Source organism: Urocitellus parryii, chromosome 14 (assembly GCF_045843805.1).
Source record: "Urocitellus parryii isolate mUroPar1 chromosome 14, mUroPar1.hap1, whole genome shotgun sequence".
In the NCBI taxonomy this organism is placed as follows: Eukaryota; Metazoa; Chordata; class Mammalia; order Rodentia; family Sciuridae; genus Urocitellus; species Urocitellus parryii.
In genome coordinates, this window is record NC_135544.1 from 17,118,534 (window position 1) to 17,190,622 (window position 72,089).

At 37.0% G+C, this 72,089-nt stretch overlaps 2 protein-coding genes across 2 annotated transcripts; one reads left to right on the top strand and one right to left on the bottom strand.

Annotated features, from left to right (window-relative positions):
* Positions 1 to 20,485: 20,485 nt before the first annotated feature.
* Positions 20,486 to 29,469, bottom strand: Leprotl1 (leptin receptor overlapping transcript like 1). The gene is made up of 4 exons (XM_026381533.2): positions 29,347 to 29,469; positions 23,511 to 23,586; positions 21,577 to 21,763; positions 20,486 to 20,790 (listed from the first exon to the last, which is right to left on the bottom strand). The coding sequence occupies exons 1-4, from the start codon at positions 29,360 to 29,362 to the stop codon at positions 20,674 to 20,676; spliced, it is 396 nt and encodes a 131-aa protein (XP_026237318.1). The 5' UTR covers positions 29,363 to 29,469; the 3' UTR covers positions 20,486 to 20,673.
* A 7,669-nt stretch (positions 29,470 to 37,138) lies between these two features.
* On the top strand, positions 37,139 to 56,927 carry Saraf (store-operated calcium entry associated regulatory factor). Its single transcript, XM_026381532.1, has 6 exons — positions 37,139 to 37,402; positions 44,349 to 44,527; positions 48,633 to 49,047; positions 52,240 to 52,327; positions 52,889 to 53,040; positions 56,125 to 56,927. The coding sequence occupies exons 1-6, from the start codon at positions 37,300 to 37,302 to the stop codon at positions 56,148 to 56,150; spliced, it is 963 nt and encodes a 320-aa protein (XP_026237317.1). The 5' UTR covers positions 37,139 to 37,299; the 3' UTR covers positions 56,151 to 56,927.
* Positions 56,928 to 72,089: the final 15,162 nt, after the last annotated feature.

Below are 72,089 nucleotides of genomic sequence, written 5' to 3' on the forward strand. Positions count from 1 at the left end.
ATTGTTAGTCAAACTGACATATCTCTAACACATTATTTCTTATTTTAAGCACAAAATTTTCAACTTTCTGTGTATATACATATATATGGATATGTGTATCCATTTATACACATATATACTCATTCATACATATATGGGTATATAGATCCTTTACACACACACACACACACACACACACACACACACACACCTCCTTTTTTCTGATGATCATTTTACTACTGTCCAGGGTTGAATTTCAGTGAATTCCCTTAATCACCCACCTCACTGAGGAAGTGTCTTCCCGCTATTTGAATCCCGAGCTGAGGAACAGCTCAGGAATGCACCCTTCCTTTAATCTACCATCTTCTGAATCAAATTTAGGTAATTTTAATGAGGGACTTGGAAACTTGTTTAGGGAGACACTACAATTTATAATGCCTTCTGTAGAGTTCTAACTGTGCACAAATATTGGAAATATATGCATTCACATAAACCTCTATCAACTTATTTAATTCTTTGCAAGAGCCCTTTGAGGTAGGGATAGCCAATATGAGTGTTCTTAATTTGCTCAAGTTTACCCACACATCATAATTTAGGTCTAGATATAATACTGAACATAGTTTTTAAGCAGTTCTTCCCTGGATACTATGTCATGTGAGTAAATTCCTGGTAACCCACAATGATTCCCTCAGCTTAAAAAATGCACACACTATAAACACAATTATGGACTACACATTTTATATTTTTTTTGTAGTTGTAGATGGACAGAATGCTTTTATTTTGTTTATTTTATTTCGTACTAAGGATCAAACCCAGTGCCTCACATGTGCTGGCCAAGCACTCTGCCACTGAGCTACAGCCCCAGACCTGGACTATTAATACAAGAACTAAGAGATAACACAAAGAAGAGGGATTATTAAGAGCTGTTCTTTGTTAATTTTAGTAATGTAAAAAGTATGTTCCAACACTCACAAGATAGCTAAGAACAATTAAATCTGCAGAGTATCCATAGGATGTTCTGTCAGCCCATCTTTATCACTAGAAGAATTCCAATAATGATCAATTATACACAATGAAACAGAAAAGGGCCATTTGACTAATTAGGAGTTCCTTTGCTCTATTTTTCCCAAAGTTGTGTCTGTAAAGTGAAGGTCTTTGTACTGGATGTTTTGAAATATGAATAAGCCTTTAGAATCGTAATTTTCATGGTACACAAAATGAATTAACTTCATCTCTATATCTTCCCATATAACTCTTTCCAGCCTCTGTTTTACGTTTAGAAATAATCAAGAAGCATACATTAACATTCAAGATAAATAACAATTAATGAAATCAGAATATTTTGTAGACTTACAACGGCATGCAGAATTAAGTGTTCCAGTTACATAGAAGAGGGTAATTTTATTTTCTCTTTATTATTCTGTGTTTAGAACCCCGTGACAGAACAACAGAGTGAGTGGAATCAAGGAGATGTGGGTCTTAAACACACATACACCACAAAATGACTCTCTCCTCTTCACAGTGTTGTTCTGGAGTTGTTTTCATTTTGTTAATTGGGCAGGGTCATCGTAGATGACTCCAAATAATATCTGTATGGATTCTGCTTGACATGGCTATAGTCATCTAGAGTCATAACCATGAGAAAGCCCTGGTCAGTTTTTCCTGCACAATTTCCCAGCCTACTATAAATAGAAAACAATTAGAATGGTCGATGGAACTGACAAAAGGTTCTTGAGCCAGTACAGTGTCTGATTCTTTGTTGTTAGCTTCAGGTAAATTAAGTACATTTTGTCTGAAATGAAGTTCCTTTTATTCTCATATACATATATATATTAGAATGTATATGTATATACAAACATATCTTTTTTTTCTGAACCATGTCGATATTGAAGGCATCCACTTTTCTGCCATTGCCTAGAACCACATTTCTCAGAGGTCTCAATCCATGGTTGGCTGAGATACCAGGGATGGCAGGTGATGGTTTGGATATTAGGTGTCCCCAAAAGCTCATGTGAGATAACACAGGAATGTTCAATGAAATTATTACAATATTAGAGTGGTAACCTTATCAATAAATTAATCCATTGGATGCATTCATAATTTGAAAGGACTACTGTATTGATCAGCAATGACTGACTCCATTGCTCTGGGCCCAAGATGATGCAGAACACCACTTTTTGCTCATGGTTTCTAAAATCTCAGTACTTGGTCAGCCAAGTCCACTGCTCTGGGCCTAAAGCAAGGAAGAACATCATGGTAAAAGAGCATTTTGAAAGGAAGCTTCTCACCTCACAGCAGCGAGGAAGCAGAGAGAAGGAGGGGCAAATGACAAAATATGATCTCTGAGGGCTTGCCTCCATGTCCTGCTTCCTCCAGTCACGTCACACCTTTCTACAGTTACTACATTACAGTAGTCCTTTCAAATTATTAATGCATCCAATGAATTAATTTATTGATTAGGTTACCACTCTAATAATCTAATAATTTCATAGGACATTCCTGTGTTATCTCACATGAGCTTTTGATCAAAGGACACCTAATATCCAAACTTTCACATGCCATCCCTGGTATCCAAAAGGTCATCTCCATTTTACCACATTAAGTGCATCTCCAAGAGTTCCCATAATCTTAACAGCCCCAAACTCCAAGTCCAATGCCTCCTCTAAGACTCAAGTTAAACTCTTGGTTATGAGTCCTTGTAAAAATGAAAAGCAAGTTATATACATCCAATATACAATGGCATAGAGTAAACATTAATTGAAACGTATTCAGTCAGCAGATATGGTACTTTCATGTAGAATGCTTTAATCTGAAGAAACAAATTCAATTATGTAATTTCTTTGTTGAATAAAATTTCTGAACTGCCTATAAACTAAAAGTCAATGTAGTATTAAATTTTTCCAAAATATTACACCTATGGATAATTTCAAAATATGCATCAATTTATGCAAAAGTAAATTAGAATTCTAGGGGCTGGGGATGTGGCTCAAGCGGTAGCGTGCTCGCCTGGCATGCGTGCGGCCGGGGTTCAATCCTCAGCACCATATACAAACAAAGATGTTGTGTCCGCCGAAAACTAAAAAATAAATATTAAAAATTCTCTCTCTCTCTCTTAAAAAAATAGAATTCTATTTTGAATCATGAATAAAATAATTATTACTTCATTATTGTTTTATGTCCATGAACTTCTAGTCAAGTTTCTTTATTCCTACATCTTTTAAAAATAAAACTAGCTTAATGTTTGAGAAATATGGTAGATAAATCTAGATTTTAATGTGATATCTTACCACATATTTAATAATAATCACTGTTGAGTGGTATGCAAAGAAATACAAGGCATATTGACTCCATTCAAAGCATAATCTAGATGAGGGAAGCAAAAGGTAAACGTGTAAAATTTCAAGTAATTTATCTGAACCTCAAGATAACCGAAACATTGGATCATGTGTCACAAGTAATATTACATAATAACCAAAATTTGCTAGTATGATTTATTTATTGGTATCATATTTTCTAAAGGTAATATCTTACATTTCTAATTTTTTTCTTTATTTTTAAATTGTAAGCATTAGAATTTTTAAAGACAACGTAATTTTACCTTTGTGCAAGAATTCAATGTTTTGAGTTTCCTGACGTAAAGGAAATCACTCTGGATATTAAAATTCAGATTTATTCTCCAAGTCCCTTAAGAACAAGACTTATAAAGTTGAGGAAAAATAAAAACCAGAATTTCAGTTTCACTTTCCACTTTTATGGAGAGTGAGGATAACACTTTTTTTTTTTTTTATGGTACTATGGATTGAACTCAGGGGCATTCAACCACTGAGTTGCTTAGCACCTCGCTGTTGATGAGGCTGGCTTTGAACCGTGATCTTTCTTTCTCAGCCTCCTGAGCCCCTGGGATTACGGGCATGCTCCACATGCCTGGATAAAATCACACTTCTGAAAATGTTCTCAATGCTGTTAGACCAATGGACATAATTTATAAACTATTATAAATTATAGAATAATTTTCCCTCTCGTTCCTTTTCCTTCACAATATCCAACACAAGCTCTTCTATTCGCTGGCTGTGGTAGCACATGTCTCCAATTCCAGTGACTTGGAGGCTAAGCAGAAAGATCACAAGTTCTGGGCCAACTTTCACAATTGAGCAAGATCCTCCCTCAAAACCAAAAAAGTTTTAAAAGGACTAGGGATCTAGCTCAGTGGTAGGGTATTTTGGGTCCAATCTTCAGTACTATAAAAGCCAAGAAAAAAAAAAGACATATATTGGCCACAGAATATATTCTTGAGATTTCTAAATCCTCTTCAGATTAAATTTCTAAAAATGCTTGTCCATTTTAAAATTTTGGTTCAATATTGAATAGAAGTATTCATAGTAACCTCTCTATCACTAGTAAAAATCTTGATCCTGCCAGAATTAAATCAAAATGTAATCTGGTTAAAGAGGTGAGGACTGTATGACCAAGATGGTGAAGGGTAATTTCTACTCCTCTGATTGGCTAAACTAGGGCCTCTACTTAGGTTCCTTTCTATTTGCATCTTATAGGGAGTATTTCATTTAACCAGACAGCAGAAAGAGAAAAGTGATTTGAGGGAACTGATGTAAGGAAAAGAGCCAAAGCCAGAAGTGTAGAGCCAGACCATCTGTCTGCACAGAAGGGAGCCTGGGATCCAAGATGGCAGAGAGAATGTGAGTCCTCTAGTCTTCTAGTCCCTACTTATTTATTTCCTTCTCTCTCTCTCTCTCTCTCCCTTCCTCCCTCCCTCCCTCCCTCCCCTTTCAGTTTGCACAGAAGACATCCTAGGATCCAAGATGGCGAGAAACAGAGAATGTGTGTCTTCTAGTCTTCTAGCCCCCGCTTACTTATTTCTTTCCTTCCTTCTTTCCTCCCTCCATTCCTTCCTTTGTTCCTTCTTCCTTTCCTTTTCTTTCTCTTTTTTTCAGACTTAACTCTTCCAGTTTGCTCCAGTCACAGCAGTTGGAAAGTTTGGTCTTCTTGTCTTTTATTTTCAGTTACTGGTTCTGTCACTCCTAACACCCTGACCATTGCTGCCCAATTCCCTTTGTCACATGACTGGTATCATAACCTTGGTCCCAGAAAAGATTTGATGTTTTCCTTCTCTTACTTGAAATCTTTGCTTTTCCCTCCATATCTTTCTTTCCTTTCCTTCCTCCCCAGTGCCATGCTCTTGAACCACCAAAATGGTAAGCAAATCTTTTCTTTATAAATTTACCAATTTCAAGTATTCTGTCAAAGCAACAGAAAACAGACTAAGACAAGAGTAAATGACAATCCTTAGAATCTTCCTGATTAAAATGACAACTATTATACAGTACCTTCAAGTCAGGACCAAGAGATTCTTCTTTATAGGTTTATAACTCAAGGAAATGGGTAAAAGAAAAAAAAAATGGTTTTCCACAGTCTGAGAGCTTAATCATTGAGAGGTGAAGGAATAGGAATCACATTTTATATGAACATTTTCCAAATGCTTAACTGTACAATATGCAAGGCATTTCAAAAGAAATAGTAAAGTGGGCATTACTCCTTTAGTATTTTCTTCCCAATCACTGATAACTCTGCCATTGGCAAAGCTTCCCTGTGGTAGTATACAGAGCCCCACTAAAAAGCCAGCAGTCTTGAAGCAGGCCAGAGATCCCCCATCCAAAAGACTCTTGCCATAATTAAGCTTCTCCTCTTGTAAAATAGGCAGGATATCTGCAGAGGTTATTGTGGTTGGTAGTTTCCTCTTTCTTGTAAATGCCAGGTTTGAATACAAAAGGGGTGACGGAATTAAAGTCTATAAGCTTGTACAAAAGATATTCTGTTTTCTTGGTAAAAACTTGTAAAACCTGTGTCTGGTCTAGAGGATGAAACAGAAAACAAACGCTTGTCATGTGAACCTCCAAGCCCCCCTCCCACCTCCACTGGGTATAAAGTTCAAAGAATTTCCAAAATCTTTGTTCATAGGGAAAATTCTTAGGCAAGAGCCACCTCTGAACCCTTCAGTCAATAAACCTGCTTCCTGAAAATTCCTCAGGTGTCCAGCCTCTTCTGTCGGCCTTCAGTCGGGCCCAATTCCATTCTATCATTGGTCAGCTGTGGAACCCCAGTAATTTCTTCCTGGGGCTCAAGTTTTCTAGTGTGCCAAAACAGGGGGTGGATAAAAGTATCCTTTTATTTAATGTTTAGAACTGTAGGCATTGCGATTGTACAAATGCTTTGTCAATTCTTGAACACATGAAGCAAGAAAATATAAAGTATCTTTCTCCCAACCTGGTTCTTCATACATCTAGTAAAGATTTTACAGAAAGAAAGTCTGCTGAGTATCCACAGTTTTTTTATAAAGAACTAGCATTTTCTTTTTTTTACATTTCTTCCCGCTTATTCCCTACCATATAAAAAGAATAAGGTGATGTTTTGTTGTGGTTCACTAAGAAGCAGAGTAAATAATATTTCTCTAGTGCAACAAAACATGATTAGCTTCTCTTTTTCTTCCTTAAATAAACAGTTTCTAATTTCTCAGTCTATATATGGCAGCTGAAAACCAGTAGCTTAAAATATTAATGTGCTTTTGGGCCTCATTTCCAGGAAGAGTTCTTTATAATAGCTAGAGATGCCAGATTATTTCTAAGAGAGTGTTTTTGTTTGCTTTGCTTGGTTTTTATGGCACCTATTTCTTCAGAAACATTTTTTAAGTTACAAAAATTGCAGAAATTGCATGTTTACACGTTTTCCTTGTAGAGATTTTGTGCAGTTCATATAATACATAAGTGTTAGCTGAATTTCATGGTTGATCTGAGCATACTACTTAAATTGAGTGCTTTGTACGGCTCCACCAACCTAAAGACATTTGAGAGGGTGTTTTCTGGAATCCTTAATTTAATTCACAGATTATTTTTTACATATTTATTTCTAAATTGCTTACAACTTAGATTGCTTTTCCCTATAGACAAAATGTTGTATTGACTCCCAAGGGATAACATTCAATGCAATTTTTTAAATTCAAGGGACTGTGTTGTTCAGGATAGAAGAGAAAAGGGAATTTTCTTCACATTTCTTAAATATTTAGCTGATCCTAAGTTCATTTTATTTTTTGAGTATTTTTCTGTTTATATAATTATATAAGCTGGTCGTGATAGTGCACGCCTGTAATCTCAGCTGCTCGGAAGGCTGAGACAGGAGGATCATGAGTTCAAAGCCAGCCTCAGCAATAGTGAGGTGCTAAGCCACTCAGTGAGACCCTGTCTCTAAATAAAATACAAAATAGAACTGGGGGTGTGGCTCAGTGGTAGAGTGCCCCTGAGTTCAATCCCCGGTACCAGAAAGAAAGAAAGGGGCAACTCATGTTACATTGCAAAATAAATTATTTTAAAAAAATAATAATTATGTAAATGTGTAGACTTTGTTTAGAGACTGACTCAAATGAACTAATTTTGTAAAAAGGAAAATTATACAAAAATCTGAACGTTAAGTGAATATTAGAGCATTATTGTTAATTTTTTTCAGGTGTAATAATCATATTATGGTTCTTTTGTTTAAAAAAAGTGGGGGGAGGGTTCATGTTTTAGAAATATCTACAAATAAAATGGTATGTCTTGGATTTGCTTCAAAATAATCTGTGATCGGATGAAATGGGAAGGTGTGTAAATGATTGTTGGCCACATGTTGAAAATTGTTGAAGCTAGGAAGGATGGGACAGGAAATCCTGGAAAGTAGTCATTACCAATCCATCTTGACTCCACTTTAAGAACTGGTATTGAAGATCAAAGAGAAGCTAAGTCTTTCTTAGAGGTGGAAATGAAGTAGAAAATTGAAGGATAAAAGTAGAAAGAGAGGATTAAAAATGACAAAGAAGAAAAATGAAGAGAAAGAATTCATGCAATGGCTTCGAAATTTATAGACTTCCTTTGGCCTCTATGGAAGATTAGTTCCAAGATCCCTGGTAACCAGATCCCTGGATACATAATTTTTTTTATCAAAATGGTACACTATGGTGTATTTTCTTTCCTCCTTCTTTTCCATCTGCCCTTTCTTTCCTCCCTCTTTCCCTTACTCCCTTTTTTCCTTCCTTTAACAACATCTCACTATGTTGTTTGGGCTGGTCTCAAATTCATGAGCTCAAGTGATCCTCCCACCTCAGCCTTCAAGCATCTGTCTGGACAACAGACAGATGCCAACCATGCCCTGAAGAAAATAGTGTATTTTCATATAACTTACATGCATCATCCTATGTACTTTAAATCATCTTTTATTACTTATAATACCTCGTACAGTATAAATGCTATGTAAATAGTTGTTACACTGTATTGTTTGGGAAATAATGACAAGGAAAAATGTCTATAAGTGTTCAATACACACTTTCTCTTTTTTCCCCCCAAATATTTTTGATCCACAAATGATTGAAATCAATGGATTTGGAAACAGAGATACAAAATTCTAAGTGTCAGAAAAAATGTTAAGAAGAGTACATGAGGTTTAGAAGCAGGAGAGAAGTAAGGGAAGAGTGGCAGAAAGAAATGTGGTTGGCTGTCTTAGATTTCACTTTTTCCACATCTTAATTCAGGTTATCCATGTGATCTACTCTGTGCAATGAAACAGGAGAGGAGGTGCTGATACCTCCAGATTGAACTTCTAAGCGCCACTGTGTGCGTGGGTTTTCATGTTTGTTCCCAAGTCTCTGCCAAAAAACTGACCATGTTCCTGAGACAGTATCTTAAGAATAGAGCCACAGTAAATCTGTGATGGACATGTAGTGAGTGACAAATAAAACTTTGCTTTGCTTTGCCTGAAGATTCGGGTTCCATCTGCTTCTGGACATCATTGTGCCTCTTCTATCCCAGTTAGAGGGCTTTTTGTTGACCAAAAAGTTTGCCAGCATTCAGATACAACTTCTCTCATCAGCAGTCAACATTGGAATTTAGTCATCTTCCATTCCCCCCTCTATGGCTTAATGAATATTCCAGCAGAAAATGAATGTTTTGGGATAGGGATGTTAATATTCCAGTGGCTCAGGTGGTAGAGTACTTGCCTTGCATGCACAAGGACCTGGGTTCAATCCCCAGCACTACAAAAAAAAAAAAAAAAGAATGTTGACAATTTTAAAATTTATCTTTAAAAAGTTTATTCTTGTTAGGGTTTAAAAAAAAAAGAAGAAAATGGTTGAAAAGATGATCTGCTTACCTATAAAGACCCCTGCCTTTATAAGTAACAGAGTTGCAATTTTGCAGATTCTGCTGCTTTAGAGGTAGGGCCCTCAAGCAAGGGACCTTGTCTAAGAATCCCTCCCATGGAAGGAGGTGTAAAATTGTTACTGCAACCTGTGCAAGTGAGAGCTAAGGGGGAAACTTGGGGCAGTCACCAAGCAGGTGTGTGGACAATGGCCTCTAGAAGACAGTCATCTAACTCCATTTTGTGTGGATTTGCTTTTGGTTTTGTTTTTGGTGGGTAAGATAGCCAAGCTAAGGGCTGAGGTTGTGGTTCAGTGGTAGAGTGCTTGCCTAGCATGCATGAGGCACTGGGTTTGATCCCTGGTACCACATAAAAATAAACAAGTAAAATAATAAAATAAAGGTATTGGGTCCACCTACAACTAAAAAAAAAAAAAAAAAAAAAACTTATTTAAAAAGATAGTTAAGCTAGCTTTCAGTCTTATGGGGTTAACAGATACCCAAAAAATTAGAAGTTAAAAAGGAAAATGGACTTGCAGGCTACCAAATTAAGATAATGCACTTGGAGATGGAAGATTGAAAAGTTGAGCTCAGCTTTCAAAGATTATGTGGTCAGCAGAGATACCAAGAAACCAGAGCCAAGAAAAAGAAGGTCATTAAAATCACTGAGACGGGACAATAGCCTGAACTGTTCTGAAAAAAATAGTAGAGATTCTCCCAGATGATAAGGGCAGAATCCAGTTGGTAAGGGACAAACATAGTCACTTAAGTAACCTACAGTTACCTTTATTAGCATAGTAAAAATTTCATCCTCTGGTGAGACTTAAAATGATAAGGCATGAACTACATGAAGAAACAGAATGAAGAAGAGCACAGGTGTGACAAACTCCACCTCTACATGTGATGACTTCAAGAAACTGAAGTTCTAACCTACCCTGTAGATGCCATGAAAACTGTACACCTTTGTCCTTCGAGTCAGCCTAGGATTGCTGTTCCCTGATGTACAGCCTCCTTTATGCTCCACTATAAGAATAATCTTGTGCTGTCATAGCTTCTATCTGATTCTGGTAGAGAGCACAGGAACCCACTGAGCCAGTGACAGTGGGAAGTGTTATGTATTAGTTCGTTTTCTCAGGCATTTGTTTAAATAGTTTTTCTCTTTTTTATTGATTTTTTTAAAAAAAATTAAATGACAGCAGAATGCATTACAATTCTTATTATACATATACAGCAAAATTTTTCATATCTGGTTGAAGACACCAATTCATGTCTTCATACATGTACTTTGGATAATGAGATCTATCACGTTCCACAGGACTAACATGTAACATGCAAGCATTTCTGGGTTACTCAGAAATGCTTTGAAAGATTAACTGCATAAAAATCAAAATATATGCCAGGTGCAATGGCACATGCATCTGGGAAGGCGAGGCAGGAAGATCGCAAGTTCAAGGCCAGCTTCAGCAATTTAGCAAGGCACTAAGCTAATCCCCTGCCCCCTTCCTTTCTCTCCCATCCCTCTGCCCTAACTAGAGTTGGTCTATTCTTCCCATGTTCCCCCTCCCTACCTCATGTTTAAATAGTTTTTAATTAAAAATTAGTCTGATTTCAGACAAGCTTCTTAGGATCAAGGAAGAGGGTCTTGTTTGTGATTGGGGCATAAGATATAGAATGAGAGTAGCTTGGGAAAGCAATTAGAAAATGTCCAAGGTCGGGGGTGGAGAAAAGTGGAAGTCAGCCCCAGGGCAGAGATACAGGCAACAACCGGGACTAACCTGTATAACATGCAAGCATTTCTGGGTTACTCAGAAACACTTTGAAAAATTAACTGCATAAAAATCAGAATATACGCCAGGTGCAATGGCACATGCATCTGGGAAGGCTGAGGCAGGAAGATTGCAAGTTCAAGGCCAGCTTCAGCAATTTAGCAAGGCACTAAGCAACTTAGTGAGACCCTGTCTCATAATAAAAAATAAAAATGGCTGGGGATGTGGCTCACTTGTTAAGCACCCCAGGGTTCAATCCCTGGTACCAATAAGTAAATAAATAAATAAAAGAATCAGAATATTAATACAGGTTGGGGGTTTGAATGGTTACTTATTCTTTGTAGAGTTTAAATATCCTTTTCTTTTGGAAGCATTCCTCTGTCCTCTTTTTCTTTATTATTGCCAACTTCCTGTATAGTCACATACCAACTGTAAATGGTCATTTGTCTGTAACCTTGGAGGTACCTAGACCCCCAGTGGATGCCTAAAACTGCAACAGACAATACCAAACCCTATGTATAGACTTATTCCTAAATATACATGTCTATAATAGTTTAAGTTATAAATTAGGCACAGTAAAAGATTAACAATAATAAAATGGAATAATAAAAATATATTTGTAACATTATACTGTTATAAAAATTATGTAACTGTGGCTTCTCTTCTCTCAAAACATTTTATTAAAATATATTTTCAGACTGTAGCTGACCTTGGACAACTGAAACTGCAGAAAGTGAAGAGTAGACAAAGGGAGACTCCTAAATAATGTAAGATAGTTTTCTAAGATATTTACTTTTGCCTGTTCCCACTCCACATTCTTTTTCTTTCTTTTCCTTTTTTTTTTTTTTTTTTTTTTTTGAGTTGCTGGGAATTAAACACAGGATCTCATTCATGCATGCTAGGCAAGCATTCTATCACTGAGTAGAGTAGAGCCCCAGCCCCCTTTCTATTTACTTTGTAGTCCCTGTGTCTAGGATTAAAAGTCTCGGGTGAATTAAGTGTCCACAATGAACCATGCCCCATGGGGCATTCCAGGTGGAAATCTGAAATATTATCCAGATGGGATTCTGGGTGTAGCTTTTCTCTGCCTTGCTATTTAAGCAGCTGGCAGGTTCTGGACTCATGGTCTCAGGATGCGGTGTCACCAGAAGAGTATATTGGAAAAAGTCTTGTTTGTTTATTGGTTCTTTTTAGTTATACATGACAGTAGAATCCATTTTGACATAATTATAAAAGCACAGAATATATCTTGTTCTAATTCTACCTAGTACCTGTCCTTCCCCTTGACTCTCTCTACCTGCTCTCTGTTCCCTTTCATTGATCTGTTTGCCATTTACCCAGTATCTTTTTAAAATTAATATCCTGCGGATGTACACAATGGTGAGATTCACCGTGTTTACTCATATATGTTCAACAGGAAAGTTAGGTCAGATTAATTCCTGTCTTTCCTTTTTCCCATCTCCCTTCCTTCCCTTCATTCCCCTTTGCCTACTCCACTGAACTTCTATTGTTTTTGTTATCCACTCTTCAGCCCCCTTACAGTGGGTTAGCTTCCACATATCAGAGAAAACATACGGATCTTGGATCTTTGGTCTTTGGGGATTGACTTATTTTGTTTAGTATAGTCTCCAGATCCATCCATTTACAGGCAAATGTCATAAAACCATTCTTTTTTTGTTGTTGTTTTTATTTATTTATTTTTATGTGGTGCTGAGGATCAAACGCAGGGCCTTGCATGTGCTAGGCTAGCACTCTACTGCTGGGCCACAACCACAGCCTATAAAGCCATTCTTTATGGTAATACTCCATTGTGTATATGTACATACTTTCTTTTTCCATTTATCTGTTAAAGGGCACCTATGTTGGTTCCATAGCTTAGCTGTTATAAATTGAGTTGCTCTAAATGATGTGGTCAAATGGTAGTTCCAGGCCTAGTTTTATGAGGAATCTATACTGTTGGAAAAAGGTTTAGATCAGATTAATTCCAAGTCCATTGTTATAGAAGAAAGAGCCTCTAAAAACAAAACAAAACCAAAAAACAAAATGAAGTGTTTCCCCCAGGGTTTTTAATTTGGGGAAACCTAATAGAATTTGGGTACAAAAATTGTAGAATGTTCTGTAACTTTAACCTCAGCAGCCTATTTTCCACGATACTTTTCCAGACACAGCGAATGGCTTCAGAATGTAAATCTGTAAACATGGAACTTCCATTAGCTATTTTTGTAGATGTAGGTATCTTGAATTTGTTTTCTTTCATTTTGTACTTCTGCATTGTCTGGTGATCCCTGTCTGAGAGCTCATCTTCCACTGACATCTCTGGCTTAGACCACCTGCCACCCCTACTTGTGCAGCAGGTCTAAAGGAAACATTGTCTTCTGTATACTAGGATTGGGAGAAAAAAAAAAAAAGAAACCATGTGCTGCTGAGGAGGGTCCCTGGCGACTGGCCTTCTGGATTGGTATTCTCATCTTTACTATTGAGGAATTGTGTTCTTCCCACCCCATATTGCAGGGCAATGAGATGGGGACAACGTGGACATACATAAAGATCTGCTGGCTCAGCTGCTCCCACTGCAGCACCCCAAGTCTTCCCATCAGTTGCCTCTGTAAGGCCCTTCCTGCTCCTGGATTCCACCATCTGCAGTGATAATGGGCTTCCTCGGGGACCCTGCCACTTTCCATGGTAGCATTCTCCCTTGCTTGCCACAGGCTTTCCAGGATGCAAATTCTCACTTCAATTTGGTCCCTTATGTTTTCATTTTCTCAGGGATTTCTTAATTCCAGATCTTCCAATACTTCCCCTTCTTATTTTAACTTGAAATCACATTTCCTTTCTTAAAAACAAAACAACAACAGTAGAGCAGTCTATCATTCCAAGGTTTGGTGCAGAATTCTGGACAGGGAAGATCACACACAATGACTGGGAACAAGGTGGCAACAGCAGTCCCAAGAGATACTCTGTGGCTCAGAATGGCCCTCAATTTGCATGATGTACTATGAAGGCTACTTCATTGAGATGTATGTTTAGTCAGCTTTTTCACTGCTGTGACTAAACAATCTGACCAGAACAAGTTTAGGGGAGGAAGTTTATTTAGGGGCTCACGGTTTCAGAGGTCTCAGTCCATATACAGCCGGCTCTATCCCCTAGGGGCTACTGGTGAGGCTGAACATCATGGCAGAAATCACATGATGATCAGAAAGAGAGACTCCACTCGCCAGTTACATATATATACCCCAAAGCCATGCCCCCAATTCCCACCTCCTCCAGCCACATCCTTCAGTTTTATCATTTCAATTACCAGTTAAATCCCTATCAGGGGATGAATTTACTGATTGGGTAAAGATGCTTATAAACCAATTATTTCTCCTCTGAACCTTCTTGTATTGTCTCACATGAGTTTTTGGAGGACACCTCACATCCAAACCATAACAATGCATTTTAAAAAAGAGACTTGTCTATTTGTATAATAGGAAACTACTGCTTAACTGGACAGAATTGCTAAGAAACAGTGATGTAATAGCTAAATGTTATTTTTGCAATGGTGGGGATTAAACCCAGGGCCTTGTACCTCCCAGGGAAGTGCTCTACCACTGAGCTGTTAATGATATTTAACTATCATTATCTCTGTGAGGCATTGTCCTCTGCATGTTGCCTTTAAACCTCACACCTTATAAAGTAGGCACTAAACTTTTCCTCATTTTATGGATGAGGAAATGAGACACAAAGAGGTTAAATAACTTGGCTAAGATCACTGTGTTAGGGTTCCATTACTGTAACAAAATACCCAAGATAATCGACTTAAAAGGAGGAAAGTTTTACTTTTGACATGTTATTTCAGAGCTTCCAGCCCGTGGCCACTTGATCCTGTTGCTTTGGACCTGTGGCGGCATAGTACATCATTGAAGAAGCATGTGGTAGGAAGTGCTGCTCACCTCATGGTGGCCAGGAAGCAAAATAAGATAGGGACTATGGTCCAATTTCCCCTAAGGGCACAACCCCAGTGATCTAACTTCCAACCATTAGATCCCAACTTTTAGTTTCTCTCACCTTCCAATAGTGTCAGGGCCTAAAACCAAGCCTTTAGCACATGGGCCTTTGGGGTACAGTTCATGTTCCAATACAGCAGTCATACCGCTTGTATAAGAAGGAGCTAGAAGTCTAGACCATCTGACTCAAGAGCCTATACTGTAACCACTATGCTACAGTGTGTTACTATGTCAACCTTCATGGAATTCATAAAATAGTTATAAGGTTCAAGTTGTCACAAATCTTATAGTATTGCTTTATTTGACTAAGGTCTGAAACAAGGCAAATCATGACATTTCTAGGCAATAAAAGGATAGGATGAACCTGTAGTTTGAACACATAACTCATAACCAGATTATTTTCCAACTCTCCCTTATTACTTCTTGACACCTATCCTGAAATGGACAATCAGAAACCGGGTAGTCATCCTTGACTCCTCTTTCTCCCGCACAAATCTGCTTGGTCATTTGTTTAAAAGAGGTTGATCTCATTAATGCTCATCTCCATGACATCTGGGATTGATACTGGCATGTCAGAAATGAGAAGCTACGCTACCACTGCTGCTGCCCCAAATGACTTCTGAAACCCAAGCAGCTGCATACAGCAGAATGCTTCCAGGGAAATGCTCACATATCCATGGTCCTGAATACCAGCACAGGAAACTACCCTGACTTGTTTCCCAAATCTTTTCCTTCAGTGAACCTTCACACCTCTCTTGGCACAGACAGGAACTGACTTCCTTTTATATGCCTTTATGTATTTGTCTTAACTTTCAGAAAGAGACCACACACTCCAATTTTTTCTACTCCCAATCTTGCTTAAAACACTACCATGTAGTACATGTAGTAGCACTGGGAACAATCAAGTTTTCTAGGGGAAAAGCTTGAACCAAAAGTAGAATTTCAGTAAAAACAATCCTAGGTGACTGAGCCAAGGTAAAACACACAGATAAGAACACCAAATAATTTCTGATTGGACATTTTTCAGTGTCTTGAAGGGTTTTCAAATACTACATTTTGAAATCACTGTTTAAAGCACTGGACTTGAAAATTATTGCTGGCAAATGATATATTTCACTTCTGGTATGAAATATGGCTCAAGACCAATTTTTTTTTTTTTTTAACTCAGGAGACTAATGCCCTTGTCTTTACTGTTGTACTCATACCTATGTTTTAGAGCTGCTTCTTTCTTATGTTTTGGAAGTTGATGATTTAGACCAGAACAAAAATAAATCCAACTCTCTTAGTTTAATTCTAGAAAGCTGTTTGTCACCATTTTTAGAAACAATCCCCAAATACTTGATACTAAGTAAACTTAGTTTTCAGGAAATTATCTGTCTTATTTTGAGGGAGTTTCACAAATCTGCACAAATTTACTTATTTTTATGTCACTGTTATATTTTTACATGCAATAAATTGATCTGTTGAGGAAAAAACACTTGATATTAAATTCCAGATACATAATATATCAAGATAACTTAATTATTAAGTAGCCATGCTCTTATATACAGATATGGAAATACTCAGGCTTATTTAATATTTCATTCTATTTAATGATTTCTATGGTTATAAACTACAGCTGTTTTTCTTTCATAGTATAAGCCCTTATTGACTCCTAAAATTTAAAAATACTGATTTTCCATCATTAGTATTGACTCTAAATACAAACAAGAAAACAGAATTATAATTCAAAAAGAAATGTTTTATATTCATGAGCTCTTCCTCATGGAATGGAAAGTTTTTAGATTTTCTCTATCCCCTATCCCACCAGAATTTACAAGCTTAACAATTAATATCTTAATTGTTTTGATTGTGGTATATAGTTCTAAACCCAAGGATGGTTTCAAATAATCTTTAATAAACTAGAAGCAAAACATACAAAGTTTCTTATAAACTTCCTCCTTAGATATTTTATAATTAAAAACAAATAGGAAGACCCACAAATGATATAAAGGACTAGTAGTATCTTGAGCTCCAAATAACTACTGTATTAATATGTAGAAAAATTAATTATAAGGCTTCTGTTGCTGTAGAGCACAATAAACATTTCCTATTTCAGATTATCTGGTAGACTGGTAAGAACTAGATTTTTAAAAAAGCCTTTTCAGCAGAAAGAATACCTGTCACAAAGCATTTCATTTGTATAAGTGGGAGACATCCTAATTAAGTCTACTGATATTGCACTATATACAAAAATGTTATAAAGTGAGCTTGATTACCTCATTTTCCCCCCTGAAATGTTCTCTTCCTAATATTCTGCAAATATATATAAGGGGTGTTAAGAACAGTTGTTAAGGAAAGTCAGCAAATAAACTACAATTCCTGAAAAATGCCATTTAGAAAGACGGGAAAAAAACAATTTACAATGATAAGTCTTGAATTACCAGGGAAGAAAAAAGTTTTTATTATAAAAAGGCACATGTGTATGATCTTTTTAATAGTCTTGTCCAATGTTAAAATAAATCCAAATTAGGGTGGATTTTTTTTTTTTTTTTTTTTTTTTGGTACCAGGGACTGAACCCAGGGGCACTTAACTACTAAGCCACATCCCCAGCCCTTTTGATATTTGATTTTGAGACAGGGTCTCACTAAGTTGCTGACACTGGCTTTAAATTCATGATCCTCCTGCCTCAGCCTTCAAGCCACTGGGATTACAGGTATGTGCCATTGTGCCTGGCCCAAAGTTAATTCTTAATGGGTTAAGTTTCACTTATTTGAAATATTTACCTTTTGGATATATTTTCTTTCTAGGGAGTCCCATAAAAAGAAGCTTCTAATAAAATAAAAGCTTCTGACTTCATTGAAAGAACAATACAAGTTCATATGAAAGAAATATGAATTTGAATTTCTCACCAATTGTAAGCATCATAAAGTATCCTGGAGTCCACAACATACATACTACTTAACAGCAATAGTTTGTTAAATTTGATGCTCTGATTTGAAGCTACCTGTAACTTATGAATCTTGTCTAGAATTTACTTTAGAAACCTGGATTATTTTGGCAACATTCCACCAATCATGTTAGGGCAGACACTAAGAACCTATGATATTTTTAAAAGTATATAATAAGATTATAATTAGGGCAATTTGAGACAAAATTAATATTAGATAATAGTACTGTCCTCTATTCAAATTAGACCACACAGAATTTTGTTTGTAATCCTTGTAAAAAGCAAAATCTCTAATGACAAATGGCAAAAAATATTTGAACATATAATAAAATATGCAGTCACAAAAAAGTTCTGAAAATTTAAGAACAGGACCTTTAGAACATAAGCAGTCTTTTTATGTGAATAAAACTCCTATGACTGTTTTGTAAAAGGATAAAAATTCTTCCTCAAATCAGCCCTTTTATTATAGCTCAAAATCACTGGGCTCCACTGTAATATTTGTTACTATGGTTTCAATTTTACTTTTAAATGGCTTCATTATAATATTTGTTACTATGGTTTCACTTGTACTGCTGAATGTCTAACATTATAACCAGTGTCATACTTGCTTTGTATTACATTATTAAAATGGTTAATGTACTTCAGGAACCAAAGTGTGTCATATACTTTCATTCCAAAAACATCCACAAAACTAAAATGGATATTTAAAATCTTTATTGTTTCATCATCAAAGTTTTCTTTCCATAGAATGGCAAGGTTGTGTCAGTGCATATTCTATGGAAAAATCAAACCTCAAGTATCTAGCCTAGAAACCAGAGACAGCACTGTAAGCTTATGTGCAAGGTCAAAGACACAATGCTGTCAATGCAATTAGTATACTGAAAGAATACACAGCTGTCAGAAGGAGTCTATGGCCAAGGGAATAAAACAGTAGCAGTGCACTGCACTGATATTCTAGAGAAACCAAAAATGGAGGACCAAAGAATGCACTCACTTCCTGAAGAAAAAACAACAAAAAAGAAGCCAGTAGATCATAGGCATAAAGAGTTCCAGCTGTATCTCCAGCTGTCTAGTATGTATACTTGTACCTTCCTCTTTAAGTCTAGAGCATAATTACACAACAAGCTATTTTCTGCCCATGTGTAAATAGCATAGTTGCATGCAGATATTTCATTCTGCTTCCCATTTCACAGCCTAAAGTAACAAAACTTGGGTTAGGCAAAAAAAACCTGTAGCTTTAGGTATCTTCAGAAAAAAACTAAAATTTGTTCCCATTTTCTCCACAAAGAAACTACAGAACAACAAAAAGCTGTCATGATTACTTAGTTTTGAATGAAGGCAAAATAATTTTTATATAAGTATGCTGAACATACAAATATCCTTAACAAAATACTGTCAGATGAACTTTAACAATTTCCTAATGAGTTCCTGGAAAAGGTACTAATAATCATGAGATGCTACAATTTAATCATGCTTGGTTACTGGAATTTTTTGGTCAGGTCTGTGTCTAAAGCTGCTATATGGCTGGATTTGGCTAATCTGCATTATTTCATACAATAAATATCTTTTATAAGAAAAAGCAGATCTATTGTGATAAAATCAAAACCCAAACATTTGAGAGATATACAGGAAACTTGTCTTAAGTATTTTAAAATTACATATGATGTAATCTTAGAATAAGAACTACCCTTACCACGGCTAAATCTTAAATTGTTAATGCACATTATCTGCAAGACTAACAAAATCATTTGTTAATCATGTTACAGCCTTGCAGGGGAAGGGACACTCTTAATGTAATAGCATAGCAATTATTTTCTAGGTAAGTAAACATTTCTAAGTGTTTGAAAGGTTCTTTTACTTAATACATAAAACATACAAAATAAGTTAAAAGGAGGAAGCAGAGGAGGATTTTCTGGTATTTATGATGCAAACATACAACTTTCCCTCATCAGTAATAATTCCATGTATGTCCATTTTACCCATGATAAAACATGAAAGGCCGAGAGATCACAACTTTCACATAAATAGAAACACACTCAAGCAATGGAATTTCAATGTGTTTCTTCCCACACTGCAACTCATTCTACTTTGACTACAATAAACATAAATAAAAAACCATATCTCAAAAATCTTTTTATACCCTTACCTTAAAGTTTAACATAAATTCCTCCATCAATTGAGAAAAGAACACCTTTGTAGCAATTCCATAAAACAATTTTCAATTCACAAACCACCTGTCTTCTAGTAAAACCAGCAACCCTTATGGAGGGTATGGGCATTCATATTTGGCCCCTCTGAGGTAAACGCAGCTATATTTGCACTGAGTAGATAATCTACAAGGTATGCTAATGGTCTGCAAGTTTGCATAAAATTGGGAACTAGGTCATCCTGACTGATTTAAAACTTATTTTTATAATTTTTATAATAATGGAGGTTAACCAATTTTAAGAGGAAATATGTACTTTAGCCCAGTAATAAAGCCAGAAGAATTCTGAATTCCTAAAACAATGCAAATGGCTATTACATTTAAAAAAAAATAACATGGCATATTGATAAAAAAGCTGAACAGGAAAAACAAATACTTAGATTCAGTAGGACACCACAAAAAGCATACTATAGATAAGTTGAAATCAGTCAAGCTTTTTCAAAAGAGAAAATCCTTTTAATCCTTTAGCAAGTCTCTGTGAACAGTAATGCATACAATAAAAGTGAGTAGGGAGCACCTAGAATACCCCCAGGAGGCTTGCTACACCATTCAGCATTACTGCATCATCTCCTGTGTGCATGGATGGCCAACAGATGACAAGAGTCCATGTGACAATAGTTCAGCAACTCCTTTTCACCACTGCTGCCAGCTGAAGTCATCATTGCTTCCAAAGACCAAGAAGAAGCCTAGTATAGTTGCAAAGATGACTGTGTTTCCTGTGAGAACAAGTGCACAAGCTCCCCACTCAATCTGTGGAAATAAGGTGTTAACAGACATATGAAAAACAAAAGGGAAATGAAAAGCAAATGAAGATTCTAACTGTATGCCAAACATGATTCAGAGCGAATATGGCTTGTAATAACTTACACAGTACTTAACACTGATTGGTATTTTTATGTTGTTATTTTTATCTTTGGTTGTTTAAAAGCAAAGTTATGATTGATAATTATTTTTAAAAACAAGCAACGATGACAGCATAGAATTCAATACTTTTCAACTTATGAAGAAATTAGCTTTCTGTAAATAAAAAAAATCTATTTAGAGAATAAATTTAAAGTATCAAGAGATGAAAACCACATGTGCACTTTCTTTTAAAGGGGTGGAGGGAGTAATTAATTGTCTTCTCCATGTTGAAGGTTCGTCAGTCTCTGCTGCCTTCTCTACCTGAGTAGATATAAGATATGCTAGTGGTCACAAAGAGCTGTGAATTTGGGTAGATGAGTCTGGACTTAGTATAGGTAGCCTAGCTCTTTCTCTTTGCAGAGAACACACAATCTTCTTGTTTTCTGGGCTTATATAAGTCAGGCCTGTGGCTATTCAGCACTGGGTGAGTTAATGTGCCTGATCCTGATAGGTACTGGGAAGCCATATGCTGTTCTTCAATTCATTTTTATTAGTTAGCAAGGACCAACAAAGACCTAAGATTTTAATCTCTATATCTCTCATCTCTTTTTTGTGTCAGTAACAAAAGCATTTGAGAAAAAAATTGAACACAGTCTAACATAAAATCATCCATAGAAAAATAAATTCACTTACCAAATGTGCTCGAGCAAATACAATAGGGAGTCCAAAAGCTGAGACAACAATGCCTGTTGTAAGAAATATGGCAAGTTCCTTACAAGCATTACTCATAGCATCTGTATCATCCACCAATCTTCTTGCTATGCAGTATGGAATAGGTGAAAGGATGTAAAAAAACAGAACAAAGAGGGGCCAGTATTGGCTAGAAAGAGAAAAATAAGTTAATGTAGTTTTTGCTTTCTGTTGTTTTCCTACACATAAAAATATGCTTTTCTCCTTTTAAGGACCAAAGGAATACTGTAAGATATAAAACCTATTATAGTTGAGAAAAAAGCTACAAGCTCAACACTGAAGTGATAAACATTTTGAATAACATTACCCATTAAAATAAACTATGAAATATTTAATTTTTCTAATATTAAAAGAAAATGCATTAATAAATTTTAATGGTTGGAATGAAGGCCTCAAATTCAAATTTTTTTCGTTTTACATTATAAAGGCGTATGGAAAATAGGAATGCTAACACAATAACTTTTAAAAAAATTTATAGTTGTAGATGGACAGAATGCCTTCATTTTATTTGTTTATTTTTATTTGGTGCTGAAAATTGAACCCAGTGCCTCATGCATGCTAGGCAAGCACTCCGCCACTGAGCTGCAGCCCCAGCTCCAACACAATAACTTTTAAAAGTCACAATTCATGTCTTTGACATCCTGTACTAATATGAAGTGAAAGCACCCCTTCCCAAGCTTTCCTTAGGTCACTAGGAACTCCCCCAAAATACTGGAATTGAAATATAGAAAACCAATCAAAAGTAATATTGAATACTTTCAATAAGGATACAGAATTTATCATAATAAAAGCTGATGGCTTTTAGTCTACTGTTTAGTTAGTGGTGTTGTGCTGATATCATTTCCTGGTTTTGATAGCTGCAGTTACATAAAATGTCATGACTGGGGGAAGCAGAGGAACCTGTTTGCACTATCTTTGCAATTTCTTAACAGTCCAAAATTATTTCAAAAGAAAAAGTTAAAAATAAATAAAACTGCTACAAACTACACATGATAGTGGAGATTTGCATGTACTTAGAAGAGTACACTCAGCAAAGATCTACTGATGTTTTTCTAATGTTTCTTTTCCTACACATTTAAGTAAAAAATTGCAAATAAAATACGTGCTTAAGAAAAAAACTTCAAAACAATACAAAAGCACACAAGGTGAAAACTATATGTCTCTTGATCCTCCCCTGGTTTTTTTTCCCCCTTCTCCTTAAGAGCTTTTTGTGGACCCTTCCAAAATCCCACATAAACTTTAAAAAGGTGACTGGGTCACTGCGATTTTTTATTTATTGACAGATCTTGAATATCTTTAATAACAGCACTTACAATTCTTCATTCTCTAAAACTTCCTCATATTTTCACCAATGGATGTACTACAACTTAACCATTTTTCTTTTGAAGGATATCTATGATATCATCAGTTTTCCCTTTTTGTTCTTATAGACAGTCTTGTCATGAACACATCTAACCCTAGCTCTTAAAAATTAATCTTAAAAAATTCTATCTTAATGAAAATAATTATCAACATCATATTTTTAGTCAACTGTGTTCTGACTCTGCTTATGATATTTTCTATAAACAGATGTTTTTAATTTTCTTGTATTTAATATAATCGATGTGTTTAAAACCGAAGAGTAGGTCTGAACTAATGTGTTGCTATCTTGTCATTACAGACTTGACAATAGTCAGAGAGCAGATAATAGCCAAAAATGTTTTTGTATCTTGGTGTCCTAAAATATTTTCAAATAAAGTGATGATTATTTAAAAGGTTTGTTTGGTAAATGAATATTTCTCTGCATTAATTTTACAGCAGAAATAAAATATTTTTAAAGCTTTAAAAGCACACTTTTACCTTAACACACTTTTTAAAAAGACAAAAATTTTACCTACTTGTATATTGGAAGGGCACATCCAAGCATCAAAAACATCAGCCCAATTGCTCCTCCAAACGACAAACTAATCAAAGCTATAAAGAAAATAAAAAAGTCCAACATATATATCAATTCTTTAAGCCAGTAAATATTATTTTTGTTAATATTAATATTAGCAGTTTGAACTTTACCTGTAATCCCAGAACTAAAACAAAACAACCTTGCCGATAAACCTAAATATACTCAGAGTACACTGTCTCCAGGAGTGTAAGTTATGTAATCTAAGAATAAGTCTTCTGTGGCATCTTCAAGTGATAAAGACTGAGCATCATTCCTTGTTTGAAAACTAAAATCTCAAATGCTCCAAAATCTGTAACTTTTAGAGCAATGACATGATGCCATACCTTAAAACTTTATTTCATGCAATTAAAAATAATTTTTAAAATTATAAGTGTGTGTTTGATTAAGTGTGTGTCTTATACACTTCAGGCTATACATGTAAATTTATATTAAACATAAATGAATTTGGGGTTTATGCTTGGTTCTTATCCCCAAGATATACTTCATTGTGTATATGCAAATATTTCAAAATCCAAAACACTTCCTCTGGTCCCAAGCATTTCCAATAAAGGACACTCAACCTTGTATTGATTTTTAGAGCTCTGACCTATTGCTAACACTAGACCACATCCCCCCAATTAGTTGGTTCCATTTCTTAATGAGTATCATAATAGTCAACCGGATCAATGTCCCTTCAGCCATTACTCCAAAGATCATTATAATTCGAAAAGCAGTATACAGAGAACTTTACATTCTGAAATTTACTGGATTTTAGAAGATTCATCTTATGGGAAAACCTCTGTGAATCAGTTCCTTTTTCTTACACATATACCCTAACATACATAAAACTGCAGAGCTGGGGGCAATGATGCACACCTATAATCCCAGCTACTCTGGAGTCTTGAGTCAGGAGGATTGCTGGAGCCCAGGAGTTCATGGACTCTGTTTCAAAACTAAACCAAACAAACCCATCTGGCTAAATTGCTGAGGCTAGCCTTGAATTGGTGATCCTCCTGCCTCAGATTCCAAAGCATCTGGAATTAGTTATATACAACCATGCCAGTACCTGAAATATAATTTCTCAAGACACACACTTATACAAAGCAGTATATTTTAAAGTGCTTTTACATGTCAGTAAGTAAAAATAACTTTCTTGAGTAGGTATAATCAATGACCGAGGTTTAGCCAAAGAAATAAATTATCTTTTTTTAAGTTCTGTATAACCTGAGCTGGGTTTGTGGCTCAGAAGTAGAGCACTCACCTAGCATGTGCAAGGCTCTGGGTTTGATCCTCAGCACCATGTAATAATAAATAAATAAAATAAAGGTATTATGTCCAACTACAACTAAAAAATAAATATTAAAAAAACAAGTTCTGCATAACCTGTGTTTCTGCAACCATAGTAGTTAAGAAAGTAATTTCTGTCTAAAAGCCACTAAGACAAAAGCTCACATACACAAGCCAAAATTAATAATAAAGGGGTTAATGCTGCCAAATACTACTGATATACATTTCAGAACTAAAATGGTCAAAAATAAAGGAAGATTGACATGGTAGATTGGTTTTCAGTTGTTTCACTGACGGAGGTCATGGCAACCCTAAACAATCTACTTAGTCCTTAATGCCATTATATTTTCAGCTACAGAAATTTTTTTTCAGCTTACTTTTACAGTAAATGAGCCATTTCAAGTTTACAAGGACAAGCAACATAAACTGTGAAGAAAATATTGAGTTTACCATTTGTCTTTCTAGTTCAAAATGGGTCCTCATCATCTGGTCCTGCCTACCTCCTAAATGCGTGTCACATCAGGAAACTACCCCCCCTTGCTTTCCATACTTCAGTCTCATGGACCTTTTTTCTTTCCTGGAAATCAGCAGGTTTCCTCAACCACATGGCCGCTGCATATGTCCCCTCTACCTCAGTTCCTCATTCACTCAGGAAGTATTTATTGAAGCCAAATATGTAACAGATGTTGGAGATATGCCAGTGATTGTACATGGCCACTTTATGCTGGAAGAGACTTTCCCCTTCCTTTCCTCTTTCCTCTGACTCAACTACTATTTTTCCCTCAAATCTCAACTCAATCATCTCTTCCTCAGTAAAATTTTTCCAAATCTCATGGCTAGACCAATTTCTCCTATTATATTTTCATCCATCCATTCAAAAACTATTTTTGAACACCTAAGGTATGTCACACATTGACCTTGCTACTAGACAGAGCAAGAAAAAATATATATATATATATATATATCAAATCTCTTGTTCTAATGCAGCTTACATTCTAGTGGGAGAATGATTTTTTTAAAAAAGTAAAGGAAGAGTATAAATCTAGACACAGGAGCCTGAAAGGGTGTCTTTGATGAGGTGACATGTGAGCACAGTGTCATATGAAATGAGGAAGCAAATCATGTGGTACTTGAGGCAGCATTCTAGTAAAGGCACACACATTCACAGAGGCCCTCTTAGCACTGTATGATTTTCGTTTCTCAGTTTATCACAGATGCACTTTCATATTGATTGGATTTTTTTCTTCTCAACTATTAGTTTTGAGAGTAAAGTGCATTTTCTGTTATTGATGCTCAGGTCCCAGCTCAACACTCAATAACAAGTTATTTGTAGAATGAATGTAGCAGAGTGGAACCAGAAGAGAGCTAAGAGTTTCGATCACTGGCTCTTATTTCCTACTAGCCACTAACTAGTTATTTAAATATTTATCTGACTCAGTGTTGTTGTTGTTTTTCCTATAAAATTAGAGTTTGACTAGATCTAAAAGAAATAATTCTCTTATCACTAGAGATACTATTAATACATTCTAAAGTATGTAAAAACTATGTCTTTTTTTTTTTTGGTTGGGGTTGGGGTTGGCGATTGAACCCAGAACTTCTTGCATGCTAGGTAAGCAAGTGCTCTACCATTGAGGTACATTCCCAGGACCCTCGCCAACATTTTTTAAAATGTTGATGCCAAACACCTGAGTTTACTACTGTAAATACTATTAGGTTACCATATACTAACACCTTATTTATATTTATTCATGAGTCATTTATTCAGAACATAACTTAGAAGCTTAAGGAAGAAAACATTACTACATAGAGACAAAGGAGATGCTGCAAAACCCATACACTTGCTCACTTTCTCTGTGCAAGCCCTTAAACTCTTATTCAGTAGTTATTAATCATTTTTTGTAATACAATTGTCAGATGTAAATTCAGACAGAGTGAAAAGAATTTCATTTTTAAGACATGTCTATGTTCATTTGTCTATTTCTTTCAATAGATAATTCATGTACACAGAACAAATTTCAATGAAAGGTAACTTCTTTCCAAAATTAATAACTAAAAATTTTAAAGTTTAATTATCTTGTTTCCCATTTTGAAATAAATGAAGAGTAGAAGAAAGCCACACAAAGACAAGAACTGCCCTCTGAAAGGAGACTTGAGAAAACTTTTAAATCAGGCAGAAAAATCTCAAAAAAAATATTTCCAGTAAACCTGGCAACAGACATCTCATACTGATCATTTATGTTCTAATCAAAAAAGAAAGTTTAAATTATTTAAGTACATTTTTAAAGAGTTAATGAAAAATTATTTCTTTTAAAAAATGAAGGAACTAAAAGGAGATAAGGCTCAGGTATCAAAAACAATGTTTTAAAGGCAAATTCAGATTGCTTTATTATAACTGCTGTGAATATTAATACTGGAAGAAAATTAGTATTGTATTTATTTAGATCTTAGGATTGAATTTCTTTCAAATGCCATTGTATAATGAAAACAAAAAGGCTTAAGAAGAGTTTAGAGACTCAAGACAACTTGGATACTTATGTTCCAGTCAATATTCAATATTTTTAAAGTGCTCAAAAATAATTTTATGTGGATTTCTTCCTCCGGTCATAAGAAATAACAGCTAATGAGAGTAAATCAACTGCTCAAAAGTGTTCTCAAAACTTGTAATGTTTCTTCAGCCTTAAGAAATCTGCAACTAGGCTAATTTCTATGTATAAACTGTTGTCTTTAGATGACACATCAACAAGGTAAAAATTTATACTGTAATTGAGTGATGCAATATTTGGTAGACAAGACTTACTTGAATTTGGTTTCAACTCCCAAAGCCTCTAGGCTAGGGATGAAACAGCCCAATTATGTAGCAAAATTCTCTAGAGACAAGGGGCTGGTTCTGTGATTACAAAGAAATTGGAATAGAAGGGGCCATCAGAAAGTCCAGAATATCATAAAGTAATAGGTAAACAGCTCAGGAAATAGTAATGGTCTCTCATTATAGCAACACTCCTTCATAATCAAGATGATAAACCAACCTAAAGAAACATCCAAATAAACAATCATACCATAAAATCCTACTGAAACCAAAAATATAAGTACTTGAGACATTTTTACTTTTAGATTTGGAGAAGGAAATTACAAAGTTATTTTCTTGAGGGACTCCTTCATTAGTTACATTAAAGAAACGGAAAACAACAAGGAAAGAGGCAATATCCTAAACACTGCAGCATTTTACAATAACTCCTTTTCATATAATTCAAAACAATTTATTATAGCTCAAAAGATTAAAAAGTATCCTAGTTACTCAAATTACAAAGAAATCAAATGTTTTAAAACACCGAAAATGAGGAAGAAACTCTATATGACGCTGGGAAAGAAGCTCCACTAAAGTCAGCTTAAAAAAAAAAAAAAAATACAAAGAGACTGAGACAGGAGAATCCCGGGTTCAAAGCCAGCCTCAGCAAAAAGCGAGGCGCTAAGCAATTCAATGAGACCTTGTCTCTAAATAAATACAAAAACAGCATTAGGGATGTGGCTCAGTGGTCGCGTATCCCTGAGTCCCTGAGTTCAATCCCCAGTACCAAAAAAGAAAAAGAAAAGAAAAGAAAAGAAAAATACTGCTATCCAAGTTGTTCACTTCCTGCTTGCCTGCCCCTTCTACAAAGCGGCAGGTCAATAAATCAATGTAATTCGTTAGGAAGGAAACTGAAAACGAAGCTCCTTATCACACTGATAACAAAACTACAGCTGGAACGTATGCAGCATCCCTTCCTTCTAAAGAAATTGTAGAAATAAAGGAGTGATTTTTTATTAGGTTGTAACTATCTTTAAAAACAAACTTTTAGATCTCAAAAAGCCTCAAGGTGCAACTGTCAAGAAGAAAACCAGCATCAATCTGAGGTTGCTTACGCGGTGTACTGCATCATACTAACACCACAGATCAAAAAGCATCTATTTAGGAGTGTCGAGATTGAACGCGGATGCCAGGTTTCGGAAAAAACCGTCCTTAAACTCTTCACCAGCGCCAAGCACCCGAAGGTATCACTTGTGCCTTGAAGTGGGAAATGACACTCTTTTTTTCCATAACTGGCTACCCAGCGGCCTCAACCCCCTCAAAAACACACTGGGCCCGCCCCCGCCCCCGCCCCCTTCTCGGATGCAAACTCCAGCAAAACGTGTCTGGTGACCCAAGTCGCCACAGGCTCCTAACACACCAACAACCACATCGCTTTCCGTCCGGGGTCGGGGGGCGATGCATTAAAGAGGCTGCCCAAATTAGCGGAAGGTGGGGGCTGCCGAGAGAAGCCACGGTTTCCGCAGTCCTTCCTGGGAGGGGGCCGCGTCCACTTGGGCTCCGAGACGGCCAGGGCTAGGGTGCGTCAGGGGTCGCACAGCCGGGAAGGACCCCGCGCGCGGCCGGCCCGGGAAAGCGGCGTCGTGCGCGGGCGGCGTGCGCCCTCGACCTCCTCTTCCCGAGGGGCTACCCAGACCTCCAGCGTCCCGCGCCCCAGACTCACCTTTGATGCCCGCCATGGTGGTGATGTCGCTCTTGGCTTCACAACCCGAGGCGGCGGCGGCGGCGGCCGGGAAGACCGACGACTCACGGCGGCGTCCAGACAACACCCGGAAGTGCGCGATGCAGCACTTCCGCCGGCGGCTCGCGCTCTAGCGGGGGCGCGGGGGGCGCGCCAGGCTTGGGCCTGGCTCAACCCCTTCCAGCCTTCCAGGTTGCAGTGCGGGTCCCGCTTTGCACCAGGGCTCAGGTTTCCCGACCCTGCCCAGGCTTGGGGGACCTGCCTGTGACAGCCCTTGAATTCCGGGCTGGGTCGGGCGGAAGCTCCACGCTGAGCAGCTGCCTGCGTTCTGTGCGGAGAAGGGGATGCAAATAGCGGCGGTCCTTCGAAGGCACGTGTGAAGTCTTCGGAGGATAATGTTTCTTTCCTCGAAACGCACCCATTTCTCCCTCCCGCTTCCAGCCTAGTGATAAAGGTTGGGTGGGCTGTGCTTGGCTTTTCGGTTTCCTACACCGAACTAGGGTTTTTGGTGAGGACTCTCCTCCAGAGATAGGAGCAGCAGGGCCCTGTAAGGGGCGCGGGGAATAATACAAACGCAATCCCTTGGCAGTCCGAGAAATGAAAAGGAGAAAGCAGAAGTCTGATATATTTATTTAGCTACCCTACAGATATTTATTGGACAGTTTATGTGTTGGGGGAAAAGGAGTAGACAGCAGGGTGAGCAAACCCAGATGCAGGTTTTTAAGTTGCTTACAGACTAGAGGGACACTAACAGGAAGAATTGCAACAACGATGATTGCTAATAAGGAGAGTCCAAATATACCACTCCAAAACACGCCACTTTGACAAGGATTATTTTGAGCTTCAGGCAATTAAAAAACTGCAGATCAGTGAGAATCTCTACTCTCCCCCTTTTCTGCCCCAAAGCAGAGCATAAGTTCCCTATTTGTAAGGGTAAAGGTAACAAATTTATGTTTAAAAAAAAAATTACAGTGTAGATTTTCTCAATTATAAATATTTCCATTTCCATGTCCCTGACTAGGAATTGGTCCTGTAAATGGCATCAATCTCAGTCTGCATAAATGTTACTGTAAAAACCCTTATTTTTCTTTAGCTTTCCCCAAATATTTATCTTCTCAAAATTCACTGCTCCTAGAGGCCCAAACCCCCTTTCTGTTGTCTAGTCACTTTTCTACAATGTATCCCTTGTTGTTAGGATGATACACTTGCTCCCAGGCCTAACTGATTATTGGCATTTTTACCGTCTTTTGCAGGGTGGGGGGTGGGGTGGATTAATCTGTTTTTTTTGTAAACTTAATTTACAAGCCTCAGCCAGTGAATCTGAGGGGGAAAACAAAGTTTTTATCCTTATGGGAGGAAAAATGGGTAAATAGTCCCATGAAGATCTTTGATTTGGATCTGCCAGAAAAGATTTCTCTAAGGGAAAGACAACAGAAGGATGAACATATGTGTAAATAGGAGAAAAGGAAACAGCCATGAGGGTGCAGTGGTCTGTGCATAAGCTTCTGTGACAAATGGAGCAAGGAGATAGGTGATTTGAGAGGAGAGAAGGTCAATGAGATTACTCAGTGTTCTATCTAGGGAGTTCTGCTTTTTTTTTTTTTTTTTTCTACTTTGAGCACTAAGACTCTTTTAAAGGGTTTTATTTATTTTTTTATATATTTATATATTTATATGTGGTGCTGAGGATTGAACCCAGGGCCTCACACATGCTAGGTAAGCGCTGTGCTGCTGAGCCACATCCCCAGCCCCTTCAAGGGGTTTAAAAGGAGACAGGTGGTGCTAAGTAACATAAGATTTGAATTTTTAAATCTTTTCAGTCATTTAATCTGGCATGTAAGACTTTAATGAATGAATGTTTTAAAGTCATGTTTCCAACATGCTATAAAAGGAGAGCTACTGGGAAGCTTAAGGACTTGTCCACCTTGCTTTTCTCCACTATTGGTAGGGTGGAGTTACATTAGGTGTAATGTAATTCTCCACTATTGCTAGGGTGATAATTACATTATCACTGTGGCTCAGCGATAGAGTGCTCACCTAGCACATGTGAGACCCTGGGTTCAATCCTCAGCACCACATAAAAATAAACAAAACAAAGATATTGTGTCCAACTATAACTAAAAAATAAATATTAAAAAAAACAGATCACTTCTTAAGGTTTCCTGCCTCAAATAAATATATAATGATCTTGTGAGAGAGAATTTTTTTTTATTCAAGTTAGTGTAAAAATTCCTTCTACCATCCTCTCTGTACCATAGGAAAATTGTTTCCATTTAAGGATTGTGGTAGCAAAAACACAAGGCATACTTGAATGTATGCCGTGGAAATGTGTGCTGTTTAGATGAAATCTGGATTACCAGTCCCTTTACTAAATTCCTGAAGGAGTTATACATATTCTTCTCAATCATCTTCAAATGAGTGGATAGATGCTGTCATTTGAATGTGTTTCCTTAAAAGCATGCTGGAAACTTAATCCCCAAAGCAACATAGGAAGTGGGGCTTTAGTGGGAGGTGATTAGGTTAAGGACCTAATGGATTAATGCTGATTATAAACAGACTTGAGGCCAGGATTTCAGTGTCTGGTGTTTTCTCTAGGTATGTGATGCCTTAGTCATGTTTATACCACCTGTTACCAATGACAACTTCTGCTCCCTCAAACGTTGAAGTTTGAACATTAGAGAAGCACATGGAGGGAAGCATATAAAGCAGGGTTTATTTAAACGAGGTAACATAGACTTCTCTCGGGAGGGAGAAGGGGGCCATAGCTGGTATCCTGGTATCCCCAGAAGCTAGGTGTTCTGCCCTTTTTGTATGTCCTAGACTTCCTTTGTTCTCCTGCCCTCTTCCCCTTATCTTTCTCCTTCCTATATATGTTACTAGGCCCAGGTATGCTCTGGGGGGATGGCCAAAAGGTGGGAAACAAGTAGGCTGAATGGGGGAAGGGCAGGATGGTGCAGCCCAGAACACATTAATTAGTAACCTTATAGCTTCCTGTAAGGAGGGGCAATTCCTCGGACAGGTTACCTTAACAACAGGTTAAGGTAACCTGCATTTCCCAAGACTCACTCAAAATTGGTCTGATTCAATCTGACCTGACTCTACTCACTCAAAATGTCATGACTCAATCTGACCTGACTCTATTTACTTTTCTGTACTGACTGCCTGTCTAATTCTGGCTTCAATGTTACGCAGCAAGAAAACCCTTGCCAGATATGGGCCCTCATTCTTGGACATCCTGGCCTCCAGAACTGTAAGAAAGAAAACTCTGTTCTTTATAAATTACCCAGTTTATGGCATTCTGTTATAACAACACAAAACTTAAGACTTCCTGGAGAAATAAATGATTCCATCTGAAATGCTACCATAACTCCTGTTCTTATTTTGTTCCATGGAGTTCCATCTTTGAAAATAGTGATGGTTGAGGGGACATAGCTGATCAGTGGTGAGAGGGCTGACCAGTATGATGTTAGTAGTAGAAATTGATAGGTTCATATCTCAAGGGCTGTAGTTTAGCTCCTTAATAAAGATTACATTTTAGGAAGTCTTTTGAGGGTTTCTTCCTGCAAACTCCAATGGTTAATTTGTAGTCCCTAACTTTCTCTTTTGAATAAGTGTATTTGGTGTTATAAGTGTCCTTTATGACATCAGTGGGCAACTGGATTTTTCATCTGATGAGAGGGCTCTATAGTCTTCTGTTTCCATGGTCACAGAATCCTAGGAGATTGTGCTCTTTTAATTTTCTCAGGAGATTCAGTGTTTCTAGTAAGAAAACATTCATCACTCTAAGACCTATTTCTGGTCTACAGATGCTATCTAAGAACCAGTACCTTGATACTTTTAAAATAGTATTTCCAAATGTAATATAAAGATCACCTACATCAAAGTTCTTTAGGATGCTTCCCAAATTCGGAGGTGGAAACTCCACATCTTCTCAACTAGAAATTTTGTGAACAGGGTTCAGAAATCTGAAATGTTAACATGTACCAAGGCTTGAAAATTATTGTCTGAGAAAAGAATTTCGGTTTTCCTCAGTAGTTTTTCAAATGAATCCTCAACACTAGTTGGTGTTATATCATTTGTTCTCTACATATATTAATTTGATACCATTCACAGTTTCAACACTTTTTAAAGAGATGGCTTCCTAACCTCCAAGATTAATTCTGAGGTGGGGTGAGAGGAAGAGACCTCTTGTTTATAGGGCAGCTGCTATGTTCCTATGTTCTGGGTAACTTTAAGATTTATCTGAATTTATCCTTTCCACAGTTTTGTAAAGTGGGAATTATTAGTCCTTCTAGACCAACTCGGAGAAATCACAGAGGTGTTTTTAGTTTTAGTTTTAAATTTATTATGGAAATATCTAAGTACTATATATAAAAAGTAGGCAAAAGAGTGAAATGAACTCCCATGCACTATCAGCTACCTTCAATTCTCAACATATGGTCAATGTTATATTTATACTACCCATGCCCATTTCCACTCACCATATTATTTTTTCTTTGTGTAAATTTGAAGTATATTCCAAACATAATTTTGCCTGGGGGAAGGGATAATAGAAATTGTGATCTATAGGCAGTCCAAAGCTTAGGTTACAATTTGTCACTGTCAACTGGACCCTGAGGTAGGAGGCAGTCTTGTGAGCCTGAGCCCTTAACCTTCAGGATTTGACACTATCTTGCTATAGATAGTGAAGCAAGAAGTAGACAGGCAGTCAGTGTAGACATGTAATTGTGTAGGATCATAAAGATGGAGGCTGATTTGGGTTTGGGAAGTTGAAGGCTGCCTCTGGGGAATTGAAAGGTTAATGCCCCCAAAGCCCTTCTTCTTCTTCCACCCTTACCAAGACAACCTGCTTCTGCTCCAAACTGTTGCTAAGGTAACCTGTCCCAGGAATTGTCCCTCCCTGTAGGGAACTGTAAAAGTTGTTAATTAATGCCTCCTGGGCTGCTACCTGCCTGGATCACTCCATTTGGCCCTTCCCCTTCCCCCTGCCTACCTGCTTCTCACCTTTTGGCCACCCCACTGGTCTCTCCCGGCCTAGTCAAGAACACTGGAAGAAGAGAGATTAAGGGGGAAGAGGACAGGAGAACAAAGGAAACCTAAAGTGTATAAAAGGGGCAGGATGCTCTCACTTCTTGGGATTCCTGGACACCAGCTATGGCCCCTTCTCCCTCCCAGGAGAATTCTATTGCTATTTTTTTTTTTAATAAAATGTACTTTCTACACTTGCCTCAGTACCCTTCTCTAAATTAAACATTTGAGGAAGCAGAACTGACAACCCGTGGTATCAATAGTGTTATATTGATATGCAGTTGGTGTCCACCCGAGAATTATTTGCTGTGGAGTGAAATACTCCTATAACATATCTGGTCATAGAAGTGTTCTCTCTTGTGAGTCTGAGAGTAGAAAGAAAAAAAAAATAAGTCCTTTTACAAACTCTTTCTTTAGATCTCAGCTCTCCGTTTTTTGTTTGTTTGTTTGTTTGTTTGTTTTGCTTTTGCAAGGAATATTTCCTAGCTAGCCTATTGTTGTAACACTGTCCATCATCCACCTGTTTTCTTCTTCAAGGCACTTATTATTTATCTGACATATTATTTCCTGGCTCTCTCTTCCAATAGAATATAAACTCATACAACCTTCCATAGTTTGTTCATCATTATCTAGAAGCATACATGGCACATGGTGAAATCTCAAATAACAAATTTATTTGAAAAAGAAATTACTTTTTTATTTGAAAAAGTATTATTTTTCTCTTTCAGCAACAGCCACTGTTGACTATACCCTCTTTCTCTCAACTCCCACATCACTACTCTCCTATTGTTTTTTCCTTCTTTACCAGAGGTCACTTTTCAGATTTTTTATAGGATCTTTTACTGACGGTTCAAACATTAATATTCCCATAGTTTGATCCTGAGCCTCCTTCTTTGCCATATCTAAATTAACTTCCTATAGTACATCTCTCTTCCCATGGCATTAAATATCATCTTCATTTTTATAACTTAACTGCCAAAGATGATGTTAAACCACGACACAAAGAAAAGACCACCGACTCCAATTTAAATCAAATTAAAGCAAGCTTATAATTGTGTACACTGGCCAGGACTGTCTCTCTTGAAAACCCGGGGCTAGAGAACAGTTCCCAGATCTCTAGGAGCATAGTTTTATAGCACAAAAAGTTGCAAAGGGGCATGTCTTGAAAACCTACAGATAACAGGATTTTGACAAGCATAATACAAAGGTAGATACTAGGTTAATAATCTACGTAGCTTAACATTTCAAGGTAGGGAGTAAATTTAGATCCCAACAACAGAATTTATGAGGCACTACTGAGGTTTCAAAGATGGTTGTTATCTGGTCAGGGAGAGCCAGGATTTATGAGGCGCCACTAAGGTTTTAGAGAGGGTTGTTATTTGGTCAGGGAAAGCCAGGCATGGGTGAGTTCAAGGCAAGGGCAGGAATTCCAAACAAGTTTAGAAATCGAGGTAATTTATAGTAAAACGGAAATTAACTTTTCATGACTTTGTGATGAAATGGCTCCCAATCTTAAAATGGAATTAGGCTGGGTTCATCAATACCTTAGCTTTGAACTTTGAATTTGTATATCCAACATCTATTTGATATGTCTACCTAGATTTCTAGTTCAAACTTAGCACAATGAGAACAGAATTCTCTATAATCTTTACAGTGTTCTAATCCTGCAGGGTCCTACTCAAGCCCCCGCTGTTTTGCCTCCTCTTATTCCACTTGTCCAATATCTTTGTTTCAGTTATGCTGACCTTGTTTGCCTCTCCCATCTCCCAAATTTTGTTTTATTCACTGTTATGTTTACAGTGCCTAACATATCACCTAGGTAGGATCTGTTAGGTGTTGGTAAGTGCTCAATATATATGGTTATTGGTTGAGTTAATGAATGACTGTTCCTTAAAACACAAAGCCAGGGCATTTTCATCCACTGTTCTCAAGGTCATGAAAGCTAGTTCCCTTATTTTAGTATGGCTAGTTCTTTCTCATTCAATAAGTCTCAAGTTTCAAAATCACTTCCACAGCAAAGCCCTCTCAGAATTTGTCTCATTTTCTATTGTATTACCATATTATATTTTTTTCAACACACTTATAATCACCTATTTTGTTGTTTAATTTGCATGTTGTTTGTCTTAAGCTACTTCAATGTAAGCTCTTGAAGTACAGGGACCTTGTATCTTCTGTGCCCAAACAGTTGTATGTTAGGCATTCAACATTTGTTTACTGAATTAAATCCAGGTCTGTCAGTCCTCAAAACTCAAGAGAGTGTTTTCTCTAGGTGGTTCTTTATTCAGGCAATATTTTCTCCTCTTCTTTGTATATTCTAACATCTTCCCTGCACAAGAAAATAAATATAAGGATTCTAAGCTCTGAAATTGTCAGTATTTAGCAAACAGTAATAGAACATCATTCATGTGCCAAGAGCTAGGCTACGTGCTGACTACATAAAGCTAAATAAAACTTTTCTCAGGAAGGTTATTGAGGTTTTGGAAATACGTATATAAAATGACTAGACTTCTTTGGTTTCGTGTCCCAATGGTTTTAACCTCTGGAACCGCTGAGTCTTCCAGACCCGGGTGCCAAACAGCAGTATGGGCCCTGTCACCAGCCCACGTATTTGATGCTGCGGCACCGAGCGCTAGGCCACGCCCATGGTGCTGCGCCCCTCCCCTTCCCTGCCCTCAATCGCGTAGAGCCCCAGGGGCGGGGCCGGTGGCGGCCACTCACGGCCTCCCACGTGTCGCAGCGGTAATGACGTAAGACAGACGCCGGGACCTGCGCTGCGGCTGGGGCTCTGCGGTTAGACCTTCCCTGTTGCTGAAGGCCGGGAGTTGCTGCGTAGCGACGCGCAAATCTCCGCAGCCCCCTGCGGGCCCACGGGCGGCTGGCCACTGCGCGCCATCTTCACCGAGCGCTATGGCAGTGGCCCCGGGGCCGGGAGCGGGCGGGCGCTGCCAGCTCCTGGGCCTGTTCTTTCTTCTACTGATCGCGGGCCCTGCCCTGGGCTGGAACGACCCTGGTGAGTGCTGTTGGGGTCCTTAGGCACCTCACTAGCTCTTTCCTGCCGTCTTCGGCTGGGGCCCTGAGGCACTGCAGGCAGCCGTTTCACTTCGTCGCTCCTAAAGCATTTTGCCGTAATTCCTCATTTCTTTGCTCTCTGCTGATCATTTTGTACCCTGCTGTCTTCTTTGCTCTTCCAAGTGGGGACGGTTGGGGAGAGGGCGGGACGGGAAGAATCTTCCCTTTTCCCCTTTTTTCCTTCTGTGCACACCAAATTTTGGCCACCTTCTTCTTGGACCACCACTCTAACCTGTGAGTGATTGGCGAGTTCGACACTCATCTGCGCTACTTGCTTTGTATTCAAGGTTGTCTGATGTCGTCGTCACAAGTGGTTGTCATGGCTGCCTGTTGCTATAGTTCAGAGTCGTCATGCCACCAGCAGTGCCTGAGTCACAGTGGACAGAACCACACACTTGACAACAGAATCATAGACTGTACTGTTTCTGTGAGCAGAACTCCGCTTGCTATTCTAGCCAGTGCAGTGAAATTCATTGTTACACCAGCTTTTATACAAGGATTTAAAAAATATTTTTATGTATTTTTTTCAGCGATGGTACATAGGGAAGGGGCCTTTATTTAGCTGTAGATAAACACACACAGTATCTTTATTCTTACGTGGTGCTGAGGATTGAACCCAGTGCCTCACACATGTAAGGGAAGCATTTTACCACTGAGCTACAGCTTCAGCCTGGCAAGGGGCCTTTTTGTATCATTTTGTTATTAAAATTTTTAAAGTGGCTTAGTCAAAAATGATATTTTTGGTGAATACAGGTGTAAAGCATAGCAACATTGCATTTGTGATTTGATGATTGGACTTGCCTACATGTTCTAATTTAAGCAACAGTTTTATTTTTGTAAGATCTTGTTTTCTTTCTGCATGCTGAAAGGAGAGAGAAGGTTCTGTTTGCAAGCCTTTACTTCCCCACCCGTTTGATGTGGATGTTTTATTACCAATAAATAAAAAGTCAAGTTAGATTTAAATGTCTGTATATTTTCCTTATATATTCTTAGAAAGTTATATAAAAATGAGAGACTTAATCAGAATTATAATTTAAAACCTGGAATGAGACATCTGATTAGTTGAACTCTCTTTATAAAAAAAAAAAGGAAGTATAAGAGGGTAACTGTAAAAAAAAAAATAATCACATTTAAATTAATGGTGAACCACTTCCTGGTGGCCCACAAAGAGAAGTGTAGGTATAGACACCTTCACTATAAGACTATTGTTCTGGAACAAAAGTACCAAAATATTTTGCAGAGTAAACTCATTTCTAATTCACATGGTTTACTTTGAGGAACTGTTTTATGAAGGTACTATATTGGTATACTGCTTATCATATCCTAATAAAGCAACTGGCTAATTTATTTTTTGTTTGACTTTGGATGCATTTACTTGGTCTTTAGCTAACATAGAGCAATCGTATGTCTGATAAAATGGCACCATCCTAAAAAGATTACCTAAGAATCTTCAAAATTCTTTTTGAAATTAGTCTTCTATTTAAGTCACTCCTCTAGATCTGAATATAGCTGTGAACAAAACAGAGTAGCTTACCCTTAAGGAATTTACATCTATTGAGAAGTAAAAATAAACAAATAAGCGTGTAAATCACATGGCATACTGCAAAAAATAGTATGGACAGTGATAAAACTGAAGAATGATAGGGTATGCAGGCAGAATTGGGGGCTTAAAAATATAACTGGGTTAGGGAAGAAGTCACCAATAACGACATATGATCAGAAATCTGGAGAGAAAGGTGAAGTAAAGGATTTTATGACTTAAAAAGTTTTAAAGGCTCATATGGGCTACTCTGGAAAACAGACTAAAAGGGGTAGCAAGGAGACAGTAATATTTTTCATACTTGATCACCTGCTGTGCATCAAGTACTCTGTCAGGTAATTTAGGCAAATTATATCTAAGCTTCACAATAAATCTCAAGGTTGATACCAACATCTTAATTTCTTGTTGTTGTTGGTGGTGGTGGTGCTGGGGATTGAACCCAGGGCCTTGTTGGATCTAAGGCAAGCACTCTACCAACTGAGCTATATCCCCAGCCCCCAACCTGCCAGGCCCCAACATTATAATTTTATGCATGACAAAACTTCTACACAGATAGTGCCTTGACCAAAGTCAAATAGTAAGTTGGTGATGACTGTTTAGCTCAGTATTCTTTGGGAAGTTTTTGATCATTAAAGATAATGATGATGATGAAAGATGATGATGATGATGATGATTGGTACCCCCTAGCCCTATTTTGTATTGTATTTAGAGACAGGGTCTCACCGAGTTAGTTGCTTAGTACCTTGCTTTTGCTGAGGCTGGCTTTGAACTCGATATCCTCTTGTCTCAGCCTTCTGAGTCACTGAAAGCTGCTGTGATTACAGGTATGTGCCACTGTGCCAGGCAAAGATTAATTTGGTACATAGTGTAAGATAGGATTTAACTGCCTTTGCCTGTGAATAGTCTATTGTCCTAATACTATTTACTCACAAATTTGTTCTTTTTATTCTCTGAATTGATTATTTTGTTTGTTTGGGGGGGTACTAGGAATTGAACCCAGGACCTTGCACATGCAAGTCAAGCCCTCAACCACTGAGCTACATCCCCAGCCCTTTCTCTGAATCGAAATGTCACCTTAGTCATATACAGAATTTTCCTGTACTATGATTATGTTTCTCAGTAATTGATTCCATTTCATTGATCTATTTTTCTAATTCCATGCCAGTGCTATATTATTTACTATAGAATTAACTGTTTTGCTACATATAACCTAAATTTTCTTCCTTTGTTACTATTTCCTTCAAATATTAGCAGTTTTTCTACATTTATATTTTCATTTAAATTTTAGGATCTATTATGATTCAATGAAGTATTCTGTTGGTATTTTGATCAGGATTTCATTGATTATACAGATTAATGTGGAGAACATCGGTAGTTCTATGTGATATTCCTACTTGTGTATATATCATACAATTTTCCATTTATTCCTTTCACTTTTTATGTCTAAGAAATGTTTCTAGTTCTTTGCGTAATGGTTTTTGCTAACTTACTTTATAAAGAATGATTTTCTTGTTTTATTATTATTATTATTTTTTTTTGCTTTTTTAAAATTCTAAGATTTTTGTCTTCTCATTTTATTTTAACTTATGTGTTCTAAGATTTTTCTTTCCTTTTTTCTTTGGTACTGAGAATGTAAACCCAGACCCTTGTGCACACTAAGTAGCAGTTCTTCTACTGAGCTGTACTCCTCTAAGCCCATTTTTTTTTTCAATTTTCTTAGCATGAATAATTAATTCATTATGTCCAACTTAAAAACAGTACCAACAGCGAGGTGTGGTGGCACATGCCTGTAACCCCAGCAGTTTGGGAGGCTGAGGCAGGAAGATTACAAATTCAAGGCCAGCTGATACAATTTAGTGAGACTCTGTTTCAATAATAATAATAATAATAATAATAATAGATTTATTATAAATAAATAAGGTGATGTAGCTCAGTGGTAGAGCACCTCTGAATTCTATTCCTACTACCATTAAAAAAAAAAAAAACAAAAAAAGTAAAAACATCTAGGTAGTAAATATTCCTTTGTGCCCCATAGATTTAAAAAAAAAAAGCTTTTCATATTAAAACCTAATGCATATAGGTTTATTTAGTTGAACTGAATTGAATTAACATTTTTGAAACCTGAATGCCTTTAGACGGGATTTGAATTCTCCATTTACTACAGCCCTACTACTTCCTGCATATTTCATTCAACCAACTTTAGTCAGGCCTTTCATGTATTTTAACCATTTGGCTGGCATTTGAATTTGCAAGCCCAATTCTAAATTTGTTTTGATGTCAATCTGATGGAAAGGCTATTTTTTATTTTCCAATTAAATTATTTGAAGCCTTATATTATCTTAATATATATAAATAACTTAATATATGATTTTCTTTCTAGTTTTAAGTGTATATGTATTTGCATGTGTATGTGTGTGTGTGTGTGTGTGTGTGTGTGTGTGTGTGTGTGGTATATAAAAAGAGGTAGGAAAGAGAGAGATTAAAAAACATTTTTTTTTGTACTGCTAGGAATTGAATCCAATAAATCTCAAGGTTGATACCAACATCTTAATATATTAAGTCACACTTCATGTATGCTAGGCAAGACATCTACCAATAACCTACATCTTCACCCTTTTCAATATTTTAAATTTTGAGGCAAGTTCTTTCTGAGTTGTCCAGGCTGGCCTCAAACTTGGTAATCCTCCTACCTCGGCCTCCCGAGGAGCTAGGATTCCAAATGTGCACCACTGTGCCTGGCTAGTAGTTTTCCTTCCTTCCTCCCTCCCTTCCATCCTCCTTTCGTCCTTCTTCCTTCTTTCCTTCCTTCATCTCCTTCCTTCCCTCCTTCCCTACCTTCCTTCCTTCCTTTTGAATCCAGGAGACTCTACCACTGAGGCACATCCAGCCCTTTTTGATTTTTATATTTGAGGCAAGATCTGGCTAAGTTGCCAAGACTGACTTTGAACTTGCAGTCAGTCCTTTTGCTTCAGCTTCCCATGTTGCTAGGATTACAGTCATGTTCTAACATGTCCAACTTAGTTTTATTATATTTTGGTGAGACAATGTGGCCTATAAATCTTAGCCTATAAATCTCTTAATGGGTGAATGTGGTCTATCAACCTTAGTGGAATTCAATAAGTTCATTTTAGGTAAAATATAAGTGAGATTTGTATCTGTTGACATAAAAGAATGTCCATGATATATGATTAAGTAAAAAGTTTTAGAGTGATATCAATTCCATACTCAGTTTTTATAAAAATAAACTGACAAGAATCAAAATAGTCCCTGTATTTGTATCTGTTTGAGTGAGGAATAAAAAGAATAAAGAAAGGTACTTATTAAGCTGTTAATTTTGGTTATCACAGAAATGTTGGAGGAAGAGTAGGATTCAAGATTCAAGCTGGGAGCAGTGGTGCACACCTGTGAACCCAGTGGCTTGCTTAGTAGGCTGAGGCAAGAGGATTGCAAATTCAAAGCCAGCTTCAGCAACTTAGCAAGACTGTGTCTCAAAATAAAAAATAAAAGGGCTGGGGATGTGGCTAGTGATTAAGCACCCCTGGTACCAAAAAAGGGTATTTTACATTTAAATAATTGGTGAAGCATAATTATAGATGAATACATAAAGACATATACATAGTTTTAAAAATAATAATAAAATGAATATCAGTGTATCTCCATCCATTTAAGAGAAAGAAGAGAAGCTCCTTTCTAAGCACATCTTCTCAAAGGTAACCACTACCATGATTATTTGAATGAATAATTTCCTCACTCTAGTTTTTCATGCATGTGGTAAAACTATACAGGTTTTGAAAACCTGACTATCTATTTTCCTAGAAGTATAAAGAAGGTCTCTGGTTTTAGATTTCTTGAGACTTAAAGAGTCCTTTCTGGGGAAGTCATTGAGGAAAATCATGGGTAACACAGTGCTCGCTATAGTTAGGTCACCTAACTATGCCTAGGGCTCTGCTGGATCAGGTCGTAAACATTTGTAGAAATATGGCTAGATGAGGAGTAGATTGCTCTAACTTCTAAGCTTAGCATGATCTGTCTGTAGTATTCAGCAATAGATAAACCTAGAATGCTGCTTTCTCTTTGATGACATTTATGTCCTCAGCTTATCACAGGTACTGGAAGAAAGAAGAGGAATTTCATCATCTGAAGATTGAGACAAGCCAAATAACAGATAAAATTCAAAGTCAGGTTCCCCTGGACATTCTGTCCAGATGAACCAAAGAGATGGTATGTTAGCAGCAGGCATCTTAATGCTGGCGGCTCTTGTGTCTTTCTTTTGAGCAATGCTCTCTCAATGTGGTCTCTGACTGATACATGGCTTTTCATCTGGGATCTTCATTCATCATTCTTCTGGGAATATCTTTTGTCTTTTTGTATACTGTTATTTTTTCTTTACTCCTCTGGTTTTCATGTCTTTTTCTTCATTTCATTTGCTGATGAATAATTTTTAAGTATTTTACTGAAAATGAATATATCAGTAAGGTAATATTTTGAAACTTTTCAGAAGCCTGAAAGCGTATTCTATTTATTGGCTTCTATGACAACCTAAAATTTTATACTCAACCAAACTCTTTCCTTTATAATTTTGAAAGGAAACAGTTCTCCATTTTCTTTGTCAATCCTGTTGGGATACTATCTGAAGCTTTTGATGTGTGTGTGTGTGTGTGTGTGTGTGTGTGTGTGTGTGTGTGTGTGTCTTGTTTTTCTCACTTTTGGTAATTTGTAGGTCTTTATTATTCTACAATTTACTGTTTGTGTGCCTCTATGTCCTTTATTTTCAGGCCTAGGTATTTATTGGTTTCTTTGAGTGTGACATCTTATATCCTTCAGAGTGAGATCTTTTCTTGAGTTATATCCTGGAGTTTGTCACACTTATTTCTGTGTTCTTTCTTTCTGAAACCCTGTTTCTTTCAGGAATCCACTTCCTAAGATGTTCTTATGAGTTAGCAAAAGTTTGGTAAAACTTACATAAGTATCTTTCTGGATTGAAGGGAGATCTGAAAGATGTGGCTATCTTGAATTTTGAGTGTAAGGCCTGAATGTTATTAGGATGGCTTTAAGAAACTGCTTCATGAGGCTGGAGCTATGGCTTGGTAGGGCACTTGCTTAGCATGTGTGAGACACTGGGTTTGATTTTCAGCACTGCATATAAATAAATAAAATAAAGGTCCACTGACAACTAAACAATATATTGAAGAAAAAAAAAACCTGCTTCATCCTCTCTTTAGTCATTCTCAAAAGGCACTTTTACTTTTGGAACATTTCCGCATGGCAAAAGTTTTATTAGGATGAATCAATTTCTATGGTTGACAAGACATTTATTCTGTGTTCATCTGTGTTCTTATTATTTCAGACAGAATGTTGTTGCGGGATGTAAAAGCTCTTACCCTCCACTATGACCGCTATACCACCTCCCGTAGACTGGATCCAATCCCACAGTTGAAATGTGTTGGAGGCACAGCTGGTTGTGATTCTTATACCCCAAAAGTCATACAGTGTCAGAACAAAGGCTGGGATGGTTATGATGTACAGGTAATAGCCACAAAATCAATGGCAGTTAAAATGAAATTTTTATTCAATGAACTGTTTATTGGAACATTAATATTTTGAGGAAGCACGTATGGAAAATTTCAGGTCATTGTAAAATATATAAATAAATCATTTATTCTCTGGAACAAACATTCTTCAAAAAATGAACTGATTTTAAAGCTTGGAAATAATGTTCATTGTAATTTTTGTAAGTGACTTCCTTCTAACATTTTACTTCATGTATACTTCTGGTTGTCATTTTCCTGTCATTTCTCAAAGATTATGAACCTACCCTTAAGAAATAAAAGTAAGGTGATCAGGAGCAATAAATTTAAAATACTAGGTAGGGTACATGTGTCCTTGTTGTTCTTCAAACACTTATTTATTTATTTTGGGAGGTACTGGGGATTGAACTCAAGGGACACTCGACCACTGAGCCACATCCCCTGTCCTATTTTTTATATTTTATTTAGAGGCAGGGTCTCATTGAGTTTAGCACCTCACTTTTTACTGAGGCTACCTTTGAACTCGATCCTCCCACCTCAGCCTTCTGCGCTGCTGGGATTACAGGTGTGCGCCACCACCACTGGCTTCAAATACTTATTTTAAAACTGCTTTAGAACCGAGGATAGTTTCTTGTGAACAGAAGCATTAGGAGGTTTGTTTAGTTATTGCCTTTAGGAAGTTGGTATTTTGTACATAGGGTAGAGCTAAGTTCTAAAACTTAGTATGTTTTAAAGATGGAATAGATTTAATGAATTCACTTTAAATCACTGCTTATATATTTCTATTTTGTTTTCTGCATGTTTACAAAAAGGATTAACATGACTAGTCTCTAGATAAGAATCTTGTGTTGATGATTTCCCCTTCCAATACAATAATATTCTTATTTGATAAAGCCTTATACATGGCTTATGAATTCAGGAAGAAAGTTCATGTTTGCTGGGTGATATTTATTTCACAACATATTTTTCCAGTATTAATACATCATATCATGGAATCTTCAGATTAAAGCAGGCATTACACTTCTAAATTACTTTTATGTATTAAATGTGTTGTATATAAAATCAGTAGGATAGAATAAAGAAATTCTCTTTCTAGTAGAAAAGATAATATACTAAATTATATGCACATACCAACAGAGTGTGAAGTTGTGTCTGGCTGCAGTCTTTGAGGAAAACTTAATGGGGGGAGTATATATATGCTGTTAGGAAATAAAATTTTTAGAGATGAAGAGAGAGAGAGAAAGGAATAGCACCAGCAAAGAAACATGGAACACATCAAACATTAGCTTGTGTTTAGTAGCAGGAGCTTAAATTTAAATATAGTATTTAAAAGTTACTTTCAATATGTAGGAAGTACATACCTTTAAGGAAATGGCAGTTATTATGAAATACCAAAATAGATTTTTTTTATTAACTTACATCAGAAATCATATAGATCTTTCTCCAAATAAAATTATTCAAAAATAAAATAGGGTAGTAAAAATAAAAAGTTTTTCTTTTAAAAAGAAAAACTGAATAGTATCCAAATTTAAAACTTCTGGGCTTCAAAGAAACCATCAAGAAAAGTGAAAAAGACAGCCTGCAGAATGGGAGGAAGCTTTGCAAATCATATCTGATGAGAGACTTGTATCTAGCATATATGAAGAACTCTCACAATGCAAGTGACAATATTTCTTTAAAGGATATATGCAAATGACCAATAAACACATGAAAAATGTCTACCATCAAAAGCCATTAGAGAAATGCTGATCAAAACTGCAATAAGGGGCTGGGGATGTGGCTCAAGCGGTAGCGCGCTCGCCTGGCATGCGTGCGGCCCGGGTTCGATCCTCAGCACCACATACCAACAAAGATGTTGTGTCTGCCGAGAACTTAAAAAAAAATAAATAAATATTTAAAAAATTCTCTCTCTCAAAAAAAAAAAAAAAGAGAGAGAGGAGAAAAAAAAAAAAAAAACTGCAATAAGATACCACTTGGGACAGGGGATGTGGCTTAGTTGGTAGAGTGCTTGCCTTGCATGCACAAGGCCCTGGGTTCAATCCCCAGTACCATGGGAGGGGGAAAAAAAAAGATACCACTTCATATTCAATAAGAAGTGTGAAGGCTAGAATGAAAAAGACAGATACAAGTGTTGGTGAGGATGTGGAGACCCTCATACATTGCTCTTGGGCATGTAAAACAGTGCATCTGCTTTGAAAAACTATCTGGAATTTTCTTAAAATAGAATTATCACATGCCCTAGTCATTCTCTTTCTATGTATATATTCAAGAGTATTGAAAAGATATTTCCCAGGCTGGGGTTGTAGCTCAGTAGTAGAGTGCCTAGCACATGTGAGGTCCTGGGTTCAATCCTCAGCACCACATAAAACTGAAATAAAGGTATTGTATCCACCTACAACTAAAAAATAAATATTAAAAAAAGAAAAGATATTTCCCCATAAAAGCTTTACATAAATGTTTACAGCAATGTCTTTAGTTTAAAAAGTCTAGAAATAATCCAAATGTCCATTTTTGATGCTTTCATCACTAATATGATGTGGTATATCCATACAGAGGACTATTTTTCAGAATTTTTAGCAAGTACTAATACATGCTGCAAAATGAATGAACTTTAAAAATGTTAATACTAAGTGAAAGAAGCCAGTCACAACGACCCACATAGTATGATTCCATTTATATGAAATGTCCTCAGTAAAGAAATCAATATAAACACAAAAAGGATTGGTAATAGGGTAGAAAGGTTTGAGGGAAAATGGGCAGGGTTTGAGATTTCTTTGAGGATGATGAAAATACTTTAAAGTTAGTTTTGGTTATAATTGTTTAACTATGTGAATATACTTAAAACCAGTGAAATGTGTGAATTGGATGGTAGGTAAATTGTTTCTAAAGCTGTTTAAAAAAAAATTTTTATTCTTTAGTTGTAAGTGGACACAATACCTTTATTTATTTTTTTGGTGCTGAGGATTGAACCCAGAGCCTCAAGTCACGCATGCTAGGGGAGCACTTTTCCTCTGTGCCACAACCCCAGCCCCAAATCAAGCTGTTATTAAAAAAATAAAATAGTGTTTCTGAACTTTGAGAGAGAAATATAACTTGTACAAATAATCTACTTTAGCTTGTATCTTTAAATATTGTTGAAGAAATGTGTTATCTATTTAGCACAAAATATAGAAATTTAAACTGGAGCTTTTATTTTTAAGGTGGAAATTTTTGAGGCTAACTTGGATGATTTTTGCATTTTTCCATATATATATATGTGTGTGTGTGTGTGTGTGTGTGTGTGTATATATATATATTATATATATATATAATATATATATATATATATATATTAACCTATCAGAATTACATAGGATTGGACCCTGGAAAAGTTAGTTCTTGATTTTATAAAATTTGTGTAGAAAGTTTTGTTTCTCAAAAAGTAGTAAAACATATCCAAATGCTGTATGTGGCTATCAGATCTTCATATATGATGCTGAGTTTTGAGCCTTAATATCTTTAAAATCTCTGTTTGAAAAAAAAAGTATCTTAAACAACAATGGCAAAAGTTAACATTTTGAAATTTGTTTGAATTTTATAAATTATAGCATTTATTTATTTATGGCATTTAAAAAAATATTGTCTTTATTTTATTTATTTATTTTTATGTGTTGCTGGGGATTGAACTCAGGGCCTCACCCGAGCTAGGCGAGTGTTCTACTGCTGAGCTACAACCCCAGCCCTAAATTATAGTATTTAATAGAAATGGTTATATAACTTACATGAAAGGAATAAAGATTGGGACTAGGGTGTGATAGAATGCTTGCCTAGCATGGGTGAGGTCCTGGGTTTCAGTCTCCAGTACTATGAAAAACAAAAACAATGATGATAAGGTAGAACACTTATATGCCCACGACCCAGCTTAAGAGGTAGAGCACTAATATCTTTTTGAAGCCCCCAGTTTGGTTTTCTCCACCAAAGAAATTGTCCTGAATTTCTTTTGTTGATTATTCCTTTGCTTCATTTTATAGATTTTATGATAGATTAGTATAGGCCAAATAGTATATATTAAATGAAAAGGAATCTTTTGGTGCTAGTAACTTATTTCTGTTTTCTTTTCACAGTGGGAATGTAAAACTGATTTAGATGTTGCATACAAATTTGGAAAAACTGTGGTGAGCTGTGAGGGCTATGAGTCCTCTGAAGACCAGTATGTACTAAGAGGTTCCTGTGGCTTGGAGTATCACTTAGATTATACAGAAATTGGTCTGCAAAAACTGAAAGAGTCTGGAAAACACCCTGGCTTCTCTTTCTCTGATTATTATTATAAGTTGTACTCTGCAGATTCCTGTGGCGTTGGTGGATTGGTTACCATTGCCGTGCTGCTTACTATTGCCTTTGTAATTTATAAGTTGTTCCTGAGTGATGGTCAGTATTCTCCGCCACCATATTCTGAGTATCCTCCATATTCCCAGCATTACCAGCGGTTCACCAACTCAGCAGGACCCTCTCCCCCAGGCTTTAAGTCAGACTTCACAGGTATGTTTCCCTCTCTGAGGGCAGTAAATAGGGGGGATCTGAAGTAGTGAATCCTTTGCTTGTTACTAAAACAGAAAATGGTCACATTGGGAAAGCAAAGTAGATTTGTCTTCTCATTTTTTCACTTTCAACTGCTTTAACTGCCTCTGTTCTATTTCTCTATAAGATTATATTGTGAATATTATTTTAAGGATGCCTGGTTAAATTTAATCAGCTTTGACAATGGACATTTACAATGACTCCTATATCATACTATACACAACAAATAAATTCATTAAGTATTTTAGATCTCAACATAAAAGGTAAAATAAGTTACCAGAATAAAACAGAAAAATTTTTCCATGATGTTAGGATAGGCATAAAAGTACTAGCCATAAAAGTAAAGATGGATGAATAAGTCTTTTTTTTTTTTTTTTTTTTTTTATTTTATTTATTTATTTTTCTCGGCGGACACAACATCTTTGTTGGTATGCGGTGCTGAGGATCGAACCCGGGCCGCACGCATGCCAGGCGAGCACGCTACCGCTTGAGCCACATCCCCAGCCCATGAATAAGTCTTATTTAAATTAAGAACACTGGTTCATCAAAAAACACTGTGAGCCAGCTATAGTTGCACATGCCTGAATCTCAGTAGCTCAGGAGGCTGAGACAGGAGGATTAAGAGTTCAGAGCAAGCTTCAGCAATGGTGAGGCACTAAGCAACTCAATGAGACCCTGTCTCTAATAAAATACAAAAATTGGCGGGGGTGTGGCTCAGTGTTTGAGTACACCTGAATTCAATCCCTGGTACCCCCCCCCCAAAAAAAGAAAAAAAAAAACACTATGAAGAGAGTAAAAAGGCAGCAAGCCACACATGGGGAGAGAGTGTTTGTAAAACATTTCCAACAAAAGACTTATGTCTATAATATATGAATGAAATCCTTATCAGAGGTATGGAAAAGAACTCATCTCTTAAATTTGGTACTTTGAACTAGCCATAGTGACCTGGCATTGCCATTAGTAAGGTGTATGGATTAGTTACTATAGGATGAATATCTGAAACAATGTTATTTTTAGATCTCGGATCTTGCCAAAATTAGAATTCATCAGTTTTATTTTTAAATTTCTTATGTGAACAGGCAGGGTGGGGTCTTGCCAGGGTATTTGGCAAAGCCAACTGATTCCATCTTTTAGGAACTTGTCCACTACAGGCTTCATCCCTATTAAATTTATCTCTCTTCAGGTTAAGGTGGTATCTCAATGGCAGAGTGCTTGCCTAGCTTGTGTGAGGCACTGGGTTTGATCCTTAGCATAACATAAAAATGAAACAAATAAAGGCATGCTGTCCATCTACAACTACAAAAAAATAAAAATACTTATATTTGAAGAACTTCCACAAATCTGGGAAAAAACAACTCCATTTTCAAAATTGACAGAGGACTTGAACTACTGTTTAATAAAAGAGGATATTTCAAATGGCCAATATAACATGCATATGCTCAGTGTGATTAGTCTATAGGGAAATGCATAATAAAACCACAGTGAAATGATTTTTAACTACCAATTAACTGCCATAATGGCAAGTCTTAAAAGGAGTACTAAGAATTGGTAAAGAGAGAGAGTGACTGAACCTTTCATCCTTTTTTTTTTTTTTCTCCTTTCCTGTCATTTTTAGTACTGAGCCAGGGCCTGGAGCATGCTAGGCAAGTGTTCTACCAGTGAACTACATCCTCATCCTTTTAAAACTTTATTTTGTGACACAGTCTTGCTAAAGTTGCAGACAGGCTCAGTGGTATACATCTATAATCTCAGCTACTTGGAAGGTGTTATCCAGAATGGCTTTGAACTTATGATCTTCCTGCCTCAGCCTCCCAAGTAGGTGCATGTCACCACTATGGGATGAAACTTTCATACTTTTGTTTTTAGGAGTCAGAATGGTAAAACAGTTTGGAAATCTGTCAGTATCTACTAAAACTAAACATATACCTATCCAATTACCATAATTTCTATTCCTCGTTAACTTCATTAAGAAAAGTGAAGGCATATGTACACAAACAAATGCACAAGAAGGTTGATAGCATTTTTATTCACAACAGCTAAAACCAGGAAATAGAAATTAGAGTGGAGTAGACTGAGTTTTTCCCACAGGGTCATACTATATGAGATAAAAAATTACTGATCTATGCATCAGTAGGGTTGACTCTTATAAACATGATTATATGTCAAACACAAGCGAGTATTGTACATCCTTATGAGATCCCGTTTGAAAAAGTTCAGGAATAGATAAAATTAAAACATGGTACAGAAGTCAAATATAGATAGTATATATTGGGAATTGTCAAATTCCCAATTTTGTAGGGTGTCAGAATTGGTTTATTAAGGGTGGTTATGTGGATGCATACATATGTACAATTTATTGTGCCATATGTACACAGAAGATTAGCATGCTTTCCTATATGTTTATTATACACTGGTTTTTAAAAAGCTTTGTCTGAGCAGAAGATACTTTTTTGACCTCTTAAAGATCTTACTTCCCAACTGGTACAAATAAATAACTAGCTGGTTTCCTACATTACAGACTCAGATGTATCTCTCACCTGGACCTCTTAAGAGACATTCTCAGTACAGAAGGGAAATAACTTAGAAAAATGGGATCATCGTCTAGTAACTTATCTGGAGCCAGGCAGACGTAATTCTACAAGAAGACCCTCCTTTAAGCCCCCAAATACATCCCTCTTACTGTCTTCTTTTTGTGGGGTGAGGGAGTACTAGAGATTGAACTCAGAGGCACTCGGCCACTGAGCCACATTCCTAGCCCTGTTTTGTAGAGACAGAGTCTTACTGAGTTGCTTAGTGCCTCACCATTGCTGAGGCTGGCTTTGAACTCGATCCTCCTGTCTCAGCCTCCTGAGCCACTGTGATTACAGGTGTGCGTCACTGCACCCCAATCCTCTTTCTCTTGTCTATTGAAAATGTGTTCCTTGGTTATAAAGCAATATTTTTACAAATAGCCTTTTTGAATACAACTTGTTTCTAAATTGAGGCCTAAGTATAGTAGTAACAGTACAGATGGAATACTTGAAATGTCATGTTAGTTTTTTTAGGTTATGTTACATTTAAGTGATGATACAGAATTTAGTAAATTGTTCTTATTTTAAGGACCACACAATACTGGCCATGGTACAGCTTCTGATTTTGGGAATGCTTTTGCAGGACCACAAGGATATGAAAATTCAGGACCAGGATTCTGGACTGGCCTGGGAACTGGAGGAATATTAGGATATTTGTTTGGCAGCAATAGGTAGGTATTGCTTTGATCTCATTTATCCTTTAATTTAACTTTTCCTTTGAGGCTTCTTTGATTTGCTTTTAGTTTGACTGCATTTGGCTCTGTTAAGGAAAATAAATTATGGTGATATGACCCTATTAAATCAGATTCTTTGGTGAAGTTTACTATATATGTTTTGATCAATATTGTATGTTGTTTTCCTTCATTGTTTTTTTCATGTTATCTTTATATATATCACAAGACAGAAAAGACTGTTTCTTGACATCTGAGTAAATGAGAAGGCAGAAAAGAGCACAATATTTGGGGAAGGAACAGACTGCTTAGGTAGGAGAAGGAGACTCAAGGCTGAAAAAGCCGGGGGCTAGATTCTGCAGTGCTTTTGTTTCTACATGGCAATGACCATAACAATGATAGAAATATAAAGTGATTTATTTCATGTTAACCCTCATGTGCCAGAACATTCAGGAAAAATCATTTGATAGAGATATTTTCTTCTGATGATTTAGGAACAGGAAGGTTACTAAAAATTGTAGTTCCAAGAAGGATGCCTAACCTATTTTTATGTCTTTAAAGAGCAGCAACACCCTTTTCAAACTCATGGTACTACCCATCTTACCCTCCGTACTCTAGCACCTGGAATAGTCGTGCTTACTCACCACTTCATGGAGGCCCAGGGAACTACTCAGCATGTTCAAACTCAGAAACAAAAACCAGAATGGCAACAGGTAAGAGCAGAAATATAGATGTTCCTATCATGTAGCAGGAAAGTATAGTAGTAGTTTAGGGACTTAAGATAATGACTATATTTAGCAATCATGATTTTATGTGGTATACCCACCAAAAACATTAATAACATAATTGACAGAGATTTATGCTATGTACTCTTGCTTGGGCTGGTCTCAAACTCCTGAGCTTGGGCCATCTTCCTGCCTTAAGCCTCCTGGGTGCTGAGATTACAGGTGTGCACCACAGTGCTCAGCTTCAAAAAACATATTGAGTCATACTTTTGGTAATTGTCAATAATATGATGCTGGGTTTCCGTTCTTGCGATTAAAAAGCTCAGGGGTTACTCCAGTTGAACTGGGCTAACTGGGCTGTGCAAAATAACTCTACAAGTTAAAATAACTCTACAAGTATCTTTTCTTTGGGGTCCCTTAAGGGTCCGCAGAAAGAGAGAACACTCACTGACCCCTTTTATTGAGGAGAAGCTATTCAAATGACGCAAGGGGTCAGGTTTCAGGGGGCTGAGTCTATCTTCATGATGTCCACTGTCAGCAGGTTGACTGACATCTGGGTAGGCCACACCCAAAGGCACAGTGAGACAAGGGACACACAAAGGCACTTCCATGGAACAGTCTATCCTAAACAGGGCAAGGGGTAATATTACAAAGGAACACGTGAGCATAGCTCTACCTATGGGGCTGTAGGAAGACACAGTCACTGGAATCCTAGAAGAGTGTGGCAGTCTAGCAGCATGGGTGCCTGATGCCACATCACCCGAAAGGGAGATGTTGGTCTCCCACAATATGATATGTTTACTTCAAAGGGTAGAAAGTATATTTTGTAAAAAGCAAAAACCAAGTAGTAACTATTTGGAATTGCGAGGTTGGTCTCCCACAATATGATATGTTTACTTCAAAGGGTAGAAAGTATATTTTGTAAAAAACAAAAACCAAGTAGTAACTATTCGGAATTAAACATCCAACTAGTCAGTGGAACATGAGAAGTTGTGGATAATGAGGCAGTTGTCAATTGCTGTGGATTAGATTTGTCTTTTTCTACAGATTCCTCAGCTGTTGAACAATTATTAATTCTTGAAATTGATAGGAAGTATATATTTAAGCATTTTTAAAAATTTGAGAATGAAATTCTTATAGTGCTGGTTTGAATATAAATTGATAGTCACTTTGAAAAGAGGTGTTACCTACTATAGTTGAACCTAAGCATACCTAGGACCTAGCAGTTTCACTCTCAGATATGGTTGTGCTTCCATATTGTAAGAGATGGTTCCAGGACCCCCTTCCCCAGTGATATCAAAATCTGTAGGTGCTATGGATTGAAAACGGGCACACACTAGGCAAGCTGACTACCATTGAGCCACATCCCTAGCCTGGTCCAGACCTGTATATAAAGCTGATGTAGTATTTGTATATAACATAAAGGTTTCCTCTCAAATAATCTAAATTATATCTAGATAACTTATAATACCTAGTATAATGTAAATGCTATGTCAATAGTAGTTGTATTTTATTTTTTAGGGAATAATGACAGGAATAAAGTCTATATATCTTTAATGCAAATATAATTCTTTTTCCAAAAAATACATTTTTGCATGTCAGCAGGGATTGAATCCAGATCCTTGCACATGTTAGGCAAACACTTTACCTCTGAGTTACATCCCAAATTCTTTTTAAAAATATTTTCAATATGAAAATGTGGAACCCACAGACAGGGAGGGCCAAAAAAAACCAAAAACTTGTATTTAGCAACAGAAATGCATATACTTGTACACTGACAGATAAACATGAGAATGTTCATAGCGTTCCTATTCATAATAGCCTCCAACTGGAAGCAACCCATTTATCTGTTTGCAGTAAAATGGGTGGATAAATTGAGGTATTTATTCCTTGGAATATTGAGAAAAAATGAAAACAAGCAGTGGTATGCAATAATGTGGATAGATCTACAAAGGATAAAGAATCCAGACATAAAAGAATATATGCAGTGTGATTATAATATCTGTACATGTTCAAAACAAAACCAACTTGTAGTGTTAGATGTTAAGGTGGTGATTTCTAGGCAGGCACAGTGGCACATGACTATAATCCCATCTACTTGGGAGGCTGAAGTAGGAGGATTACTTGGGCCAAGGAGTTCAAGGCCAGCCTGGGCAACATAATGACACCCAGTTTTTATTAAAGAAAAAAAAAATAGTGATTACTTTTGGCGAGAAAAAGTGGGTTAGTGGTTGGGGAAAATATAAAAATATGGCTAGACTAGACATCATGATAGAAGAAAGCTCATTCTCATGGGAAACAAAACTGGGGAAAAAAATCATAGCTATTCACTAGACTTACATGGGACATACTAATATGAAGAAAATCATGAAATATTACCGAACAACCTGAAAAAAAATTAAGAGACTTTCCCATCTGGACACAATGGGAAAACTTGTCAATTGTAGCATGTTAGTATGGTAGGTAGGGGTGTAGTGGGGAAGCAGATGTCTAAGTAAAACTGACCTTTGAAATTCTGCCCCGCCCATTTCTTCTACTTATCACTGGACTTGGAGTTATAAGGGATACCAGAGAATGGCTTATGCATTGTTGACCTCTCTGCCTTTTTGTCTTAGACTTTGAGTGTTAACTATCCTATGTTGACCTGCCACAGAATGCATCTTCTTTGGTTTTCTAACCAAAAGTTATTCTCAGCAAGCGTGTGTGAATTCATTAGGCTTGAAAATGGGGAGAGGGGCTGTGGGAAATGCCACACTATCCTGCATGGTCCTATTCCACTAGGCAACTCTTTCTTTTTTTTTTTTTTTAATATTTTATTTATTTATTTTAGTTCTCGGCGGACACAACGTCTTTGTTGGTATGTGGTGCTGAGGATCGAACCCGGGCCGCACGCATGCCAGGCGAGCGCGCTACCGCTTGAGCCACATCCCCAGCCCTAGGCAACTCTTTCATTCCTTCCTTCATGTCTCTCTTATTCATTGGCTAACAATAAACATGTATTACTCTTATAATTTTGTAGGCAATTTTAATATATTTTTTAAACTAATCAAAATTTTACTCTTCTCATTCTAGGATATGGTGGTACCAAAAGACGATAAGGTAGAAGATTGAAGTCAAACACTGGATGCAAAATTTCTGATTTTTCATCCTCTTAAAAAAAAAAAAAAATGCTACTGCTAACATCTGGGGAAAGGGGATGTTCAAAATTTCTGTGGTGTTCTGTCCTGTATAGCTTTTTGTATTCTGTTAAGAGATGATAGTATGACAAAATGCTTATGTATTGTATGTTAGTATAATAAGCAGGTGTATATTGCAGTTTTTGCAAGTGATTGCTAAGGAATGCTGAAAATGTGTTGTTTATTTATAAAACCTGTAATACTATAAGGAGCATTAATAATGAAGGCATTAAACCAGTAGAAACTGATTATAGAAATTTTCAGTCTCAGATGGTTTGAGTCAGTGAGTCATTACTTCATAGAAATAATAATATTCTGTACTTTATTTGGTGTTCTCTGTCTTTCAAATATTTAAACCAAGTTTTGGGCTACTGGTAATGCTAATTTTTGGGTTTTGATCATTTTTAAGCTCTGAAGCATTGAATCCTTCAGTGGTAATGGACTTATGGTAAATGAGAATTATCTTTTATAGGAAAGGGTGGAAAATAAGGATCTTAGAAGGTTGTTGTGAATGATTATGTGCTGACAAAAATGCTTGAAGTTTTTGTATTTCTTCAGTTCCCAAGAGGTAAAGTTCAGATACTTCAAGAAAGGTGTTCTAATAGCAAAAGCATGCAGTTCTCTGTGGAATCTCAAATATTGTTAATAGTCTGTTTCAGTCTTACCTTAATATGATATAATAAATAAAAACAAACAAGAGGTATTGTTCTCATTCTTTTACTGGCCTTGGTACAAATTGGCATGACCTTTTTTCCCCCTTTTTCCCAGAGGAATAGAGTTTGTGCAGAAGTTGTCTCCCTACACAAGAAGTTCATGTTAGTCAAACCTTAGGTACTAGTCATTTAGTAAATGTTTTCAAAAAGTAAGTTAGAAATAATATGGAAGTCTCTTGCTAAAAAAGTAATTCTTAAAAGAATATAATCTCCAAGCGTCCCAACCCATCAGAGATTACTCTTTAATTAAACTTTGTACCCTGAGTGTTTCACTGTTTAATTTTAGGAACCAATTTAAAACCAACCAACCAGTCCTCATTGAGAAGTGTGACCTAAAGGGTAGTTACCAAAGGTATTTAAGTAGAACTACCCTTTCTTCATCTGTAAAGCTTATTAGGAATTTTAATTTCTTTCAAAGGAAACATGGGGGCAGCCTTACCCCATTTTCTTGAGATATCCTTACCTCATATCTCCTTAGTAGAATAATATGGAAAAAAGAGAATTCAGTGTATTACCTTTTTCTCTGTTGGCTTACTATTATTGGGGTTTTAGTTTATTATTTGTTATAGGAGTTGATAATCTTACATTAAGTATGTTTTACTTGTGGAATAATTAAAAAAAAATGTTAATCAAAAGCTGGTATGGATTGGACCTGTGATAATGGTCTGAATATTACATTAGATATTCTTAAAATGCTATATGTTTTTGAACATATTATTAGAGGTCAGTGGGATCTTAAGAAAATATAAAGTGAATATAAATGGATTGGATTAACTGATGGCTTTCCAACTGCTGGGGACTCCTGGGGGTGTCCTTTCAGATTCTTGGAGAGGATGCCTAAAGGGAAGGTAGGAAAAGAGAGAGACCTCAGTGTTCCTCTTCCATCTGTTGCATGTATATACACTTCCTTATCATTTGTGGAAACATCTGAGAATCACCTCCCCAAATCTAAGACTCCCAGAGTATAGAAGACAGTACAACCAAGTCTCATCAATCCCCAAATAAAGGTAGCTGCCAAGGGACACTGAGGCACCTTAGTGGGATCTTGATGTACCTGTTTGGGAGTGCATCAAAAGGAGAAAGGAATGATGAAAGAGAACTAAAGACAAGCTTTGCAATTTTATTCACATAAGAGTTTAGTAGAATTTTTTTTTTTTTTTTGAAGTAGGATAAGGTTGCTGGAGTTTTAACCAGTTAGGGGTGTTCCTATAGTTTCAAAGAGGTTTCTCTTTGACTCTCCTTGATCTTTTTCCATTCTGGCTCCTTATCCTCTAAGACTGGCTTTAGTTTACCTGTTGTTCTTCAATAATGGGTTGTAAACACTTTTACTATTGCACATTGTATGTTGATCTATTTTAAGTGTAGGTCTTTTTCATGACTCAGAGCTCTTTAGGGGAAGAGATCTAATATTCTTCTAACTGCCCCTTGAAGTTAGCTTCCTTCAGGTCTTTGGAGGGATTACCATAAATATCTCAGGACAATTATTCTCAGCAGGGTGGGATCATCAAAGACTTAACTGAGGCATTGGTGAATGTAAATGAGAATACCTAGAGAGACTGAATATCTGACAATTGCCTTGTAGATCAGTAAGTACAGAATACCCCTCAGGTAGCAAAGCCAAAATATTGACTCTTAGGCCCAGAGACAACATGGTATGATTACTGTGTGAACAGCCGAGTCAAAGCATAATCAAATTGTCTGACTCAGAACCTATGGCACTGGCTAGTTGATCATGGTGTACCTTATCAAAAAAAAAAAAAGATTAGCCATCTGCTATATTCTTTTTTTAAAAATAGTTCTTCCCATTTTTATTTATTCTTTGAAAGAGGCCTTCCTAATAATTTTTTTTAATCCTATAAATTTCTCTTCTTTATGTTCATCAATGTATATTAACTTAAATTTTTAACAAATTTGCTTTTAATTGGGTTATCAACTTTACAGTGAACTTAAATGGCAGTATCTACTACATGAACTTATTAAAAAATATTTCCTCAAATTTCCATATTTTTATAAATCCAAAAGCCTTTTGTACATCTTGCATGCAAACAATTGTACATAGCTTTAGGAACCAGTATTTTATTCTAAATTGTGCCTTTTCTCTGTTAATGATTTCTATAGGTCTTTTTTTTTTTGTTGTTGTTCTTTTTAGTTAGAATCCATTTTAACAGGGATGAGTTTGTGGCTCAGAGGTAGAGGGCTCCCCTAGTATGTGTGAGGGTGCTGGGTTTGATCCTCAGCACCACATGAAAATAAAATAAAGATATTGTGTCTACCTATAACTAAAAAAATAAATATTTTTTAAAAGAATCCATTTTGACCTACAAATATTATAGATCTTATTATATCAGAAATGTACACTTCTATTCAACCTAGAACTCTTCCACTTACACAAATCACATAAAAGTATAGCAGATAACCAAGCTATAGTGCCAAATTAAGTGCCCAAGTAATTGCCGCAGTCTGGCTGGGCACAAAATCACGAGCCACTCAAGCAGGAACAAACTTTATTTCCAAAACTCCCACGAATGCCACGCATGCGGCCTTCTCCCGGGACACACTACACCAACAGGAAATCCCTCCTCCGGAATTCCCTCCTACCGCACTTCCCCAACCAATGGGAGTCCCGAGAGAGCTCCAAAGTATCAGGCCGAGGAGGACAGCAGGGGTCTAATCTCCAATTGAATGCACATCTTAACATAATCATTATCATCTCAATGGCTTGCTGGTGTCACCTTTCAACCAAAAATGCCATGCATCATTCCTACTTGGCTATGGCTCTCAGCAAATAATAATACTAGATCTTATTCTAATTCTGACCCTAGTACCTTTCCTTCCCTTTCCTTTTTCCCACTGCCTTCTTTCTTTCTATTGATCTTTTTGCCATTTACCCATCGTAATTTTTTTTATTAATTTTTTGTGGATGTTCCCAATGTTGAGATTCACTGTGATGTATTCATATATGTACATAGGAGATTTATGTCAGATTCATTCCACTGAATTATTTCCTCTCTCCTCCCTCCCCTTTATTCCTCTTTGTCAAATCCACTGAACTTCTATCCCCTGCCCTTATGGTTTGTTAGCTTTCACATATCAGAGAAAACATTCCACCTTCGGGTTTTGGGGGGATTGGCTTATTTCATTTGACATGATAATCTCCAGTTCCATCTATTTATCAGAAAAATGTTGTAAAGTCATTCTTTATGGCTGAGTAATACTCTATTGTGTGTGTGTGTGTGTGTGTGTGTGTGTGTGTGTGTGTATCTCTTTATCCATTCATCTATTAAAGGGCACCTAGTTTGGCACCATAGCTTGGTTATCTGCTATATATATTCTTACGTGATTTGTGTAAGTGGAAGAGTTCTAGGTCAAATAGAAGTGTAACTTAAATCACCAAGATATTTATGGCCTCTAAATTATTTCCCATTTTGAGCCAGTTTATAGACCCAGAACTCCTCTAGTATGAGGCTGGGTCCCTTTGAGAGAGAACCCTGCAGTACCACCAAAAATTGATAGTTTAACTTTTTCCCAGTCTTTCCACATGGGACCTATGGCTATTCACTATGGCTATACACTGAGGAAAGGGAAGTAATCAGATATTTTGGAAATTGCTGGACACTCTCTCTGAATTAACACTAATTCTAGGAGGCCTGATGCTTCACTGGTCCACCAAAATTGGAAATTATGGAGGCCAGGTAACCAATGGGATTTCAGCTCAGATACATCTCACATGAGTTTCTCAAATGCATTTCCCAGGTCTGGAATTCATAATTAGACTAGACATACTTGGACACTGGCAGAATCCCTACCCAAGTTCCCTGACCTGTGGAGTGAGGACTGTTAAGGTAGGAAATACCAAGTGAAAGTTGCTAGAAATGCCTCTACATAGGAGAACTGCCTCAGGCTACCAATAGGGGCTGTGATACGAACATTACAATAAAGGGACAGAGAAGGCTTTTGGGGGCTCCAATTAGGAGAAATATCCAAGTTAGAGATACTAGAGTAAGGAAATGGGGTGAAGTGGAGGGACATAGAAAACACCTAATACCCATACCTCAGCATTTGTTTGATCTTGGAAATAGGTTGTTCAAATTAAATTAGTTAAATTAACAGGAGGCTGTCCTGGAGTAGAAGAGCCATGTTATTTTAAAGTGGAAGAAATCGGGACACAAGGTTGCATACCTAGGGAGAACATGATACAGTGATTAGAATTATACTGCCACAAGGCCAGGTATACAAAAGTCAGCAAAGGACCTGAAGCTAGGAGACAGACCTGGAATAGATCCTTCCCCAGCACCTTCAGAGGGAGCATGGCCCCACTGACAGCTGGATCTCAGAGCCTTCAGAAATGTGAGATAATAAATTCTTGTTAAAGTAAACCAGAAGCAATACCATATTTCTGAAGGGAGTGCAGAGATTAGCGCTAACATTAGGGCCTTAAGGGATGTAGTGTTATGAATTCCCACCACTTCCTCACTCAAGCCATCTCTCTGGCCTATATAAAAAAACAGGCCGATCTTGGAGAACAGTGGATTGTCATAAACTTAATCAAGTGGTGACTAGTTGCTGATGCTGTTTCTAGATGTGCTACCTCCTACGCCACAGTTGTTCTAGCAAATGATTTTCCTCCATGCCTGTTAGTACAGACCACCAGAGGCAAGTTTTTTTGGACTGGCAAGGTCAGCAATGCACCTTCACTCTGCAGGACATCTACTTTCCAATCCTATGTTGCAGTTTAGTCTGTGTTGTGATCACCTTTCCCTTCTACAAGACATCACATTGGTCCATGTCATTGTATTGAGTATTAAGCTGATTGAACCTGATGAGAAGAAGTAATAACTACTCTACATGTGTTGATAAGACATTTGTGTACTATAGGGTGAGAAATCTGATAAAAATTTTGGGATCTTGCACCTCAGTGGAATTTATAGGGATCTAGTATATGGAGAATGCTCAACTGTTCCTTTTTTGGGGGAGGAGTGCCAGGGATTGAACTCAGGGGCACTCAACCACTGAGCCACATCCCCAGCCCTATTTTGTATTGTACTTAGAGACAGGGTCTCACTCAGTTGCTTAGCACCTCACTGTTGCTGAGACTGGCTTTGAACTTGCGATCCTCTTGTCTCAGCCTCCTGAGCTGGAGGCGTGTGCCACCGTGCCAGGCTTCAATTGTCCCTTCTGTGGTGAAGGATAAATCGTTGTGCCTGAGTCCTTGTAGACCCACCCCCTGTCACCATGTGGGGTGGAGGGACACAATGTCAGTGGTCTTCTGGATTTGGAAAGAAACATTCTTTATGGGATGCACTGCCACCTGGTCCATTTACTGACTGACCTAAAAGGTTTTGGACTGTGGCCAGGAAAAGAAGTCTCTATAACAGGTATAGGCTATTGTGCAAGCTGAAATATCACTTCTTTACCATTCTATCACCTTTTCCAGACAGTTCCCATCCCCACCTCTTGTTTTTTCTTATTTAATTTTGGTCTCCCTCATTTGGTTGTCTTATGAGGATAAGGATTTTTTTTTTTTTTCTATTTTGCTTATAGCTGTATCTCTGGTATCTGGAATGGTAAACAGTCTTCCCAGTAAGAAATAGATGGCACACTCATGTTGGAATAATTTGAAGGTTTAATAAAGGGACTATTTATAAAGGTGTGGGCAGATACAGGGAAACCACAAGTGCCAGTTTAAGAGAACAGGGCAAGTAACATTAGTGCTGTTACTACTACAGGGCTGCAGAACTGCTGGGTATGGAGAACTAAGAAGCATAGTCCTCCTTGTTATGAGTGAGTAGTAGCAATAACATTTTCCTGGAAGCCTTCCTTGGACACGTAATTTCCAAATCCACTGTTAGTACCATCTTCTGCATCTTCTCAGATTCTCTTGACTGTTGCCTTCTTTCTCTTGGTTGGTGTTCTACTCATACTAGGTCACCCCTCCAGGCTGAGATTAAAATGGCATACCATAAGATATGGGATGTGCTTCCTGAGTGGCTGCCAGGAAGTTCAGGGAGGACTGGGGGTGTAGCTCATTGGTAAAGCATTTGCCCACCCTGCTCAAGGCCCTAGGTTTAATCCCCAGCACCAAATAAAAAAATAAGTAAATGGACACTTTAAAAACAGAATTAATTCAGCAGAATCAGCATTGAACGATGGGAAATAAATTCACAAAGTATATCTTTCTGAACTCTTCTGGAGAAGTCTTGTGTGCAGAGTGAATATGTTTGTAAGATGACCTGCTGTGTCTGTGGCCCTGGAAGGGGTAGTGCATGCATGGTATTGTATCATGTCTTGTCTCTTTTTCCTAACTCTTGGGTCTCTAGACATGCTCCTGTATAAATGCCAGAACTTTGATCTTTGCTTGGGATGTTTATAAAGGACTTGTGCTAGATAGTTTGTTATAAAAATTGTTCAGCATGGAATTTTGGAATTGGATCGTTCACCAAGATCAGAGGACCTTGAACAGCTGTCTTCCTAAATCCTTGCTAGTTTAGCAGCCCTTTCCCTCTTGCTAAAAGGGATTAGCCTTGCCTTGCCTAGAGACCATGTAATGGCCTTAATTGAAGTTGATGTCTCACAACATGTCTGTTCTCAAGACTGGGCCCTACCATATCTCTTTGCCTCCAGGCTAATCTTGACAGAGATATGGGAGGAAATGGGTCACACAACAAAGGAATTATAGCACCTAGCAAATATGGATCAGTGAGATCAGGAGAAAGCATGTGGAAATTTACTTAAGAATTGTTGGGCCATGGAAAGCATTAGTCAGCAAATGGACCAGGTAGCAGCACATCCCATAAGGAATTTATTGCCTCCCAAATCCACAGGACCACTGGCACTGTGTCCCTCCATCACACAGGGTGTGAAATACCAGTTTTCATAATGTGTCAGCTACAATGGTAGCTGAAAATTAGGTCTGCTGGTGGATGGATCATGTTCTCTGCTTTCCACAAGGCATTTTAAAAGTATGTTTCAGGACTTATACCTAAAATATTGGGATATGGCTTAATTTAATTAGGTCAAATGAAAGGTATAATCACATTTGTACCTCAAGATGATTAAATAAATTATAGTAGTTGTACCAGTACAAAGTTCAGTGGACCTATGACTTCCTTGGTGCAGATGAACATTTTATTATTGCAGCCTTTGAGGCAGGTACCTCTCTCTACTATTTCATATTGAGCTTATGAAAATTATTTTTAAAAGGAGTGCATTTCATATGAACTAAAAGATTTGTGTTGATATCACTACCATTAGGTTTTTTTGTTTTTTTTTTTAATGTCAAGGATTGAATCCAGGGCCTCATGCTTACCAAGCCACGAGTCTACCACAGAGCTATACCTCCAGCCCCTAATACTACTAATGCTTATACCTACAATAATCATAGTATTAAACAACTTAGTTTCAGGAATCTCACTTTCTTGAAAATGGTGGATAACTTTGAAAAGGAATGGTAAAATTTATCTCTTCTGATTTAGGATTGCTCATGGTATCGCCTAATCAGAAGTTGTTAACACAGTAGCTCATGACACAAAGAGAATCTCAAATTTGAAAATGTGTGCTCGTTAGCATTATCATTTTCTCCAAGTTTATTTTCTTTTTTAGCACTAGATGGCAATAAAGCTCTACTATACAAAGTAGGAAAACAGAAATCTCTTTTTAACTTTTGATATTTAATAGGTTGCTTATGCTGTTGTAGACCTACTAGATAGATCATTTTCTCCCAGACTGTTACCTGAATATAAGTGTTTTCTCTAGAGTTTTTTCTTTTTCTTTCTTTTTTTTTTTTTTTTTATGAGACTGGGAATTGAACCCAGGGCCTTGTGCATGCAAGGTAAGCACTCTTGCAACTGAGCTACATCCTCAGCCCTAGAGGTTTTTTGTTTTGTTTTGTTTTGTTTTTTACATGAGATTCTTTAATACACTATTAGAACCAATATGGTCTGCTGTGACCGTTCTCACATTTTTAGTCATATAAAACTTAACTCTAGGAGCTGGGGTTGTGGCTCAGTGGTAGAGCGCTCGCCTAGCTTGTGTGAGGCGCTGGGTTTGATTCTCAGCACCACATAAAAATAAATAAATAAAATAAAGGTATTGTGTCCAACTACAACTAAAAAAAGAAATATCAAAAAAAAAAAAAAACTTAACTCTAAATGTCAAATATATCCAATTTTTGATTCTACTACTGCCGCTCAGGTTCAAGCCACCTTCATCTGTTACCTCAGTGATGTCTGCTCCAACAACTTGTGTGAGTTAATATAGGCAAGATTATGCTGCAGCAAAAAACAATCCCCTGATCTGTTTAGCTCCTTCACCATGTGGCTCACACTGCACAGGTTAGCAGGGGCTTCTGTTCATCATCACTATTCAGGGATTCTGCCTGAAGTTTACTTGGGGTATGTTCTTCCATAAGAGCTGTAGCAGTGGGAAGGTCGCATGGGGAATCATCCACTGTTCTTAAAGCTTCTATGGAGACATCATTTCTATTCACATATTATTGGCCAAAGCAAGTCTTATGACTATACTTAAATTTAATATAGTAGGGAATTATAATCCTAGCATAATCCTGGGAATGGAAAACTAAATATATTTGCTGAACAAAATTAAAGCTCTTTAAAATTTCCAACTTTCCATTTCTACTATGGCTTTGGATCTTAATTATTCCATTGTACTTTTTCTCATAATATTTATTATATTTTAAGAGTATATAATTTGCTTTATCATTATTTCTACTTCTCACTGAAGTATAATATCACAAGAGCAGAGTTTTATTTCTTTCATTTTTTCTTTTCTTCTTTTTTATTTATTTTTATTTTTTGGTCTATGTTATTCTGTTCTATATCCACTTTACTCAGAACAATGCTTATCTCAGGAGGCAGTCAATAAATATATAACCAATAAATATACAATTTCTCATACAATATTTTCTTCTTATACAGTAGCTCACCATATACTCTGCCTAGGTAGAAAGGAATGATGACATGAATTAGAGAAATTACTTTCTGTGGCTATTAAAACCATAGAATTTAGGAAAGTCTTTGTAAGTAGTATATCGTACTGAACTAATGAATTTAAACCTGGGCATTCCTAAAGCATCATGAAAATAAAGAGATTTATAACATTATTTATTGTATTGTTTTTATAGTTGGAATTGTAAATATAATGGTAAATTCATTTATTTCAAATATATGATGTTAAGGTCCCTGTAGAGGCTGGTGGGCACCCCCCTCCCCCCAAATTTGGCTCAGGTGTTGAGACTAAGGAGACCATACATACACAAAAGGGCATGAAAGATACATTAGTCACATAATTGTCTCTGGAAGGAAAAGGACTGGCTTCTAAAACAGGTCCAAATGGTTTGAGGGGGACAGGAAAGGCCAAGGTCTAAGTCTTATTTGTGTTGTGGTCTGGGCCAGTCTGAAGGATAGGTGTGGGGTGCTAACTAGAAGAAGAGGGAGGCATGAGGCTCAGAGGCTGTCTAGCAGTCAAACATCAATAAATGGAGTCAGACTCCTCTTTGACACATGCATTATTATGGTTAGTTCTGAATTCCTTGAACTTAATATTTGTAGAGTGACTCGCAATTAGTTGTTAATGGACTTCATGGAAATGAAAGGATCATCACTTACTGCTAGGGAAAATGCAAGGTGAGCAACAAAAACAACTTCTCAGTTGGCTTCTACCTTTAAAGTTCTGATTTCATGATATTACCATCCAACACTACCTTCCAGAAATCTAAAGTGAAATGTGGTAAAGGAATTGTTTTATCTCTTTGCTTCTCCCTACTGTCTCCCCCTATAATCTGGGCATAAGCAGGAAGAATAATTTCAAAGGAATAACAGAAACTTCTAGATAGATAGAAAGGAATGATAAAATTTGAAAAATAATCAGAAAAATAAAATCTGTGCAAACAATGAACAATATCTCATTATGGACAATATCATACATTATTATATAAGTGCAAATGAATTCAAAGACAGAATTGTGTAGCAAATGTTGGAATAAATATTACTAGAAATTTTTAAAAAAAGAAAGAATACAGTGTGTGTTTTCAAATTAAAAACAGTGCCCACTGGAACAAATGTTAGGATCTTAAATGCTCAGATTTCCTCAAATGAATGAATCTGGGCACATGTAAACATGCATATGATACCTGTCTTGCATATAATAGACTCACCATTGGTACTTATGTGCATCTTTATTAAGTCTCAGTGGAAAAAAGTAGATATTTGAAGGGTTAGAAAAATATATGGAATCAGAAGTTTTTAAAAAACTTTATTTCTCCAATTATTATCAGTGGACTCTTTGCAGGGCATACAACAGCATGGTCAATACCTGTACAGTCAGACAAGCCTATGTTTAAATCTAGCTTCTGCAAGTTTATGATTTTAAGTGGCTTAACTTATTTATACTTCAGTTTTTACATCTGTGAAATGAGTGTCAAATGAGTGGGGAAAAGTACACCAGCCTTCAGTGCTTGGCATATAGAAAGATCTTAATAATTTTAGCTATTGTGAGTATTATTTTACCACTTTAAATAATTCAGCTCCCTTCCCCAAACCCCTGAGGGCTACACAGTAAGTCGATCCATATGAAATTGCCAGGTTTGTAGGTTAAAGTTCAGATTAGCAATTCTGTAAGGTTCAGTCTAATCCTTTGCACTGTGAATCCTATTTTGAGGTTGAGAAGAGAAAGAAGCATCAGGAGGATGAAATTTTGATAACAGAAACATGGATAGGGACTCAGTTTCTGGTGATAGAAAAGTTCACAGGTGGGGCTGGGGATGTGCCTCAGGGGCTGGGGATGTGGCTCAAGCGGTAGCACGCTCGCCTGGCATGCGTGCGGCCCAGGTTCGATCCTCAGCACCACATACTTTCTGAGGACTAAGGAAAAAATAAATAAATGTTCTCTCTCTCTCTGTCCCCCACTCTCTCTTTAAAAAAAAAAAAAGAAAGAAAAGTTCACAGGTGTTGAACTTGTGCTTATTTGAATTCCCCATTCACTGGACATTTCTCCAACTTTTTTTTTTTTTTTTAAATTTGGTCACTCAGTTTCAACTTTGCCTAATTTAGGTAAAATATTACCAAAAAGTTGTGGAAGGAGGTACATTTCTGCATATTGAATGGGCATATATATTTGAAATGAAAACATCCCATTTTGGAAGTGATCATTAAGAATGGGAGTGGGTCAGCTTGTTAGTTAGCATGACGTTTTTAGTTGGCCAGGGCACCTCATTAGTGAGCTAGTAAGGTGGCCTGCTGAGTGATTAGGACAAAGAATTGAGAGTGGATTTGCATACTTCTAGATCTGATCTTGTTAACACTGGATAGCTGATTAATAACTGTGGAGAAAACAAAGGTCCTGCTGGGTGGCCCACAGGGAGCAATAGCTAATTAGAGGAAACATCCCTTGCCAAACCGAGAGCTGCTGCTGGAGGGTTGATGAATAACCTTCTGACACTGGAGTTGGAGTTTAGCCGAATTCCTGTCACTTTCTCCTGTAATTTGACGGTGTGATTCACTGATGAGAAAAGTGGCTCTTTGGAGGTAAGCCTTCCCACACGGGGGCCTCTCAAATGCTGTCTGACTCCCTTTAACTTCTACCCTTCCTTTAGAGCTCAGTGATTAGGTAACCTCTCCTACTCGGTTTTTATGATTAAGGTAATTTAGAAAATTAGTGACAATTGAATTGGTTACGGAAGAGACTTGATATATGGCCTGTCAAGACATAGTTATTCCATTCTGTAGCACTTAATAGTATCTCTTCCAGACTTTGGTTCCCCCCTGGCTTCTTGTTGGGAAGAATTTAGTTCCTATTCCTACCCCCAAATGGAAGGGTGGTTGAATGTTGATGGGAATGACAATAGGGAGCCTCTCTAAGCCTATCAGAACTTCTCAATGACAAGGGATCCTAACTTCCTCTTAAATTCTTCCTTACAAACATTATATAAGCAATGACTTCTATAATAAAGATAAACAAAAAAGAAAAAAAAAACAGACCACCCATAACCACTCAGAGATAGCCTAATTAATACCTCGGTGTACAGGAAGGCCTTGAGTAGAAAGAAGATTCAATCCAGAACAGATATGGAGAAATTTGACTTCTATGAGGGGAAAGGCACTGCTTGTCTAACAGAAGAAAAAAAAAAAAAAAAAAAAAAAAGGATGTAGTTGCCAATTGGTGGTTGAAATATGGGGGATGACTTGGCCCTTGATGGACTCTGTATTCTGTATGAAGTTTGAGAAATGATCATCCATTAGGGATGAAGGGAAGGAGGATGGTAGGGTTTGTTTGAATGGATATGAAACCCGACTGGAATGTGAAAGAGGAACCTAGAAAATTAGGAAGGTTTCTGGGCATTGTTGAGTGTGAATTTGAGACTAGTCGCTATTAATTTGTCCTGATTCCATTCTGCCTAACTGTATGTTTTTCTCCAACAATAATTAATATCTTAATATATCAGTTCCAGCACAGAGGAAGTACTGAATATTGGATTTGTGCAGATTTAATACTTGAGCTTCGGAAGAAGGAAAAAGAGTTGAAGGCATTGGTAAAAGAAAAAATATACTATTTGACCGTGGAGTTGAGGCTCAACGAAGAGGGAAGTGCTGGATTAAATCAAAGGAGAAGTGTCATTGAATTTGGAAAATTAATGAAGTCAAAAAATTGCTATTTGAGGTGTGGGAGGAAGTTGAGGAAGTGATGTGAAAGGAAGGAAATTATTGTAACAGATTGATTTTGTAATTAATGCTTTTTTTTTCTTTTGTCTAAGAAACTTTCTAGTGGGAGTGATTGAAAAGGTTCAGCTGAGGTGAGATTTGAGTTGGCTTCAGAACAATTTGTGTGGGCAAAGAAGCTGAAAGTTATGGGCAGCTGTAATTTTGGTCAACACATTGTGCAAAACAGAAATTCATGTCACTTACCTCCTCTTGCAACAAACAGTTTTCCCCAGTCACTGCTGATGCTGTTTTAAAGATGAACTAAGAGCTTCTGTCAGGCTTTTGGGTGTGTGTGTGAGAACAGGATCTCAGTATTTTAATTCAATCATTTTGCCATTTTTATCCATTGTTTTACCCTTCAAAGACTGAGTCATGCTAGGCAAATCTGAAAAAGAATAAGTTACAAAATTCTCACTAGCTAAGTTTCAAGCATGAAAGTTCCCTTGGGCTGATTCATACATTATTCCCAGGCAGGAATTTTATTTATCTTTCTTCTTTCTCACTGTCTCTCTGGATACACATAACTAATTTCTATAAAACTATTTATGTTTTGCACTATTTATTGAGAATGTACTGTGTTCTAAGGCACATGATATGTTCTTTATTTCATTAGCTTACGTAGTTTTTTTTTTTGGTAGTTTAATTTTTTTTGTTTTGTATTTTTATTTATTTATTTTTATTGTGTGATGCTGGGGATTGAACCCAGGGCCTTGTGCATGCAAAGCAAGCACTTTACCAACTGAGCGTATCCATAGCCCTTAGTTTAATGTATTTTAATAGCAAACTTACAGAAGACAGACAACATTAAAAACATGTACTTGCATGTAGGACAACTCAAAAAAGGATAGTGAATGGATGGAATCTATTGTATGATAAAAATGCTGCAAACACCATTTAGTTGTCATCAATAACAAATTTACTTGTTTTAAAAAATCCAAATGCTGCCATTGTCAAGAAAAATTTAATAGTTTATTTATTTATAATTGTTATAAAGTTGAGCTGATGAAACTTGTTCACTGAAACATTTTGATTTGTATTAATGGTTTACATAACTGCACTTATATTAAAAATTCACACACAAATGAAAATGGAAAAACTGCCAATACCTGATTTCTGTCCCCTATTTTTCAACTTGCAATCATATACTTAGGTATACCTTTTGACCCCATGAAAAATAATATCTAACATTCAAAACTACCATTAACAGGAAGAAGAGAAAAAATGTTTTTGAGAATGAAATGTTTCCTATCATAGTGAATTCTTAAACATGTTCTCAGTTAGTTGGATATCTTATGGTATAATTGTTACACGTTTGGCATGGATAACACACAGGTGTTATCAAAAAGGCCAACCAGATTGGCCTCACTTGCCTCTTGCTGATCTCTGTAAGCACAGATCTAGTTTGAAGTCCTGGACAATTTCTTGCACCATACACTGGAAGGGTTGTTTGCTAATTAGAAGTTCAGTGGACATCTGATAAATTCTTCTAATTTCAGGGAATGCCCGTGTACCAGGCCTGTAAGGATGAGGTTTCTTCACCCCTCCAGTAGAGGGCGCACGCTTTGAGCGGCTTCCGTAGTCAGTTGTTTCCTGGGTGCTTCACCACGAGGCTTTGTACCAGCCACGGCAGGAAGACCTCCTTACTTACCCTGCTTCTCTGTCTGGAGCTCCACAAGCTAGAGGTCGCGCTGGCATTGGAGAGCGACGGCGGCTGCGGGGCAGTGGCTGCGAACACCAGCTCATTTAATCTTAACAACTTTACAAGGTGGGCATTGTTATTATTTACCCTTTTCCAAAAAAAAAAATATATATATATATATATACACACACATATATTTAGTTGTTGATGGACCTTTATTTTATTCATTTATTTGTATGTGGTGCTGAGAATCGAACCCAGTGCCTCACACATGGGAGGTAAGTGCTCTACAACTGAGTCACAATCTCAGCCCTATTCACCTTTTTTTTTTTTTTAAATTTATTTATTGTAGATGAACACACAGTATCTTTATTTATTTTTCTGTGGTGCTGGGGATTGAACCCAGTGCCTCACACATGCGAGCACTTTACCCCTGAGCTACATCTTCAGCCCCCATTTTTTAAAAAATATTTTTTTTTAGTTGTTGATGTACCTTTATTATTTATTTATTTATATATGGTGCTAAGGATCGAACCCAGTGCCTCACACATGCCAGGCAAGCTCTCTGCCACTGAGCCACAACTCCAACCCCTATTCATCTTTTTTATAAACAAAAAAAAAAGGAGGCTCAAAAAATTTTTTTGTTCTCATTTGCATAGGTAGTGGAGCTGGGTATCAAATCCAACCTATGCACTGTCTTTAGCTTGAATAACATAATCCTGTAGTACTTCCCACATCCGTTTTAAAAATTGGGGTAAAGTTCACATAAAAGTAAATTCACCATTTTAACCCCTTT

Excerpts from the sequence above, each read along its gene's own strand:
- Leprotl1 (XM_026381533.2), bottom strand. Across the intron at positions 21,764-23,510 it reads TGTGCCCTTCCAATATACAA|CCAATACTGGCCCCTCTTTG; the intron begins GTAGGTAAAATT and ends TTCTCTTTCTAG. Across the intron at positions 20,791-21,576 it reads TATTTGCTCGAGCACATTTG|ATTGAGTGGGGAGCTTGTGC; the intron begins GTAAGTGAATTT and ends TTATTTCCACAG.
- Saraf (XM_026381532.1), top strand. The coding sequence starts at position 37,300 with ATGGCAGTGGCCCCGGGGCCGGGAGCGGGCGGGCGCTGCCAGCTCCTG. Across the intron at positions 52,328-52,888 it reads TATTTGTTTGGCAGCAATAG|AGCAGCAACACCCTTTTCAA; the intron begins GTAGGTATTGCT and ends ATGTCTTTAAAG. Across the intron at positions 53,041-56,124 it reads AAAAACCAGAATGGCAACAG|GATATGGTGGTACCAAAAGA; the intron begins GTAAGAGCAGAA and ends TTCTCATTCTAG.